The 69,581-nt window shown below is 44.0% G+C and overlaps 1 protein-coding gene across 1 annotated transcript; it reads right to left on the reverse strand.

Moving 5' to 3' along the window:
* Positions 1 to 30,876: 30,876 nt before the first annotated feature.
* Positions 30,877 to 49,421, reverse strand: LOC147900708 (zinc finger (C2H2 type) family protein). The gene is made up of 4 exons (XM_087376085.1): positions 49,209 to 49,421; positions 49,003 to 49,114; positions 48,864 to 48,926; positions 30,877 to 31,056 (listed from the first exon to the last, which is right to left on the reverse strand). The coding sequence occupies exons 1-4, from the start codon at positions 49,291 to 49,293 to the stop codon at positions 30,936 to 30,938; spliced, it is 381 nt and encodes a 126-aa protein (XP_087232211.1). The 5' UTR covers positions 49,294 to 49,421; the 3' UTR covers positions 30,877 to 30,935.
* Between the last annotated feature and the right edge of the window lie 20,160 nt (positions 49,422 to 69,581).

Genomic DNA, 69,581 nt, shown 5'->3' on the forward strand with positions numbered 1-69,581 from the left:
ATGTCACTCGTAGCTGGAGAACCGAGTCTCGACTACACAAGAGTATGTCGACGGCTCTGCGAGACAGAAGGACCTCTTGACGGCATGGGGGAAGGGGCATAAGATGGCATGGTAGAAGGGGCATAAGACGGCATGGGGGAAGGGGCATAAGACAGCATGGGAGATGGGCCTGTGCTGTGTAGCCGACTAGGCTGTGCTGACTCCACTGGGGTGATCTCAGCTGGTGTGGGGTGGTTTGGAGTCTGTAGTGCCGACTCCTAGGGGGTGTTTAGAGTACCCGTCATATACCCATATAACTCCGCAGGACTAGGAGGGTGCCCTAAAAGGTTATATAAGTCCCTAAAAATAGACTCCCGGAGATCAGGTGAGCCCGAAGCGCTTCCTGGCCACATGATGAACTGGAAAAAATAAAAAAAGATGATTACTGATGAGTTGAGAAGAAAGGGGAAGGGAAGAGAGGATTACTGTCGGAGCGCGTCTATAGACGCGTCTGATTAGTGCGTCTATTTTTGCTTATAACAGCGTGTCTATAGATGCGGCTCTCTGTGTCTGCAAATAGGCTAGACGCGCGTCTAGACGTGCCTGTAGATTCGGTTTTAGATGCGCCTATAGACGCGCTCCGACAAATGGACTTTTCTAAAAAGTAGAAAAGGACATGCGCCCGACACACAAACGTAACACTGATAACCAAATCATGCGTTTTTTGGATACAAGAAAGTACAAATCCAAAGAGAGCAAACTTCCAAAAATGATCAACTACAAAAAGACTTACCTTGAATAGAGATATGGAAGGTTCTTCTCCTTTTTCAAAGTTGCTTCTCTTCCTTGTTCGCCCTCCTCTCCTTTAAGCTTGGAAGTAAATGTGGGTGCCTTCCTCTTAAGTGTAAGCTTAGAAGTAAGTGTGGGTGCCTTCTGCTTAAGCATCGAACTGTGGATCTGCTAATAACGAAGCAAGCAAGCCGTGCGAAGTATGAGTAATGTGAAGAAAAGCGAAGCGAGTGCACTAAAAGCAGGTTTAAAAGCCGCGTCTATAGACGCATCTAATAGCGCGTCTAATTACATAGATCAGACACGGTTTTAGACGCGCACCACAGAACAGACAGACGTGGTTTTAGATATGCTTATAGATGTGCACCACAGAACAGACAGACATAGTTTTAGATGCGCCACAAAGTTTAAAATTAAATATTTGAAGAAAAGCAATTTTTTTTGGATTGTTTGTTTATAGGATGTTCTCATCTTCAACAAGTAGCTCCAGTGAGGATGAATCCCTCCGTATCCACCATCGCGAAATGTGGTTGGAGCAAAAAATCAAATATATGTGTGATCGATGTCGAGGAAACATGTATCGTGCACACAGGATTACACTCAATCACATCTCAAAGTATGGAGAATGGGATGTGACCATAAACATGGTAAGGGTTTGTAAGTTAAGGTTGATTGAGATACCTATGGGTGTTCATATGTTTGAGTTATGATCTCGTTTTAATTTGATACAGGATGCAGTGCCACACCCGCATATGTTGCCCTATGCTCGCCGTGAGAAGGCGAAGCATCGGTGATATGAGGTGGGATCTTCAAGAGGGATCATTACGGATGCATGGAGTGATGGTGATAGTAGCCCTCCGCCATTACCTCATGAAACCGTGGAGGAGGAGGTGTTTGATGATATGGTGCAGGATTTATATGTCCATCAAGGGAGGGATGATAGCATGGAGCAGGATGATATTTTTACTACAGCATCGACTCCACTGTTTGAAGGGTGCACATTCTCTGTTCTACATGCCTCCCTTGAGTTACTAAACTTGCAAACCATCTATGGATGGAGCAATGCAAGTTTGAATGCATTACTCAAGTAAGCTTTAAAGTCTATTTTGCAAACATGGTAAATTATGCTAGTGGGTCAATTACTCAAATGCTTTTCCTCATTTATGGTCTTCACGTGCAGGCTATTGTGTAAAATGCTTCCAAGGGAGAATAAATTACCGACCTCAAGAGATATAAAGGCAACATGTGACCTCTCTTGGAGGATTAGATTACAAGTGCATCCATGCATGTGTCAACGATTGCGTTTTGTTTCGTGGACTACATAAGGATGCAAGAGAGTGTCCTACTTGTGGAGAGGCAAGATATAGAGCAGATCTCAAGACTTTGGACGTGCCTCATAAGGTTCTGCGGCATTTTCCCATAATCCCTCGCATCCAACATATGTTCAAGTGCAAATCTATTATAGAGCTTATGTCATGGCATTCCTCCCATCAATCAACCGATGGCAAGTGGAGAACTCCCGCAGACTCTCCTGCATGGAAGCATATTGAAGACACATGGCCAAGCTTTAAGGAAGAACCTAGGAGCTTGAGACTTGGATTGGGTATGGAGGTGTGAACCCATTTGGTCTCAAAAGCACCTCATACAGTGTATGGCTAGTGATATTGGTGAATTATAATCTTCCACCCTCTATGGCTATTAAGAAAGAACATGTTATGCTGTCCCTTCTAATTCCAGGGAAACATAAAGTCAAAAATCCTGATGTTTATTTGGAGCCTTTGATTGACGAGCTAGAGATACTTTGGAGAGGTATCGAGGTGCATGATGTGAGCAGGCCTCCCTCGTCACGAGACTTCAACTGCAAAGCAGTCTTGATGTGGACGATGCATGACTTCCCAGGCTATGGCGGGTGTTCAGGTAAGCATTACACTTCTAATTATGAATAGGCAAAGGATGTGGCACCCTAAACCCACCTTCAACTCTTAATTGCAACTATTTTTTAGGTCTCACTACATCGGGTTACCATGCATGTCATGTTTGTGGTCCTTCGCTAGTTACCTCATAGGCAGACGCATTGAATAAGGTCATCTATGAGAATCACCATCGATTTCTCCCACCTGATCATCCTAGATATGTTGCCCCTTGGAATGAAGTCCTCCCACAATCACTCACCGCAGGAGATTGGATGAGAATTTGGGATGGTTCCACGACTCCTCCACCACTTAGCATGAGCCGGTAAGGGTTTGTAACTATTGCTTGCTATATTGGTTGTAAATAAAGATTACCCGCTAACACCAACTTTTGTTTAGATACTCCATCTTTTATCGTTTACCATATTGGTCCCACCTCAAGATCAATCACCTGCTTGATCCCATGCATATCTTCAAGAATGTGACACCTACCATTTGGGAGCATTTGAATGGGACATGAGATTTCGTAGGCATAAGGGAGGATCTACGTACCACAGGGAGGATGCATGAAGCTTGGCCACAAGAGAGACCAAATGGGCGTGTTTTTTTACCTCATGCACCGTGGATATTATCAAAGCTAGAGATGGCGACGGTGAAGCACGCTATTACTACAATTCGTACTCCCACTGGATGCATGAGGTGTTTGAAGGGAGCCTTTACAAAGAGCAAGAAAAGAGGTGTAGAGCAATTATATGGCTTGAAATCTCATGATTGGCACAAGATGCTCCAAGTAAGTACTTTATGTGCATAATATCTTTTTCCTTTCGAATTTGTGAGTGAATAATTATAAGCAACTAATCACCTCCTCATGGGTTCAGTTCATACTACCTACGAGCACTTCACGTAGTGCATCGAAGGATGTGAAAGATTGTATTTACAAGATGGGCGAGTTTGTGAGGTACTTTACATGATACAAAATATGATGCGTATCAATGCTCCATGCAAGTTTGAATGCATATTGCTAATATGCTGTACTTTTTCATTTCTAGGTATGTGAGCTCAAAGGAAATAGATCCCACCATGCTTGAGAATGCTCGAGTTATGTCAGTGGAGGTGGTTTGTTTAGTGGAGGAGACATTTCCATGTTCTATTCTCACAAGCCAACTACATCTTATAGTGCATTTAGTGGATGAGATTGCTATATGCGGTACTATACATGCACAATCGTTGTTCTTCCTCGAGCACTTCATGAAGACCTTGAAGGGCTTCATGAGACAAAATGCAAGACCTGAAGGTAGCATGGCCGAGGGTTGGTTGGTACAAGAGTCACTTGTATATCTTTTTGAGTTTCTTGTTGATGTGGATAGCTCTCTCCCACGACTATGGAGAGATGATGAAGACCTAAGGATGACCTCTATTGTGCCTCAAGGGAGAGGACGCAACAAATTAATAGACATGGAGTTGCATAATAGTATCAACCTCTATTGCGTGCTTAATAGTGATGTGATGAAAAGATGGGTGACAAAATATGAGGATGCAAAGGCAAGAAGACAAGAAGAAAGGGCCCTCTTTTGTACACACCACGGAGCTCGTGTGCCATACCCTCAGTATCTAAGAGCACTTCCAAAGAATATTCATGTGGATTGGCTACTTGATGAAATGGAGAAAGCAAAGAAAGACGAGGGGATGCATATCACAATGGAAGAATGGGAGAATGCTAGGGGATGCATGAGCAAGGTCAGTATATAGAATATTATTCATAAGTTAGGAGCTTTTAATAATTTAGATTGCTTATTTAATTGATTTTTTCTTGGTGTAGTGCACTATGTTCAATGCTATATGGTGTGAGGGCAAGCATTTTCAAACACAACGGATTGATGATAAGAGAAACACACAAGATTGCGGCATCATTGCTAGCTTTGAGGGAGCCAATGGAGCCATGGATGATTACTGTGGCATAATCCAAGATATTATTAAGCTTGACTTTCGACGCTTCTTTGTGTATGTTTTGGATGTAAAGTGGTTTAAGAACGTGGTGGAAAGAGGCCCTAATGCAACAATCAAAAGCCTTGCAAGTGGCTTTGTAACTATTGACTCCACAAAGTTTTGGCAAAGTAGGAAGGACACACTAGTACTACCGCAACAATGTGAACAGGTACTGTGCACACATATAAAAATACTCGCTTTTAAATATTTGATGCAAGAAAAATAACATGATTGTATTTGTGTTTGAATTAGGTTGTCTATCAATCAATGGTAGATAATAATAGATGGTGGCATGTCATACCTATTATGCCACGTTTCAAAGTGATGTATAGTACATTTACTAATATGGAGCATATGGAGGATGATCATGGCCATGGACGTGATGATGATCGTGATACGAGAGAGAAGGATGATCATGAGATAGGAGATACAGATATTGAGGCCATTACCCATGAGGACGAGCCTACCATTGGTGATGCTAATTTCGATGAGCACATGAGTAGCACAAGTAGTAGTGGGTTGAATGTATTTGTAGATCTAAACACTTGTTTGGATTTTGAAGTAGATAGTTTGGCAAGGGTTGATCTCATTGAGGATGAGATTGAACCGTAGCCCATCATTGATATTGGCAAAACTATTTTACATATTGTCTCATTCTCCTCACCTCACTTAATTCTTGTATATGTGGGCTTGTAAAAAAGCATTGATGTTTTTGTTAAAATTATGTGCTTTGGTAATCATGGGCAATGTTTGGAAAGCAATGATGTACACCAAAATCTCACTTTCTGTATTCTCTGATTTGCGTCTAAATACGCGTCTAAATATGCATCTAATTCCCAGTGTAAACGCACAAATAAACGCGCAAATAGATGCACTGATAAACGCAATGTTAGACGGGCCCGTCTAACATTGTGTTTATCGGCACATCTATTTGCGCATGTATTAACACGTCTATTTGCGCATCTAAACTGAGAAAATACTGGCCCGTATTTTCTCAGTTTAAATGCGCAAATAGACGTCTTAATACACACGCAAATAGACGAGTTGTTAGATGTGCTATTAGATGCACCCATAATTCCTCTACTCAAGCAACACCTATAGACGCGCCCGCTATTTTGCGTGCCTACCAAGCGCATCTATAGTTGCTTTGTATTGTTGTGGTGCATGATGTTAAAAGGGGCAATGATATTTAGGCTAACAAGTAAAGTCATGTGATTATCCCAATGGAGCATCGATGCACTGGCACTACTCATGCATCTTTGAAGCCAGGGGCCACAAGATTTTTGGGGAGAGCATAAGACCATGCTAACCATCTTGCTTGCTAGACCATGGCCATGGCCACATCAACTAATGCATCTACTAGACAACCACCATGCTAGTCGGTGATATAGAATACATGGCATTACACATGATCAACACACAGGTATCAAGGATGGTTTTATCGAAGCTATACTTATATATTAATATAATATCCTAGCGAAAGTCTATCAAGCTAGTTCTTTAGTTTCATGATATTGATTAAACATATAACAACTTTTTATATTTTCTTTTGAATTTTGAAGAAAAAGTTGTAAATCCTAGCGACACTTTAATTTTCGCATAAAAGTTTCAATCTTGGTGAATGTTTCAAACCTTTATTTTTATTAGGGCATACAAACTTTTGACACCAATAATTTTTTTTCCTCTTAACAAAACTAACATGGAAAAATCATCCATGACAGGTATTAGCATCATTGGAGAACATAGTGGCCATGGATGGACAAGGAGGGATTCACTCCACATGATCATTTGGTGTCAATTACCTAAGAATATACGCATAGGGCACTATAGTCACCATGCAGTGGCACCAGTCGGGCTTTCCGTGGGCCATATTTACTATTGACGTGGCATTCCTATGCAAATTGCTCCTAGTCACAAAGGCAATGGTTCCATGTGTGTCACCACATGGATGTCATTTCATTTTGTGTGTGTCAATGGTCATCTTCAAGGTGGTAGTTACTATAATTATGTGTGTTATCTGTTTAACTTATTGCAAGTGCATGAAGTTTTAGTATTCATGTCTCGCTTCAATTATGTTATCTATGCAGGAGAGCACACATGCTCTAGCATAGCTACTTAGGATGATGGTAGTAGGAGGATCATCTATTGTAGGTGGTGCTGGCCCATCCTTGACTCCATCACCATCAGGTGCATCGAGAGGAGCACCACCTCGAGCAATATGGAGGCCAGTGACTTGTTCCAATGAGAGGTCAAGCAATCCTCATGAGGTAACATTTTTGCTTGGTTTTTCTTTTATGATAGTACAAATGAAAATGAAATTGAATATGCAAAGTACTTGTGATTAAAATAATGAGCTCAACTAGAGCTAACCTCATGTGTATAGTCGTAATCATGGGAGGGAGGGGAGAAAGAGAGAGAGAGAGAGAGAGAGAGAGAGATGGTATGACAAGATTGTATTAACGTTCTCTTGAGAACCTCAGGATCTATGAGAGAGAGAGAGAGAGATTTTAGTGAATGGCGATCCGTTGGTCTCATAGCTAGGTGCATTATGCAATTATCATGCTTGTGCTTAGTACTAGGATTGGTTTCCAATTTCCATTGTCATAAAGTTGTACTTTAAGGATTACCTGAGCATTCTTTCCAATGTCATAAAAGGCCTTTTGTTGATAGCTTGCCTATCATCTTATTCGAGTTCCTTTTGCTTCATCATGTCTTGCTTCGTGGTGGCCACACATGGTAAGAGTCCAATTTTGGGAGCATTTTTCCTTAGATGGACTCTATTTTTGGCAATTCTAGTAACACTTAGTTGTAACTATCTGTTGTTGTTTTTAACCTCAATCAAATGCCAGAGACCTCCCTCTCAACGTGAATCCTCGTATGAAGTTCTTCCTAGATAGCTGCATTGTTATAAAATTCATTATCAAAAAAATTTTAACCCAAACACAGGCATGGTTGAGAAGGCAAGCAAATGTAGGTAGCAGGTCAACATTTGCTTGGGTGTAGCCAATTGCGAAACTAGTTTGGGGCCATTTTGGAGCCGTGATGCGATGCACTCGGGTGAATATTTAAATTTTGCATGGACCCATGCTCTCGTTGAAAATTTTCCCAACGTCATGATGCCATAATGACGTAATAATGAGACGCAATCTATTTATTCTAAACACTGCAGTGCTCAACACACAGCAGCTCTACACAGCAGCTCTACACTACATCGTGCAGCTCTACATTGCTTTAGGTAGCACAGTCTCTGGCCTGAGCCGCCTGACCTGAGCCTAATTACTTATCATCGCACAGCCTTTTACTGAAGCTTTGCCACCTATCACTAGGCACCGCACCCATGTAGATCATTAAAATTCAAGGTTGGCTTAGAGAGACCACCGCGCAGGTTCTTGGCATAATAATGAGATGCAATCTATCATTCTGAACGTCACCACTGCAGCGCAGTCTCTGGCCTGACCACCTATCATCACGTAGCCTTTTGCCACATCTTTGCCCATGCAAATCATAAGTTGGCTTGGAGAGACCACTACACTGGTTTTTGGCATAATAATGAGATGCAATCTATCAATCTAAGCATCGCCTGAGCACAGGCCTGACACGTCTAGAATTCAATATTGTCTTGGAGAGACCATCGCACTAGTTCTTGGAGTTATAGCTCCGTTACCTACTTTTACGTATTATAAGAGGAGGTCTATGATGACTAGCACTCTGGCAAACGGAAGGAGATCTATGATAGCCACTGCACTAGTTCTTAGAGTTATATATTTGTGTACCAAGGAAAATGTATTTCCTTGTGTAGCCAAGCACAATGCAATTGACGATATGGCCCTTGAGGGGTCCCCTTCAAGTGAGAGGAACATATCAACATGCCATATCTGTTCAGTGGCATCTTGGATATTGTATAATGCATGTCGATATGGCCCTTGCCTCTAGAGGGAACCCCTCAAGGGTCATATCGTCAATTGCATTTTTTGAAAGTTTAGTTGTATTTTTAGCCTAGTTTATAGCCCATGGGATAGAATATGATGTATGCAAATGTTGGAGTAGCCCCAAGGATGCAAACAGGTATGCCTAATGCAATAGCATGTAACCTTGGTTTGGGAAATATGTGCACAATATGGGTGTTGGTCTGAATAATACAGCTTTTCCCAATGCTGGTAGTGTGGGAGATAGAGTGAGTGCTATTGTCCCTTTTGCCCAAGCACCTGTATATGATAATTTGGCACCTCAAGGGAAGATGAAAGACTTTAAAGAGGTTGGTGCACCAGTAAAATTTGAGACATTCAGTGGGGTGTAGGATAAACTTAAGGCCTTGACCTTTTTGCAATAGTTTGATGCAACCTGCACAAGAGGAAATTTGATAGAGTCATCCAAAATACGAGGGTTGCAAGGATGTGGCTGATGAGAGCCACCACCACCAGACGGTAATTCCCACAAAAGTAAATCATGAAGCCTAATCACCTCTAATCACTCATTAGTACTCTACATAGCATGCAAGCCCGGTGGTTGGTAATTTTTATTGCACTCATAGTGATCATGCATGCTTAAGCCCAATGGTGGGTGAGCAAGCCACTGTGGTGGCTGGTAATTAAGTGTCAGCATGGTGGAATCATAGCCATGATAGACGTGGCTGATGAGAGCCACCACTACTGGGCAGTAATTTCCACAAAAGTAAATCATTAAATCACTCATTATCAGGCACTCTAATCACTCATTACCAAGCACTCCAGTACTCTACTGAGCATGTGAGCCTGGTGACTGATAATTTTTACAGCACTCATAGTGATCATGCATGCTTAAGCCCGGTGGTGAGTGAGCAGGCCATTGCAGTGGCCTGGTAATTAATTTTCAGCCTGGTGGAATCGTAGTCATGATAGACGTGGTTGATGAGAGTCACCACCACTGGGCAGTAATTCCACAAAAGTAAATCATGAAGCCTAATCACCTCTAATCACTCATTACCATGCACTCTAGTACTCTTCTGAGCATGCAATCCCCGTGACTCATAATTTACTACACTCATAGTAATCATGCATGCAAGCCCGGTGGTGGTAACTGGAAGGTAAGTAATTGCGAGCCATTGTGGTGGCTGGTAATTAACTGCAAGCCCGGTGGGTCTTAGCTGCCACCACAGACGTGGCCGGGAATCTTAGATGCCACCACCTCTAATCACTCATTACCATGCAAGGTAGTATTGCCTTCTTGAATTAATCAAAATTTGGGCCAACCACCGCGGTGCTCTCACTTTGACAATGTAGTTGGGCTACAAACTTAAGCCTCCACTATTCCATTCCCGTAGCTGTTTTTTCTTCTATCCCTCTCAACTATTTCTTTCTCCCTTGCACTCGGACTACAAACTCAAGCCTCCACTATTCCATTTCCTTCATTGTTTCATCTTCTATCCCTCTCGACCATTTCTATCTCCCTTGCACTCTTCTTGCAACTTCTATCCCCTCTCATAATGGACCTTGCACAGTCTGGGAGCTCATCACACAATCTTTTCTCCCCCTCTGCAGTATAGTGTGAGAGCCTCTCCTCCCCTGATGTTGAAATTGTGATATATGGGAGCTCCTCTCTCACTCTTCCAAAGCCCAATTTAGATGCTCTCAAAAACTTCACAAGGTTGGTGCAGGAGGTGAACATGAGGAGGGGCAACTAGTTTGTCAAGGTCAAAAGATTGCCATCACTGAAAGCATGATTGCAAATGTGCTAGGCATTCCTGGAGGAAATTTGCAAGCACACTTCTTCAAGAGTAGTGGAAGAGAGAGGATATTTTAGATGTATAGGCCAACGCTCAGATTAGTAAAGATGGTAGAGTCAAGCTTTGTAGCTTGCCAATAGACCTCCAAGATGTGATGAAGAAGACTATTCACTTCTTTCTTGATACGAGAGGAACCGTGAAGTTCTGGTAGGTTCAACCAATAGTAGATCAACTAAAAGGATGTGATATATCTTTCTCAAGGGCGATCTCCAAGAGCGTGATAACCAACCTAAAGAATTGCATGGATGGCAAATCCCAATTGTCATCTCAGTCCGCTTGAGTTGCAATGCAGCTGATGGCATCCACCCTCAAAGGGATTTTTAAGCAATATGATAAGAAGATTCCCAGAAGGTGACTTTTCTATAAAAGAAAGCCATCAATGCAGCAAAGGCAGCACAAGTTGAGGAAACTGAGGTAAGGTGCAAAAGCCAAGGTAGAGGAGGCACAAGAGCAAGCTGAGGCCATGCATCAAGGAGTTCCAAGATAGAAGAAGTGAGAAGTGATGGGGACATCATGGACAAGGAGCTAGCAGTGATGCAAAAGGAGCTTGAAGATCAGAGAGCCGAAAAAAAGGGTCTTTACAAATGGCTCTGCAACATGCAGAACGCATTGAATATTGAAAAAGACAAGAATCTGATGGAGGAGCTAAAAAGACAGAATGCAGAAACTAGAAAGGTGATGCAGGAACTATGAGAGAGCTTCAAGGCTAAGAAGGATGGGATAGAGAGCAGCCGAGGTAGAGAAGACAACAAGGCAGCTCTCCATGCCAGGAAGGATGCAAAGAGTAGCCATAGTGGAGCAAGTTGCAATAGCCACCACGGTGAGGGTTGTTTTTTTGAAACATTGTTGGAAGTTCAAAGAGTAAGCTACAAGACCCTGCAACAAGATTAGGACAGGGTTGTACACGACCTTGCCGTGGCTTTCGACAACTTTGAAAAGCAGTCCGTCGTCCTGAGAGATTTCCAAACTAGAGTGGAAGTCTTAGAAACAGCCAATTTTGATGTTTTTGAGCAATTTAAGCAGCTTCAATAAATGTTGAGGGATTCATATGAAGCTATTACACAAAGTGAGCAAAGAGTGGAGGAGATGAAGGAGAACATCCTTAGGATGAGGAAGAAATCAAGAAGCAACTTCGTCATGTATAGAGCAACATTGTGTATTGACGGCCGCAATTACAATTAAATCAGATGCCTATCCTGCTATGCAACAGGGTCTGAAATGCATGGTCTACCATACCCCCATCATAGATGACTGCATGATCCAATGGCCTACATGCTACCAGTATGTGCACATTTTTTGCTTTGGGGTGTTTGTGCATGCAAGATCTAGCTGTAGAGAATGCCATTTGCCATTGCTCAGGTCATGGGCAGACCAAATGTGCCTACCTACTACAACTATCTACGACAAGAAAGCAGATGCTATAGTTCATTTTTCCATTTGGGTAAAAAATGCAAAAGACAAGGAGCTCAAATTGAAGAAGGCCAAGACGAAGCCTGACTACGAGGAAAAGGAGCCTTAAGGGAGGAACCAGACCCCTTCAGGAAAGGAGCAAGAAGGGTTGAGCCTCTAACCAAGAAGCTCAAATCAAGGAAAGAGGAAGCGATATGAAGGGAGGGATCAGGCCCCTGAAGGAAGGAACCAGCCCCATTCTATAAAGGAGTAAGGAGGACCGAGCCTACAATCAGGGAGCTCAAAAAGGCGACCTGCTCAAAGCAATGTGAAACTAGCCCCCTGAAGGAAAGGATTCCTTGAGATGTAATCTGAAGGACAGGAGTCTTTGAGATGTAATCTATGTAATTTGTGTGTAATCTATTGAATTGTTAATCTTCTACAGAGTTTACTTGGGCAATGTTTTCTTAGCTATGTGACTAGATAGTGTCCTTTGACATGCCAAGGACCATAATGTGAGATGAAAGATTTCGATTAGACAACTAATGTGAGACAAAAGATTTCAATTAGACAACTAATATGAGACTGAAAGATTTCGATTAGTCAACTAATGTGAGATGAAAGATTTTGATTAGACAACTCGTGAGATGAAAGATTTCGATTAGAAAATTAATGTGAGACTAAAGATTAAGAAGGTCGGTCTCAATGAACTCTCCCTATTTAAGTGCAGTGCAAACACAACGACACAACTCAGAGCCCATTATGAAATCTAGCCCCAAAACTCTATACACCGATCCACCTACTGTGAATGTATGCATATCTAAAAGACTTTGGAATGTTTTTATTCTATCTGAAAACGATGTTGGATGACCTCCTCGCAGAAACAGACCTAGAGAAGGAGGAAAATAGCTACAAGAAGGACATGCTTCGATGGTGGGTGTATTACTTGGAGTCGGCAAAGATGGTAAATATTAATTTCCCTGGCTATTGTTTTTCCTACTCCTTTAAGGTACTTGTCAAGATCATGATGTAGGTTTCTTTTGGCAGGACATGATAGAGGCGCGAAGTTGTATAGAGCGCAAATACTCAGATGAAGAGAACCGCAAGCAAAAGGAGGAGTTACTATGGGCATACAATCCGACAAGAACAAGCAAGCAGTGTGTGATCCGAGTGTGTGAAGAGGTCTACCATAGTGCATCAGACTGGCCTAAGAGTTAGGAGATGCTTGCTATAGAGAGGTTGATAAGATAGTTCGGAGTTTAGAATTTTCTTGAGCCGCAAATGTTGTTGTATTTTCAAAAAGTAAAAATCTTGTAGACATTTCTTGGACTTGTGGACTTTCTCGTCCTGCCATCATCTAGTGCTCGTAATACCTAATTTTGTGTTGATCTACTTCCACGTTAGTACTTAAATGTTTTAAGTAGCCCAGTGGTTGAAATATGATGATTAAAGATAACTAGTCTAAAGGGGACTGTTTAGCATAGCACTGTGCAATAAATTTTAGGATAGCACAGCAGTAGTACACAGTAGTAGTGCAGGATACGTGATCGCCAATGCGATGGTTGGTTGCACTAGGATATTAATAGCCACCAGCACGATGGTTTGCTTCTATTATTACAAGATGAATGGATTTGTGGATGTGTGGATTTGTTATGGTATTTAATAAACCCAGTGCAGTGGTTGTTGGAATATACTAAAAACAAGCATGGGATTTACTATTTGGGATTTACAAAAACAATTTAATAAAACCAACATGGTGGTTTTTTGGGATATACTAAAAAGCATTGTATTTATTGTTTGGGATTTACAAAAACAAGTGTGGTGGTTAGTTTGGGATTTACTAAAAGAAGCATAGTCTCAAATACATTTTTCATTTTCTAAGATAAGTGAAATTTTGTTTCCTTGCAATGAGACTACATTTTCTTAGTACTATCTTAGTCATCCTCATCCACCACTTAAGACACCCCAAGATGTGCTCATGCGTGTCTAAGTCCAATTTGAAGACACACTTCTCCTTCTTTCATTGTGACATAGGTTGCATCTGGAACTTAATAGCTCTTACTAGATGAGAGTACACAAATGTTTGTGGACTCTTATGTAGCAGTTCATAATTGCGGCCTCTCGTAGGTGTTTTTTTACACCAAAAAGCTCCAACTACTACATCCCACTTCTCATAGGTTGTTCCCCAATTATCCTTAAATGCTTCCTCAACCTTGTGCTTGTTTTAATTAGTTGGTTGTTTGAAAAGCCCCATATACTATGCAAACCATGGAACACTCTACATACTGTGCAAATCAGTTGGTTGTTTGAAAAGCCTCTTTGCACTTCATCCACTTTCACTTCATGGAACACTCTACGTACTACACTATTCTTAAGGCTTTGTTTATTGTATGTTGAATGCATGCCTATGGAGAGGTTGGTTGTAAGCCATGTTACAGCATCATGGGCATCATTGAGTTTTTCTTAAGGGCATGTTAATTGGTGTTTCAACAATGCTTTCTTAATAACAGCACCGCATCCATCATGTTCATCCTTGCCATGCCTAGACCCAATGAAATTCCACATCATGTCTAGATCGGTCAAAACTAGAATCTACGGGCTAATTTAAATTGAGACGCAGCACCATCTAATCATACCCAATGTTGTTTTATATTTTCTGCATGGGGATTTTCCTTTTTCAGCCATTCCCAATGTAGTAGAAAAACATGATGCACAAATAAAGTGTCATGTTCCCTAGCATTTGAAATGTAGAAATGATATGTACGTTGCACTGACTTGGACTCTTATGAGTCAGCAAACAGATCGGCATCAGGCACGGAAGAATCAGATATTAGGCATGGAAGAATCAAGCAAATGATTGTACGTGATATGCATAAGAATTGTTATCTACTTGTTGTACCAGTGAGCACTTTGTATCTCATCTCGTTCTCAAAATGAATAATTTTCAGCAAAATCTATGACAAAGACAATATTGTCATGGGAAAAATTGGCAAGACATGTCTTGAACTGCTTATCCTACCAGTTGGTCATAAAATTGTGAAGCACATATTTTGGGATGGATTGAACCACGTGACCTATAAGCTCCCTTGGTTGAGTGCTCTTATATGACAGTAGCCATCTCTTTTTATCAGATCCTTCAACTTTGACATTTTTAAATCTCGCCCATTTTAGAGCAACATGGTTGTCTTCCCTCATTTCATTTGGACAAACATGAAATGTCTTCTTCAACCTCAAACTACAATGCTTGCATGTGCCACAAATGAATTCAATGCGAAGCCACTCACAGTCTCCCTTTGGACAAACCACTAGCTACCACAGAGACCTTAGGTTACAAAACCTACTCTCCCTTGCAACACATGATGAGAATCCAAGTGGCTTACAGACTGCACATTTATCGGGGAGGCATGGGCATCGATTCCCATGGAGCAATGCTCCAACACGGCCATATCTCAAGTCATTCATAGCTTGTTAGGCCAAGTCAAATTCTATGTGTGTTTTGCAACAACAAATATCCATGTCTTTGAGTTTCTTGATGTACCAGGGCTTATAATGCTCAAAGCTCCACATAACAAGTATATTGCTTTTCATTTTTGAATTTCATAATAAGAAAATAACAATATATTGCTTTTCATTTTTTAATTTCATAATTTCAATCACAATTTATGTCAATTGCTTGCTGTTTATCATGAACCATTTGTCTTGAACCCATCGAGCTGGTTTAGGACAATCACATTAAGTCCAAGCCATCCCGATCTACAAATAGTGCTATATGACCCGAATAGCAGGAAATTAAATTTAACGAATTTAAGTACTACGAAACACAATAATTTTAACCACCAGATTGTTCAATAACTAATGTATGTTCAACCATGCTAGTTCAAGACAATCACATAACTGGTGATTAAGCTAAAGCAACCACGGTTGCATGATGTTTCAACCACCGGGCTAGTTTAGTAAAATAACAATATATTGCTATTCTATTGCGAAATATATTGCTATTAATTTTTGCTCAACCATGCCACCGGTCTGGACAACAACTAATGTCTGTTCAACCATGCTAGTTCAGGACAATCACATAACTGGCAATTGAGCTAAACTAGCCTACAGGTGCATGATGTTCCAACCACCGGGCTGGTTTAAGACAATCACATTTAGTCCAAGCCTGATTTAAGAAATGAAGCAAGTAAACTATACCAAAGCTCAATCACAAACAACCATCGAGGTGGTTTAGGCACCACACTAACCTGCGTTGTATCTAGCATATGTATGATGTGCTCCTCAAACACCTTGCATCCCGTCCGCTTTTTATAGATGTCCTTTCTATTTGGAAAAACTCTCGTATTTTCATGCCAAAACATCGTTACTATTGCAATGACTTTCATACTTAGGATGTCTCTCCTTTTCTTGCATTCTATTGAAGCCCACAAACTTTTTGGATCGGAATGATCGTGCATTGCTTCTGCACTATGTTCAATCCCCGTTGGAGCCATGTTCATCCTTCTGATTGACAACACCTTTGACATTGCACACCCAATCTGTTTCTCCTTTGTTTCAAGGGACACAAACATAGCTAATGTCGCCCTCTTTGCAGCTCATTGATCTAAGCTGTACACCCCTTTCAATTTATGTAGGCCATTTCTCAAATTAGAGAGCATCGCCTCTTAGGCATGCATCTCTTGAGGTGCTGGTAGGATTGTTACTCTACAAACTTTAGGGTGCAAGCTAGACTCGATATTGGTAATCACTTGAATGGCCTGATGTTGATGCCTTGAATGCTCCCACCAATCGTGACACCATAGCTTGTGTTCTTCGATATGGCTTTTTAGCTTTCTTGCCTCGTAGCCTCTGTCTAATTCTCCTATAAGCCATGGCGAGATGCATGTTGCCATTGATTACAGCTCGCCATTGATGCCATGGCCACGATTAATCCAAAATAGACCCATAGAACCTAGCTGGTGAGGCAAGAAAAGAATAGAAGACAACTTACCCGAAAGAAGACAATGGCAAACCAAAGTCTGCACAAGGTCACGTTGAGGTGCGTGTGGGTCACAGGGCATTTACAGGGTAGAGGTAGGTTGCAAGTACTTAATCTTCCAAGATTTAATGGGCAATAGGTGTGAAAAACTGCCGCCAGTTTGCCCCCTCCGATGATACCGTCCAGTAGAATTGGATATCCCAAACAAGTGCAATGTGGCCTAAAATGCTTCAAAACACAAATAGGCCAAAGGGCACGCTATCGGGTTTGATGCTATGTATTATGAAATGCAATGACCTTGGGCATGCTTATGAGCCATATAGCAAGCAAGTGCATGGAAAAAGAAACAATTTAAAATTGCAAATAGTGTTGGATTTATTAAAAGATCTTTACCCATGCACAAATTGCACTTTTACAACTTTTCAACTTCTTCCATTTTAGGGTGAATCTAGATACCAATCAATGTTTTAAGACCAACATGCAATAGTCCCACTAGTTTAGATTCCAAATTTTCAATCCGTTTTGGTTTTCAACAAATCAAAAAAAAGTTATAGAGCATGCCCTCAAAAGCATCACTTTAGCACAACATTGGAGGCCCATTAACCCATGACTAATGTTCTCATTTAGGTGTGTCCTTAGGTTGAGGAGAAGCTCACATAGTGTAATTTTTAATGATTACTTGGTTACATGTATAGAATAAAATTTTGATGGTATTGAATAAATTGCTATATTCTATAGTCTTCAAGATGCATCCTTCACATGCAACATAGCACTTGTAATGCTTTAACAGTCTCGTTCCAAATCCTTATTCCATAATTTTTTGCTTTCATGTTCAAGTTTGTATTTGCACTACAACTTGAAGACAAAGTTTGCAAAATTCCGTTGAGCAATGCATAAGTTATGGGTCATGCAAGATACCTATTTAAAATGCAAATGTACTTGGAATGTACCCATCCTTGGAATATAGTGCCTCTTTAAAGGTCATAGTTCCTTAGCCTTTGCTATGCAATATCTAAAGATATTATCTTCAAGGCTCCATGTTCTAGTAGTCTTTAGCCTCATCCACAAGTTTCTTTGCCCTTCTTGGCATTAATATGATTCCTAATCTTTAGCTTATTATCTTCGACGCCCATTGACAACAAGATCCACCATGCAATGGACTAGTTGTAGATAGACACGTGGATGCTTCCTTATTCTACCAACTCCTCTTTGCACTAAGCAGCAAGTATCACATATTACACTTTTTATGACTTTCTACTCCTTGGGCACATCTCTTGCACCATATTCAATCAAAAAGGGTTTGTCCATCTTTTATATCATCTCTTGTATTATCTCTTGCATCATCTCTTGCACCATCTCTTACAACATCTTCAATTAAACTTTCATGTATCTCTTTAAAACCATAATGGCATGTAGACTACTCTACTTTCTCATCAAATACAACATCATTGATGCAATCTCATCTTGTATTATAAAGCTTGTATACCTTATGTTCTTTTGCTTACATAGTCATTATGTGTTCTCTCTCTTTTGCCATCATAAGTACTAATCTTTTCTTTTTGTACGAGTAAATTGTTGAACCAAAAACTTAAGATGTTAAACATTGGGCTTGTGTCCCATCTATGCTTGCTTTAGCATTATATCACATAAGGCATTAATGGGTGTTCATTGAATCAAGTGCACAACCATGCACAAGATGTTTGCCTATTTCTAAACAACTCACAATGACCGAAGATGATTGAACAAAGACCATCTCAATGGATCGATCACATATGGTCATAAATTCAAAGCTTTGTAAGGGAATAAAAGGTTTGTGGATCTCATGAACTCGTATGCCACACCAACCCACGCTGATTCAAGATGCTAAACCTAGGATACAAATTACTCCATGGATGTTGATGAGAGATAAAATGAGTCTTTATTCAACTTGGTTCATAGTCAATCAAATCTTAAAGATGCTCTAGGATACATGAGCAAGAAGTTTGAAAAAATATGAAGAGGGGAGAGGAGAAGAGTAGAGATGAGGGCACAGCACAAATGACTAATTGTACACTAGATTTAGTCGAAATTGTAGAATATATACAAACTCTTTTAGGGTTAGGGTTAGGGAATCTAACCCTTTCCTTTATGGCACTCTATTGGGTTAGTGCTATGCACATATGATCACATGATGTTGAGATGGTTTCTCACACCTTCCCTCAAGATCAACATCATGAAGTATGCCTTCCCTCAAGATGACGATTCTAGGGAATCATCGAAGGACTAAGCATTACATTCCATCATACCCCTTTAATCGAAATGTCCTTCCTCTTGGTCAAACTAAGAGCTTGTCGGTGCTTGTCACCAAGTAACACTCTTTCTCTGATGATGAAGCTCTCTTTGGCATCAATGTGCTTTGTCTTGGAGTGATATATTGGATTCTTGGCCAACGCTTAAGCCGATTGATTATCACAGTATATTATTGTTGGCCTTGATTCATCAAAGTAAGCTGTTTCTGACAATAGTCTTTTGAGCCATATAGCCTCACACGCACCTGTAGTGAGTGCTCTACACTCTGCTTCAGTTGAAGAAAAAGAAATAGTTGCTTGTTTGTTTGATAACCATGATATAGCACCTTGATGAAGGAAAAATGCATATCCATGTGTCTGATTCTCCTGGTCTCATGATCTCCAACATAGTCACTGTATCACAGTATCCGTGCAACCTTGGATGACTTCCTCTGTATTCTATTCGAAACTATCGTGTACCTCTCATGTATCTCCATACTCATTTGACTGCATTCCAGAGATCTGATGAGTTGCCAATAGTACCTGTCATTGACGGTAGGCTTTTTTGAATCTTTTGTAAGTTTCAAACTCTGTTCCATGGGAGTGGCTATAATCTTGCAACCTGCCATATGAAACTTCTTTAGGAGACTGTCAACATATTTTAGCTAACTCGTAAAGGTGCTGTCTGAATCTCTCCAAACTCAATTCCAAGACAATAGTGCATAAGTCCAAGGCCTTTCATGCCAAACTCTGCAGATAAGTCTTATTTCAACCTTTTGATGATGCTATCATGGCTTCCAATCATTATCAGATCATCTACGTACAAAAGTGCAATAGTGATATCTTCCCCCTTGAACTTTGTAGTAGAGAGTATGATCTGCATTGGATTTCATGGATCTCAGGTTAGTAAAATACTTGTCGATTCTATTGTACCAACTTCTGGGTGCTTGCTTTAAGCCATAGAGACTTTTCTTGAGATGGAAAACCTGATTCTCCTTTCTTGGTTCAACATAACCTATTAGTTATTACATGTAGACTTCCTCGTCTAGGTAACTATTGAGAAAAGCATTCTTGACATCGATCTAGTACACATTCCATCTGTTGAGTGTCACTAGTAATATCAAGAACCATATGGAATCCATCTTTGCTACTGGAACATAAGTCTCATCATAGTCTTGACCATATTGATGTGTAAATCCTTTTGCAACTAGTCTAGCTTTGTATCTTTCAATGCTTCCATCTGGATTGTACTTCACTTTGTATACCCATTTGTTTTCTATGGCCTTCTTTCTTGGTGGAAGGTTGCATAATTTCCAAGCATTATTCTTGTACAAGGCGTCCATTACTTCATTCATAGCAGTTTGCCATTTTGGCTTGTCAACTGCATCTTTGAAGTACACTGGCTCTTTTATAGCCATGATGGTAGTCATAAGAGCATAGTTGGTGGTTTCAACCTGAATTGCTTTGCCTTTCTGAGGATAAGTCAATCTGGCAAGAGGTCTGCTTTCCCTAGTAGACCGTCTGAGTTATTGTGGCTCTTCTCGATGTGCTTCTAGCAATTCTTGCTCTTCTTCATCAACCTTTTCTGTAGATGACTGAGTAATCGGTGTGTCTATCTTCTATGTATTTGATGTTTTCCATTCTGATTCCTCATCAAAAATTACATCTCTAGAGATAATGACGTTTCGGTTAATGGGATCATACAACTTGTATGCTTTGCTTTCTTCACTGCAACCAACCATGATGCATTTACATGACTTCGCATCCAATTTTCTACAATGATCATCATGTATGTAGGCATATGCTATGCAACCAAATATACGGAGATGCCCAATGCGTGGCTTATGTCCAGTGAATGCTTGATAAGGTGTCATACGCTGAATCGGTTTGGTCGGAAGCCAATTAAGCAAGTAGTTTGCAGTGGCTATTGCTTCTGCCCAATACTGATTCGGAAGATGCTTCTCATTGAGCATTGCTCTAGCACTGTGTACTAAAGTACCATTCTTCCTTTCAACTCTTGCATTCTGCTAAGGAGTATCTGGACAAGTGAATTGTCTTTGAATGCCATGACTTCTATAAAATTTCATGAATGCTGAAGACATGTATTCACCTCCTCTAGTTGATCTCATGACTTTGATCTTTTTACTTGTTTGGTTTTCAATCATGGCTTTGAATTCTTGAAAACTTCATATTTCTCTTTCAGAAAGTACACCCAACAATATCTGATGTAGTCGTCGATGAAAGTCAAGTAGTAAAGTGAACTATTGATGCTATGGGTTGTCATAACCCCATAAATCTGTATGAATCAAATCAAGAATACCTCGTGTACGAGAGGTACTTCTGCCAAAATTGGTTCGCTTTTGTTTACCGAAGCAGCATGCTTCGCAAACTTTTCCAAGAAACTGTAGCTTAGGAATTCTAAATTCCAATTGCCATATTCTGATTTCTGAGCTCTATCAAGCTTTTGAAATTGACATGTCCATATCTCGTGTGCCATATCACAGAAAGTGGCATCTGTTTATGGTTGAGCTGACATGGCATGCAAATGTGGTACTGTGGCTAGCATTCTGAACAAGCATCCTTCCTTGACTGCTTTTCCTACTAGTTGATATCCTCTAGATTTGTCTCTAATCATGCATTCATCTCCATCGAAGATGACTCGATAGTTGTGTTCTGTCATTTGACTAACTGATAAGAAATTCTTGTTGAGTTAGTTTTGGAACATAGAGTACATCTTTCACCAATCCTTTCATACGAGTGAAATTGTTCATAGGAACAATGCCTTTCCCTTGAATTGGACTCGGTGTGTTATCTGCAGTGTAGATAACGTTCTTCTGACCTACTAATGGTTTCATAGAACCATTCCTGATGCTTTGTCATATGAGATGATGCACCGCTGTCGATGTTCCAAGGATCTTGATCTGCTTGATCGACTTGATAACTAAGTTTCCCTTTTGAATTGCAATCAATGTCAAGATACGCTGTTTCACTTTTCTGCATATCCTCGCTTGCAAGAACATATTCTTAGGTTCATTGGCATAATGATTGTGACTAGAATGTCCACCGTGATAATTTCCTCTTCCACAGGAATTTTCTCGATTGTTGCTCGATTGACCGCCTTGGTCATACTGCTTCTTACGGCAATCTCTTTCATAGTGTCCAAACTTATGATAGTGGTTGCATTGAATGTTTGACACGTTGGTGCATGCATTCCCTCGTCCTTGGAATCTTCCTCAGTTGGAATGATTTCCTCTTTGTTTGCTGATGCTGATGTTGCTAAGGATGATGCTCATGTTGATTCTTACTTTGATGATGCTGACTTTGTTGTTGTTGATGGTGACCACTTCGCTGAAAAGATCTACCGCCACTACCTCTGCTTCTATCTGAAGTTGTGAATGCTTGATCATTGGAATAACCTTTGCGTGCATAAATGGCTTGCGTCCTAAGTTCTTCACCAAGTAAAATTGACTCGAGCTCTTCCAATGCCAAAATTTATTGTTGAATGGCAATACTCTGGACTAGATTCTTGTATAGTTCTCATAGCCTCATTTAGGATGACTTGAGCCATTTGTGCTAGATTCATGGTTTCTCCTGTTGCTGCAAGTTGATTGTTGTAATCCTTGATCCTGAGTACGTAAGCATGACCGGTTTCGCTGTTGCAAAAACTCTAGTTTATCTGGTTTCTTAGTGTGAGAATCCTAGAAGTGCTCTTGGACTTATAAGGAGCTGCGATTATATCCCATGCTTCTTTTGATGTCTTGACTGTGTTGAATTGTCCTAGCATGACATCTTGCACATTCTCCTTGATCAAATGATATGCATACTTGTCTTTCTTGCCCCATTCTTCCCATGCTAAGTGGGCAATGGCAGGATCTGCTACAGGTGCGGTCACTGTTGGTGTAGTTGTAGATCCCGTTGTAGATCTTGTTGCTGCTGGTGCTGTGACAACAACTGGAGTAGAGCTACTGTTGATTGGATCCTCCAATGGTCTAGGTGTAGACCCATCGACATACTCCCATTTGTCCTAAAGTATAAGAATGGTCTCCATTTGGTATTTCCATGTGCCGTAATTGGAGTTGTCTAACTTAGCATATGCCTTCATATGCCTTCAAATTGAGGTTGCTAGTCGTAGACATAGTGCAAGAAATGTACTCAAAGTGTCTGTGAAATCACTATCTGTATCAAGTGAAATATGAACTATCAGTGACGATAGAACTGCAATATATAATCCAATCTGTTACAAGGCTTGTGGCAAATGATGCCGAGAATAGCTAGGAGGCTTCACAAGGTTGCACAATGCCAGAAAATAGCCAAATAGGCTTTACAATGATGGCATGTGTGTGTGAAATCAAATCATGTGTGATCTGCCCATTGATCAATCAGTGAAACCTCTGAACACTCAGAAGTCTGCTAACTAAACTTTGGAATGCTAGGTGTCAGGTAATTTGATAATGTGAAACTGCATGTGAGCAAAGGTATTAACTCTGAGTAGGAACTATTTAGGAATTTTTTGGCATGGCTTTGATTGGTTGCTTTGGAGTTCTCTCTGCTATGGATGATCTAATGTACTCTGATCTAGATCTAGACCAACCATCGAGCGATGTAAAAGAAGCAAATAATTCATTTTCTTTATTCATTGTAGGTGTTAGGTCAGATGCGTCGATGTATAGGCTGATGTGCGTGCAAGAAGTGGATAATTTATCGTATTGTTGAGGCTCAAAAGTGTGTGTTACTTGCACCAAAATGTGTGCATGATGTGACGAGCGCGCTAAGCATGAAAAATCTATTGTTTTTTCCTTTTAGAGCGCCCTCAAATTCTTCCTAAATCAAGAGATACGGCTTAATCTAGGTGGAGGGGCAAAAAAGGGTGAAAAAATGATATGGCACTGTGATGTGGCATGGAAAAACTATGCCTAGCAAGGGGTGTGCCTATGGAGCATGAGGTGGCAACTGGGTGTTCACGTGAAAGAGAAAAGTGTGCCAATGGAGAGGTCATTATGCCTAGCTGGCAGGGTAACGTGGCAATGCTAAGTAGATGCTAATGTGGCATGTGAGTCAGCAATGATGTGACAGTGACATGGACATGCTTACGTGGCATGAATGACATGGCATCTGATGTCAGCTCAATGACATGGTAGATTGATGTGGCTGCCACATGTTGATGATGTTGATAGAGCCAAGTGTCAAAAGCTTGGGTGTGTTCATGTGGCATCAACCAACCGTGATGATCTGGCAACTAAGCCCCTTGTGTTGATGTGGCAAAACGGTGTGCCTACGTGGTAGATAAGATAGGGGTAACACGTGTCATTTTCTTGACTAGCCCCCCCTTGAGTGGTGACCTTGGGATAAGGCTCCTACCATGCGTCAGCACGTAGTGGAGCTCTGAAATCTTTCGATACTGACGAAATCTTTTAGATTCCATCACCCCCTATAGAAAATCGTGGCGACCTTTTTGTTGGAGTCACTTTTCCTTGGTCGACCATGGGCTAGTGTTGTAGCGCTTATGGAGGTCTTGGGTCATTGGAGCCTTCGGAGGTGCGTCACTAGAGCTTCCCTTCGTGGAGGTTGTTGCTATTCGATCAGGTTGTCGGTGCCTCGCAAGTGGTGGTCGTTGCTGGATGGAAATGCCCTTAGCATATGGTCATCTTGTGTGAGGAGTTCATTCATTGTTGGACATGTGAGGCAGCTACACTTGTTGGCAGCCATTGTTGACGAAGGTCGTAAATGGAGATGGTTGGAGACATGAAAGCGGATCTCCTATGGGATACGTTGCCTTGTCATTTGATGGAGCCGGAACAGCGGGCTTCTAAAACCACCTCTCGTAGCCTTGAGCCACCTGAGATGGAAGGAGGCATGTCGTATGGTTGGTCCTAGACACAGCAGCGAGGCTGCAAGTTGCCCGCCATTGAAGGAGCTCATTGATGGAGCTATGGAGTGCGACCTGTTAAGAGGCTGTTGGAGAGGCTATGTCAGTTGTTGTTGGTCGTCCGTGAATGCTTGAGAGCTTTTAGATCCCGTCTGTGGAAGGAAGTAGTCAGCCGTATGGAGTCAAGAGCTGAAGGGCGCTGTGCTGATAGGAGCCTGCGAGCTGTCGGCTCTGTGTAGGACTTTGGAGGGTCGTTCCCTTAGCATTGCATAGAGATGCTTGGAAGCTTTTAGATAGTTGTAGAGCAAGGGATACGTTGAGGCACATGACTCAACTCAAAGTAGGTCGAAAGCTGGGAGGACTACGCAACCGGGTCTTAGTTGTTGTGCCTTTATAGCTCGTTGTGATCTCATTGTTGTAGTAGACATGAGGGTGCAGTCGTTGAAGCCTTCCCGTGTTGGCTGTGACTTTGCTGTCAATGAGCTCCCTTGAAAAAGAGTCCCTTTGTGTAGCATGTAGTTCATAGATCTCTCACAAGAGTCCGATCTCTCCCTATATCTCTCTCTCAGAATACTATCTCTCTCTCAAGAAGATAACTCTGATCTCTCCCTATATCTCTCTCTCAAGAACTAGATCTCTCACAAAACAAGTGAACGAAAATCTTCAACTCTCATGGACGGAATTCTCTCACCAATGGATGAAAATTCTCTCAATGGAAGAGAATGGATGCTCACTCAATTACTCTCAATCAATCTCACTCTCTCAAGGATCGCAATGCCTTAGCGGAAGGCAAGGGAGCTCTGATACCATGACAAAATATGAAGAGGGGAGAGGAGAAGAGTGGAGATGAGGAGAGCACACCACAAATGACTGATTGTACATTAGATTTAGTTGAAATTGTAGAATATATACGAACCCTTTTAGGGTTAGGGTAAGCCTGTCGGTATGCATGCTCCTGATAATTGCATAAGTTAGACAGGCAGTGGCATGGTCCATAGATGATGCTAACATTCTAGATGCATTATTTATGGACCTAAAAGGAGTGGCAATGAGATTTATACAAAACTTCCTTTAACATGAATGGACCCCTAAAAATGTAATTGTAAGCAAAGATGCAATGATCTGTGCATGGAAAACACGTGTCAAAACATGGCTGATCACAACGTACATCGCTCGCATTGGCACTACAATAAGTAGGAGAAAGCCTAAGGATGCTCTCTAGAGACATAATATCCTGGGTGGCACCCATTGAACACCAATAGAGTTGTTTTATCTTAACTTATGCCCCAATACTTCATCAACTTGTGCCACAAGCCTCCATTGATCTTGTACATCTACTTCGCTTGCACAACCTTGTTTCTTCTCTTCTTTCTAGGCTAGAGCTAATGACTCAAGCTTTTCCCCTTTCCTGAGGACAATCTAGGGCCTTATACACCCATCACAAGATATGCATAGTCCCTCTTTCTTATGTCTTTGATGATCTACCCAACCAATCCAAGCTAACTAGAGCTTTGTCTCTAAAATTTTCTATGCAGTCTATCCAATCCATTGCGGAAATGACCGTTATACTCTATACTATATAGTAGTCTCCACCTTTTGTGCAAGTTGATTATCTCATCTTGTACATTTAGATTAAAAAGATCCAGTTACTCATGAATTGGTCATTGAAGTCCCCTCAAGTACTTTCATGCTTGTTTCTGAGGTAGCATGTTCTCAAAAGTGTCTCGATCTTTAGCTTGTTGAAAACCATAACTCCATCATAGATAGCAAGAACTAGCTACTATGACATTCCTACTAGTGTCACTAAAGCCTAATGGTGGTGTACACTATAGTATAAACAAATGCTCTCAGACATACATATCCACACACCAGGCACACTAGAGTATGCATTTATACAAAACTCTCTGTACACAGTTTCTATCAAACACTCCAAAGAGAAGGGCAAACTCAGTCGTGACAAAGGTTACCTCTAAAGGAGACGGCTAATAAAAAAGTAGTCCACATTCTCTTCATTTAAGCTACAATTGCTTGCAAAGAGTATAATATTTCCATTTATTTCTCACCCAAAGATGCTTAGAAAGGTTCAACAATGCTTACAAGCGTTCGAAAACATAATTCACATTAGGGTAACAACATTGCGTTCACACTCTATATGGTTTATATGGGTACCTTGTGGTTTTGTTTTGGCTCAGCAATCTCCGACTTATTCATCTGTATGATAGATTTAATTTCCAGCACCAAAATCTATGAGAATATTCTATAATGATATCATTGCTTTTAGTGCTACACACACAAGAGGGAGGACAATGTGCATCCAAACCAGCAAATCTAATATTAGCTAAAGATAGAGCTTGAGATGCAATTTCTCAAACACTCCATAGTCACTTAAGTGTAGCAAAGACTTGCAAAGGAGTTCTGCTATGAAGCAACGATTCAAACAATTTTAGACAAGGACTCACAATTGGCACTTGAAAACAAATTTATTGCAATTCATTACTTGGAATAAATGGCCTAGACTTGCTGAATCTTGTTTTAATTAGCACCAAGCATCTATAAATTCGGATGAGCCTCTTTGAGGTACATGTATGGATGCCAAGTTGGGATGCCTTTCATAGTAGCAAACATGGCAAGGGAAAATCAGCAAGCAAGAGATGATCAGAAAATGATGGATGCTCTTATGCAATGGCCAAAAAGAACATGCTAGATGCTAACGGCTAGCGAAACAAGTATGCAAGTGAAGAAGCACAACAACAATATCCCTCCTTGAATGGTAACACCAACACCAAGCTGACCGACATGTATTATAGCCCCTACGCAATCATCTGGAGAGCTAAGGAATTAGCATCTCAATAGGAGCTATACCCACTTCATAAATCCATGAAGTGTTTCATCTCTCTCTATTGAAACCACACATGGATCGTAACATGCGATTCTTTTTTAGTAGCCACCTATCGATGAGCGCCACATCCTCTATATACCAAAATCATGGGCTTCAAAACGTGGTCTACGTAAGAATCTCATCAAATGCAAGGGCCAACATCAAACCACGGCAACCTAAGAGCATTGTAAAAGAGTACCCCACCTCTTGGCACATTAATTTTGAGTACAGAGTATTTGGTTGTAACGAAGAGGATAATTCTGCTAACGTAGTGGGGTTTGCAGTAGGCAACTATTGATTTGATTCAACCTCCTCTCTCTCTAACGAATTAGCATCTCAATTGGAGCTACTACCCTCTTCACAAATCCATGAAGTGTTTGATCTCTCTATTGAAACCACATGTGGATCATATATGTGTGTCTTTTTTAGCAGCCACCTATCGATGAATGCCACATCCTCTATATTCCAAAATCATAGACTTCAAAGGTTATCCTTCATAACAAGGTCTACGTACTACATAATATAACAAGGTTGTCCTTCATAACAAGGTCTACACATTATAAACTAACTACATCTTCAATCTTTTTTATTTTATTTTTTTTAAATAAGGTCTACGTAAGGAGCACATCATTAAATGCAAGCCCCAACCTGAATATTACAAACCATGGTAGCCTATGAGCATTTAGAAAACAAAAGAGAACAAAAAATTTTGAAAAACAAAAGACAGACATACTTAGCAAGCAAAGCAACACTTATGTCATCATCAATGCCCAAGCATAAGAAGCTATGATAGGTTTCTAAAGACCCATGGAGTCCCTTGGGCAACCCAGTGCTTACTAAAATATGTCAACTAAACAAAAAGAGGAAGAAAACAAGAAAGGAAGAAGGTGACTAACCAAAAATAAACAAGCAAATCAAGAAACAAAATCGACCAAAAAACAAGAATAAAATCTCTCTCTGTCTCTCTCTCTCTCTCTCTCTCTCTCTCTCTCGTGCAAGAATGAAAGAAAGAATTTATAGAATGAATGAATTATTTAAAACATTAAAAAATAAATGAGCCCCTTACTCTTATGTACCACTTCCTACAAAGGTGCAAAATTACATTCCTAACCTAGAAAGCGTATGCATACCTGATCAAACTCTCTTTCAAAACTAAAAGAAAAAAAGATTATTCAACTCCCCGCTTTTTGTTTTCAGCTTAAGTTCAATCATTCTAAACATGCCTAAGGCCAATACACCATAGATAAAAGACTTCATATCTAAGATTGTGCGTACTTTTTACATTATTTTTCTTGGATCATACCTCTTGTGTATTAGTAACGTGATCAAAGTACTACAATGAGTGATAAAAGACTCCTTAGATGTAGAAAGGTGAAAAAATCTATGAAATTGGGAATGACTCCATATTTTGCCAAAACAGAAATGTTTGAGTTCAAGTGAGGCATTTTTATAATGTGTAAACCATTATATTCGGGTTGTTCATGTTTATCATATATATCAACCTCTAATCCTACGGAAGGTTGAGAAAGTCTAAGATCTAAGAAAACACAAGAATCCCCTCTTGAGTCCGAGGATACACATTCCTTCTCCAAAAGCACAAGGGTATTTGTACATAAAGTCTTGAAAGTTAGGAACCTCGGTACAAATAAATCATCTATAAAATGCCTAACTTGGCTAAGCTTATGTAAAATGATAGGGCGGGTATTGATAGAAATAAGACATTGCATAAACTCAAATTCATAAGTAAAAAGGTTTTACATACTTCCAAGCTACTACTGGATGCTTTCAAATTCTTCTCACATAACGAGGGAGAGAATCCATTACTTCAAGAGACTTCAAAATTAGTTCAAGCCTACCTTGTCAAGCGAATAGAAATCAAGAGTTCCTTGTTTAGATAGAGTCCTTTGCTTTGAAAGGAAGTTTTTAATTTTAAGAAGCGATCCAATGAAGTTTTAAGTTGTATAGAATGGAGCTTATTTAGATTCAAATCCTCAAAAGATCAGTTTTCCAAGGTGTATTGAAGTTTAAAAAGAACTTTGACATTAAACTTTTATTGCAAAAAGACCCAGAGACATTAGTCTATCTAGGTAAAGGAGTCTTCTTTTATAGTCTTGAGAAGCAAATACTCTTGCCACCTTAGATGCTCCTTAAAGAATAGACAAACTTTGAGTACAGAGTTATTTGGCTGTAATAAAGAGGATCATTCCGCTAACTAGCATTTGCACTAGGGGCACATTTAGCTTTACGGCTAAATAGAAGGACAGCACTATAAAAGCCTCACCTCCACTCCATGGCAGCTATTGATTTGATTCAACCTACCCCCCCCCCCCCCCCTCCCTCTCCCTCTCTCTCTCTCTCTCTCTCTCTCTCTCCCCCCTCTCCCTCTCTCTCTCTCTCTCTCTCTCTCTCTCTCTCTCTCACACACACACACACACGTGTGTGTGCGCGCACGCGCGTGCATGCACGACTCTATATTCCCTTTTTCCCTTCTAGCTTAGGGGAAAGAGACATGGCTATGCCCTTCTAAGTCAGGGAGGCAAAGGAGGGCCGCTCTGTATATTGCCACCAAGAGGAAAAAGGCTCAGAGGGACTCTAGGTCAAAGGCCCAATGTGAGCAATAGATTGATGGAAGTGATTGTCCCTGATGATATGGCAGCAGGTGACTGTGTCGGGGGCAGTGGGGTTTTGCTGGTGGTGGTGGTTTGAGAGGCAGAGAGAAGAGAGGGGGGGGGGGGGGGGGGGGGGGGGGCAGGGACAGGCCAAGACAACTGGATCAGCCAAGGGAAATCAACACCCGCTTGTGAACAAATCAATGATCAATGAAAGAACCTTGCGTCCTATCATGATCTCCTTTTCGCGCTCCTGGTTTTCACCAAATTGAATTAAAGACAGAGCCGTCTCTAAGCTTAGTCACAGCTTGAGCTCCTAGAAGAGGATAGGTTGAACTGACTAAGTTATAATCTCACTAAAAATATGTTCATGGGGTGTCAGCATATCGGTTAGAACTGATCCTTTCTCAAAATGCAAGTTGTCTTTCATAAACTGAGGACAAACAACTCAAGCCTCTTTCGCACAATTTTTGTCAGAAAGTCTTGATTGTACTTTATAACATACGCTGAATACAGACATCGCACATCAAAGACCCATGGATACATCGTATGACCTCAAACCCGGTCCATTGTCAGGTCTCCCCATTCCTGCAGCTAGCTCAGCATCGAGTTGTGAATGAGGTGCATCTTTCTGCATCAATTTCACTCTGCATGATACAAAGTAACCAGTCAACTAAAGAAAGTCTGACCCAAAAGAATGGCTTTTTTCATATTACAAAGCAATGATAAAGAGGACATTTAAAATAGATAGAAGGGGGACTAAAAGGACAGCTTGCAGGCCTACAGAGCATCTTTGCATGATCATGACTTCTTGCATGCATGACATTTCTAGGAACTAAGGACACATCCACAAAGTTTAGAGAATGGAGAGTAGCCCTTCTCAAATGCTGATTGTGGAATTTCGTGGAGTTAAAAAAATGGTACAACCAACATCCTATCAACCACATGTCCTCCACATCACAACCTGCACTTGTAGATGACATCTAGATCGTATGAGGCATGTTTTTCTTGATACCAAAATCGTACGCATTTTGAGCGATGGTAAGATAATCCAACATCATCAATAAAATGGATATTATACATATATACACAAACCAATCTACTAACATTTTATAACAGGTAGACTCAGCCAAAATCAAGGCTAGCATAAAAGAGTGGAAGAGCTTGAACTTAAAGACACTTGTTGTAGGGGATTATGAGGTTCATGCCAATTTGTCGTCTGTCCTATATGTATTTTCCATGTGCTAATGTCTGAACGGGAGAGGAATGCTATTATACATATATACACAGACCAACCTACTGGCATTCTATAACAGGTAGACTCAGCCAAAACCAAGGCTAACACAAAAGATTGGAAGTGCTTAAACTTAGACACTCATTGTAGGAAATTATGACGTTCATGCCACTCTGTTGTGTGTCCTAAATGTATTTTCCATGTCCTACTGTCTAAAGGGGAGAGGAATGTTATTCTGACTCCAGAAGAAGCAGTAGCATGCATTCAGACTAGAATCTGAGATAGAGAACAAGGTCCGCAATATCTAACCTAGATGCGAGTCCGCATCTACTGATAAAACTGTGCCTAGGTGGGTGTTTTACATGAGCAATCAGACCTTCACTCAACCTGGATTCATCTGACACACAGACTATCACAGGATTTCAACGGTTGTCACCTCCCAGCCTCTTCACACCCCACATAAAGAGAATTCTAGACTGACTCCCTCAGCCACATGTCATCTCCTGAAGCATTTAACCTCTGGGTAAGCTTATAGTGCGTGGCCTCACCACAGATTCAGAGCCCCTTGCTTCGGTGACGGTTTCTTGAAAACATCCCCTGCACAGGAGGACAGTGGCAGCAATCTCATCTTTGTATCTTCTCAGAGGCTCCCCTCCCAGCTTTTGGTTGTGGTCTGGTCCGAGCCAGCCCAAATGTCAAGAGGCGTTTGAGTGCCAGATCCTACACTGGCATCCTAGGGGCGTGCACATAAAGTGGGCACAATGGGACAGTGGCCTGGCTAGATCATTGGGAGCATGTAGTCTGCTTCCTTGGGAGACAAGGGCACAGGCGAGAGCCCACCTGAGGGGTGAGTATGAGCATGTTCAAGAAAGACGCCACCATCTATGAGTTCTGGTGGGATGGTTTGCACAGAGCCTCAGATCCCTTAAGTTTGTATGGGCAAAATTCTCTAGGAAAGGGGTGGATCCTTTCCAAGTATCGAGTCCACAACACTTCCCGCCCCATGCACTACAGAATGGGGCCATCACTCGCAAGAGAACTAGAGAGAGCCTGTGAGATATGAAGTTCAAGGTAGGATTGTGCGTCATCTTGCCTAGAGATGGACGATTGATCCAATACCAATCACCTTGGGGCACAACCAGTCTCAGTGACTACTTCGGTTGTGGGAGGTTTGTCCCTCACGAGAGGTATAGTGGGACTCAGCTAACTGGTTTTGCCCAGGCACTCACAGAGGTAGCCTTCTAATACACGTTGGCCAACGTCTACAACTAGACGTAGCCACCTAGACCCCTTCGAGAGAGCAGCATTGGGTAGAGCAACACGTGCCCTAGGAGGTCATTACCAAGATCAGAACCTGCCTATGGACTAGCCTTTTTCTGCGATAAATTACATATTTCTTCTGGATGGTGGCCCACAGGAGACTGCCCATTTCCCTGTGGTTGGAGCAAATGTGAGTGGATGAGAGGTGCAGCTGCTATGCAGAGAGAGACCTCGAGACGATACCTCACTATCTGTGGAGCAGCCCCGCAGCAGAGACAATTTGGCAGGGGCCCTCTGAATTGTGGCTCGGACAAACTAACTTCACTTTGGACATGGCAACCTGGTTGACAGAGGGATGTCCACTGTCATCCCTATCTAATCAAGTGGTCTTGCCAGCGTACAGGCTTGTTGGACAAAGGGTCTTTCGGATCAAAGGTGCAGGACTCAATCCCTCCATCCGTCAGCTGCATGTACCCTTACGCGAGAATTATGTTTGGGAGACGATGTGCTTGGAACATCTAGTTTGTCATTGCAATTTGGCGATGGGAGACTAGTAGTACCTCCAGCAGCCACTCTTGTGTTGCAATTTGGTACGATATGATATATACCTTGCATGCCACATGGCAATGCTGGACGATGGGTTCTCAGATGATCGCCGAAAGGCATTCACGTTTCTACAAGGCTTGGCTTGGAGGTGTATTCTAGACATTCACATTTCGACGAATCCGTTGGTTGTATAGTCCCCCACCCTAGTTGTTGGCCCATGTTTCTGAGATTCCCTAGGCAGTGAGCAACGTTCCCTAGAAGCAGCCAGACCATGATCAGCGCACACATATAGCTGATTTGTATGGTTGGTTTTCTCTCAAGCATTAATAGAAGTTTATTTTCTTTTGGGAAAGACAAAAACAACTTGAACATGAGAGTCTAATAGGAAAGAGATACATAGATTTAACTAAACCATGGGTCCCACATGAACCAAACAGAATTCTTCATGTCAAAGAAAAGTGTATGTCAGTTAATAATTCAAGAATATTTGATTACATGGAAGGATGATTAAAAAGACAATGCTAACACAAGAAAGCATGGTTGGTTAGAAACACACGTCTTAAGGGAGAGACACTTAAAAACGACATGTGTCTGACGAATTTGTGAGCTCCAAGACATGCCTCTTTCACCATGATCTTGGTGGCAAGGGCATTGGGATTGCAAGTGTGAAGCAATATACCTTTGTAAGACTAGAATATGTCCAATCATACAAATTTAGATTTTTTGTTGTTCTAAAGACCAAAAATCTACACAGAAAATAAAAGAGAATATGAAAGAGAAGAAAAAAGAGGTAAACAAAAACTTTTATGAAAAACAAAAGGAAGGCATACTTAGCAAGCAAACCAACCATAGTTGTCTTGGCAGGAAGAAGAAACACCGTTTCTTGAAACCTACTTTTGACCTAGAACCCCAAAATCACGATTTCGCCGCCTGGCTCCTTTTTTCGCCGCCTCCCGCCCATTGCGCTCCTTTTGTCCATCCTTGCTGCTCTCTCCACCTTCTCTAAGCTCTCTCCATCCCTCCATCCTTTGCTCTCGGACTCTCCATCCCGATTCCCTCGGACCTCCATCCTTCTCTCTCCATCCTCTTCATCCTTCTCTCCATCTTCTCCATCCTGCAAGCTGCAGCTTGGCAACCTGCTCTCCATCCCTCCATCCTCCTCCTCTCCATCCTCTCTTACCCATCCTTCGCTCTCGGACTCTCCATCCCGATTCCCTCGGACCTCCATCCTTCTCTCTCCATCCTCTTCATCCTTCTCTCCATCTTCTCAATCCTGCAAGCTGCAGCTTGGCAGCCTGCTCTCCATCCCTCCATCCTCCTCCTCTCCATCCTCTCTTACCTGTAACCTCTCCATCCTCCTTCACTTTTACCTCTAATCCTCCAGGCTCCTTCCACCTCTCCATCCTCTTTTACCTCTGAGCTCTCCATCCTCCTCCTACCTCTCCATCCTTTCTCACTTGTGACCTCTCCATCCTCCTCAATGCCTAGAGATGCTTATTGGGTCCATGTCTCCCTCCTAGATTGTTATAAAGGAGGCGGTGGCTCCAAGAGGTGGAGGTGCAACTATTGCGGCATAAGCAAAGCGGGGTCCGTCACACGGGTGAAAGGCCATCTAGCAGGTGTTCCCAGCAAGGATGTAGGACCTTGTGAGTTTGTGCCTGCTCCAGTGAAAGGTGGCCTAGCAGAATGGAAGTGTGTGCGCATGGCAACCTTGGTTGCAAAAAGTGGAGGGCAAGGGCTGCAAGATGAAGAAGAGGCTGCTGACACTGAGCCATTGGATGATGCCACCACATTGGGTTCTGCAAAGAGAAGTAGAGGGGCATCAACTACATCGAGTGCGGGTCCTAGTGCTACAAGAACACCCTTGCCACATGGATCAATTAGTGTGGATACTAGTGCGGGAAAAAGAGGATCACTACAAAGGTCTAGCATTCAAGCACGCTTGCAAAAGCAAGCAGTGAAGGAGACCACTAGTGAGCTCACAAAGCTCTTCATACAGTGTGCAATACCCTTTCATGTGGCGAAGACTACACGATGGAGGAAGGCCATGAGAGCCACGAGCCGCATTGGGTATGAATGGGAAGGGCCTACATATGAGGCCTTGCGGACAAGAGAGCTAAGAAGAGAGAGGGAATGTGTGGAAGAACAAATGAAGCCCTTGAAAGAGACTTGGAAAAAATATGGATGCACACTCTTATGCAATGGATGGTCAGATACAAGTAGCAGAAGTGTACAATATTTTAGCGTCTTCTTGCAAGGGAACCATGTTCTTGAGAGCCATAGACGCTTCCACTGCAGATACAGTGATTACAAGGTTGTATATTTGGGAGCATTTACGGGAAGCCATTATGGAGATAGGTGCTGAGAATGTGGTGCAGGTGGTGACAGATAATGGCAGCAATTGTGTGTCAATGGGTGCCATGTTAGAAGATGAGTTCCCTAAGATTGTGTGGACACCATGTGCCTCACATTGCCTTGATCTTTTGATCGAGGACCTAGGGAAGATACCTTAGATTGATGCCATCTTCTCCACAGACTGCAGTATCGTGAAGTTTGTCATGAAGAGACCCAAAGTCGTCAGCATCTATCGGGCTTACAATGACCTTGAGCTACTGAAACCTCCAGCCACAAGGTTTGCTTACATGTTCATAGTGGTGGAGAGGCTTGGGCGAGTGCACCAAGGCTTGTTGCGCACAGTTGTGCATCGGGAGTGGTAGATTGGGATGACAGAGGCCAAGCAAAATCTATCAAATTTGTCCGCATGATCATGGATGAGTCTTGGTGGAATCAGGCGAAGGCATTAATCAAATCGATTAATCCTATCTACATGGTGCTTCGCATCACGGACATGGAGGGAAGCACATTAGGGCTCTTGTACGAGTTTATGGACAAGATTGGAGAGACCCTCAACATAACTATCATGGAGCCTAGAATTTTCAGATATGTATTATGTATGTACTATAGTCTATGAATTTTGCATGCATAATGCATTCTAATTTCTTGTAGCATGATTTATAGTTGAGTCCATCCGTGCTATATGGAATAAGCGGTGGAATTGGTTCCACCACCCAATCCATGCGGTGGCACATGTATTGCATCCCCTCTGGCGCAGTCAAGAGCAATATGAGAATGACGAGTTGGAGGAGGGGATGCAACAGTATCTACAAAATTAGACAGGTGGTGACTTGGAGATGCAACGAAGAATGGAGGATGAACTTCTATTGTTCCGCAATCACAGCCTCTCCTTTGGTCCACCTACGGCTAGGCTCCGAGAGACACAGTCAGCCTGTCTCCTCGTGGGAGAAATATGGCAACTGTACTCCTACTTTGGTAAGAGACAAGTTACAACGTCACTAGTTAGAGCTTAGTAGTTAAGCAATTTGAAGTTTTATCTACTATAAATATGGTTAAAGTTATCAAGTTCCTGATACTTATCTCTGCTTAAATGGCTTATGGCAGAAACGCCTTGCTATAAGTGTTCTCTCACAGGATTGCAGTTCTAGTCCTTGTGAGAGGAACTGGAGCACTTGGGCCCTCTTTCACACAAAGAAGAGGAACAGATTGAGCACAGCTCAATTGGAGCAGTTGGTGTTTTGTCATTGCAACCTCCGTCTCCTTGAGTTCGCCGCCGGCTGCCCCGAACCTCGCCAAGTGAAAGGTGAACGTGGAGAAGATGAAGGCCATACCAGATATCCCACGGGAGGAGCTGGACATATACACCATGTAGTATGAGGAGCTGTCAGCACCAGCACACCACACACGATCGTAGACTCAACCATCTGAAGATGGTGCTAGTACTTCAGCTGCACCCGATGGTCCTGATCCTGATGTTGACGATTCTTCTTCAGACAGTGACACACATGCCTCAGGCTCATCTAAGGAGGAAAAGGATGGCGATGACGAGGAGTTCATCGATGATGCAGATGATCAGTAGTGATGTACCTTGGTCCTTGACTACGACTGTACAGACTACAGTGCTATCCTACTCCTAGTCATGACACTTTAGATGCATCATGCAAACAAGCTGCAACACGATGCATCCTAGACTATGTTATTTCTTTTTTTATGATAGTAGATACATTACTTACTACTGAGTATAATTTGGACCTTGGTGCCAAGTGGCAGCTGCTTTTTTTAATAGCATCCATGGGTGCGGAATTTGTGGATCATGAATCATGATCATCTATGGAGTCTGGACATTGGATGCTTTCAAGTTTCAAGTTTCAAGTTTCAAGTTTCAAGTTTCAACTTGTGTGCTAAGTTTAAAGAACTTCAAACTCTTAAATTTCAGATTCTTGTAACGTCAAACTTGTTAGTCATGACACATGTTGACTTCAGATTATTGAAGCATCATTCAGGAATTTAGAATCATAGAAGCATGCATGATGCATTGATTCTTAAAGCTTCAAGTATAGATAATTGCATTATGTATGATTTGCACTCTATTGATAATTATATTATGTATAAAAAATAAATGTTTATACATAAATTGTATCATATTGCCATTTCTTCCGTTTCTGTTTCGACGGGGGCCCGGAAACTCTGTTTCTTCCGTTTTCATTTCTTCCGTTTCCGTTTCGGCTGGCAACTATGAAAGCAACACTTATGTCGTCATCAGTGCTAAAGCAAAAGCAACTATACTGGGTTTCTAAAGACCCGCGGAGTCTCTTGGGCAAACCCAGTGCTTACTAAAATACAGCAAATAAACAAAAGAGAAAGAAAACAAGAAATAAAGAAGAAAGGAATAAAGTGACTAAGCAAAAATAAACAAGCAAGTCAAGAAACAAAATCTTCCAAAAAAACAGCTCTCTCTCTCTCTCTCTCTCTCTCTCATTTAAAACATAAAATAAAAAGCTAAATGGACCCTTTACACTTATGTATCGCTTCCTACAAAGAGGCAAAATTACAATCCTAACTAAGAAAGCACAAGCATACTCAATCAAACTCTCTTTTAAACTAAAAGAAAAACGGGCTATTCAACTCCCCGCTTTTTGTTTTCAGCTTATGTTCAATCATTCTAAACATACCTAAGGCCGATACACCATAGATAAAAGACTTCATATTAAAAATTGTGCGTACTTTTTTCATTATTTTCCTTGGATTATACCTCTTGTGTAAAAGTAAAGTGATCAAATTACTACAATGAGTGATAAAAGACTCCTTAGTCGTACAAAGGCGGGAAAACCTATGGAATTGGGAAGAAATGACTCCATATTTTGCCAAATCAGAAATGTTTGAGTCAATGTGAGGCATTTTTATAATGTGTCAACGCCTTTCACTCCCTCGCCCTCGCCCCCCCTCGCCCTCGCCGTACGCCCCTCGCCCTCGCCTCACACCCCTCGCCTCGCCCCGCCATCACGCCCTCGCCTCACCCCTTGCCCCCACACCCCGCCCTCAGCCCTCCGCCCCCGCCCCTCGCCCTCCGCCCTCACCCCTCGCCCCTCCGCCCCTCGCCCCTCCGCAGGGGCGCCCCTCGCCCCTCCGCCCTCCGCCCTCGCCCCTCTGCCGCCGCCCCTCTCCCTCGCCTTCGACCTCCGCCCTCCGCTCTCGCCTCCGACCTCCGCCCTCCGCTCTCGCCTCCGACCTCCGCCCCTGCCATCGCCTCCTCTTCCTCCGCCCCGCCTCGCTTCGCCTCGCCTTATCCTCCTCCGTCACACCCAGGCTCCATCCCTCGTCCATCTTCCCCCTTTTGGTGGCAGCCTCTTCTTCATCGGAGGTCTCGCAGTTTGTCTTGGCGGTATGGCGGCTCCCTGCCCGGAACCGGAGGCCCAGCCGGACCTCCCTCTCCAGATGCCTACCGCGTGATCTTGACAGAGCAACAGCCGTCTCGGGTACAACAGGTTGCCAATGACTTTGCCCTCACTTCCGTCTATGGCAGAGTCATTGGACACTCTCCCTCCAGACCAGCCATCAGAAACTGGCTCCAGTCCACTCTCATGCTAGAGGACAGCCACATCGAGGAGGTGGCCCTTATGGGAAGGGGCATCTTCTGGCTTAAACTCTCCACTGCGAAAGCTGCGAGCAACCTGATTGTTGGTTCCCCCACATCTGTGGATGGAAAGATCATCATGATAGTCCCTTGGTACCGAGGATTCAGCGCAGCGGACTTTGATGCTCGTTTCCGCATACCTCGCCACCCAGTGACGCTAGTTTTTCCAGGCCTTGCTGCTGAGTTGCGGCCGATAGTCAGGGACCTAGGTTCCCACTTTGGCTGGGTGATGCATAACACTTTCGTCGACGCGGTTCTGCGACAGGAGCTCCCACAGTCCGTCTGGCTGTGGCAGACCCTGCGTCCCTCCTGCAGTGATTGAGATCGTGACAGATGCTGGCAGCATTACTCAAAGCATGGTAGTCACAGGACAGCCAGGCCAGTGCCTGAGGTGTCACGATTTTGGGCACCTGGCTACTGCTTGTCCACGCTTCTCCAGCTCCTCTCAGCCCCCCTGCCCCCCCCTCAGTCCCCTCCCCCTCCCTCCAGGCAGCCACGTAAGGAAGAGCAGAGGCAGCTGGAGTCCGGTCCAGAGGTGGCTGGCGGCTGGACCGAGGTCAGAAGGAAAAGAGGAAAGAATAAGAAGACTTCTGACAAAGGCAAGGAGGCAAAGGTTACCCAACTTGCAGCAGCGCCTCAGAGACCTGACAGGCAGCCGCCCCAGGGTCCTGGGAGAGCTTCTTCTTCGTCTGTAGCCCGCCCTCCGCAGCCTCAAGTCCCCCTCTCTTCCGATCCCCAGCTCCCTTCCACTCAGCCCCAGCCCCTACCCCAGCCGCAGCCCCCTCTTCCCGACCCGCAGCATCAGCCCCCGCCTCTTCCTCTTCAGCCCCCTCCTCTTCCTCTTCAGCCCCAGTCCCAGCTCCAGTCCCATCCCCCCTCCCCCGCTCCTCTCAGCTCTTCTGCAGTGTCAACTGCACCAGTGGTTCCTCAGCCGCGGGCAGCCCCCACTCCCCCTCCTCCACCCCCCCACCAGTCGCTTCCGTGGAGTCTGAGTTGCCTTACCCCTCAGCCTCCTTCCCCTTCCCCACCCCAGGCAGGGCATCTCGAGTCTGCACCACCCCTGGAGCAGTCTTCCCTGTCTGCTAGCCCGACCCCCTCAGTTGCAGACTCTGGCGGGCCTCAGCTCCAGGAGAGAGAGAGTTCCTCGCGACTTCTACAGATCTGGTCCCTGGGATTACTTGGATGTGGCCGACCTCGGGACCTTCCCTGCTTGCCTCGACATCAATATCTTCCTCCTCCGTAAAGGGGCGGATGGGAAGATCGCAGCCTTGGCCCCGAGGGATGGCTCCAGCTTTGCTTTCACCTTTCTCAGCGACGGCACCGAGACTTGGACAGACGACTCGGTCTGGGAGGCTCTCAGAGAGCAGACGCACGGTCAGATTTGCTCCTGGATAGGCCCGTCGGGTGGACAGCTTCTCGAGACTCAATGGTCCGAGGGTGACGTGCGCCTGCGGTGGCGTTGCGCCGCCAAGCGTTTCAGATTGATTGTGATCCTCAGGCCCCCTCTGTCGTGGCCCCTCCCCCCGGATGTCAGAGCCTAGACTCGTCAGAAACTTCGCGCCTTCTACGAGATGACTACCTCAGAGATCTTGAGTTGGCTCGAGAAAGCGTTTGTCCATGGCACCAAAGGCCTCACGCCTTTGCTAAAAGTTTTGAAGAATGGGTAGGATGACCTCGCCTCCCCCTCCAAACCCTCACAAAAGCGTCAGCGCCTTCATTCCAAAGTTTCTGCCTCTTCATCGACCTCGGCCGCGAGCAGACAGTTGTTCGCAGCCTACCAGTCCTCATCATGAGCTTACACCTTGTCTCCTGGGACGTGAACGGGTTTCATTCTTCTGGCACCCGTGGTCCTAGGAAGCTCATCTTGAGACAGGAACTTCAGCCAGCAGTGATTCGTCGCTTGGATATACTCCTACTCCAGGAGCATAAGCTTTCAGTGGCTCATTCCCGTAGCTGCGGGAAGATCCTCCTTGGACGCTCTCACACTTATTGGGAGCCCTCGATCGGGTGCACAGGGGAGGAGTGGCGGTGTCTGTACTTCCGTTTGCGAGTCATTTGCCCAGGGAGTTTTTGGTCATGGTACGTTGATCCCAGGCCGTGCACTTTGGGTTGGCCTAGAGTTGGAGGGCTCCAAAATAGGAATCCTCAACATCTATGCACCCACAGACCTCCGATGCAAAGCCACTTTCTGGAGGACACTCACAGAGATTCTCCCAGACATGGATTCGTGGATATTGTTGGAGGTGACTTCAACAATCTGGAGACTTTGGAGGACCAGCAGGGCAGAGGACCAGAGTTTACAGGTATAGCTCAGGCAGAGCAGTCCGCTTGGGACTCCTTTATCTTCGCGACAGGAGGTAGGGACAGCTAGAGAGACCCGTCCTTCTGCCGATGGCACGGGAGCTTGGACTTCTCGTGGGGCTTCCGCAGGGAAGGATGCAGACTCCTGGAGAGACTGGACAGATTTTATGTCAGTGATTGGGCCATCAGCAGAGGTGGTCAGGTGGGTATAGTGCCAGGGACGACACTCTCCGACCACACGCCAGTGCTCTTATCACTAGACTCGGCAGCTCAGTCCCTTCCTCCCCGTTCGTGCAGGATTCCTGATTCCATCTTCTCTAGGGAGGAGGTGCGCAGTAGTATCAGTAGCCTTTGCGACAAAGATTGGGGCGAGTGCGTGGATCTGGTAGAGTCGGTGGCGCAAGCTTTGCAGGAGTCCAGCCAGATTTGCCAGCTCGCAGCCCTTCAGGTTCGCCAGGAGTGGTGGGGCAGAGAGAGAGCTCTTCGTAGGGACCTCGCCTCCATTCAGCGACTCCAGTAGGCAGCTCCGGGTTCGGAGGAGCTTCGGATCCAGGCCCTTTAAGCTAGAGCCCTTCTTGAGGAGACTCTCCAGCGTCGCTCAGAGTTTTCTTATCACGCCTCCCTCTCCTACTGGGCTCGGAAGGGCGACCGGATGAGCAAAGAGTTCTTTAGGACGCATGGCCAGAGGGCAGCAGGTGATCAGCTCCGGAGTCTTAGGACAGCGGGGGGGCACATCGTAACTGATCCGGAAGAGGTCTTGGGGTTGGCTACCGACTTCTACAGGACTCTTTTCCAGCAGGAGCAGCTTGCCCCCCGTACTAGACGTTCCCGCGAGGAGGTGTGGAGGCACATTCCAGCCCTTGTTCAGCCCAGCATGCAGACGACGTTGATGGCACCGTTCACTACTGTCGAGATGCAGGAGGCCTTGATGGCCATCGATGGGCAGAAATGCCCTGGCGAGGATGGGCTCTCTCGCGCTTTCTTCACCTCTTTCTGGGATCAGATCCATCAGCCCCTCCTAGCAGCCCTCCAGAGGATTTTCAGCAGCGGACATATGCCAGAGAGCCTCTCTTCGGGATTGATTTGCCTCATCCCGAAGGGAGGAGACCGACAGGAGATCCGTCAGTGGCGCCCGATCACTCTCGTCACCACGGCCTACAAAATCCTTGCCAAGATGATCAGCACCAGAGTTTCGCCACTACTTCCTAACCTCATTCATGACACTCAGACAGGCTTTGTCCAGGATCGCAGTATCCTGGATAATGTCTTTACCTTCTCAAAGGCGACGGAGTGGGCTCAGCACAGCGGGTCGCACTTAGCCATCCTACTTCTCGACTTTAAGAAGGCCTACGATCGAGTGGACTGGTCCTTCCTGGAGGGTACTTTGGAGAGACTGGGATTCCCAGTAGGATGGATTCAGGGTATCTCAGCGTTATACAGGACAGCTTCCAGCAGGGTCATCATTGGCGACAGGATGGGAGAGCGATTTCGATTGGAGAGATCAGTGCGTCAGGGTGGCCCCCTCGCTCCTTACCTGTTTCTCTTCTTTGCCGAGGCGATGACATACTACCTTCGGGCGAGGTCGTATTCGCCTTCCCATCAGGGAGGACACGGAGCTCCTGGACTCGGAGTATGCAGATGACACAGCGCTGTACGTTCAAGATGATGAGATGATGCTGGAGAGGGTGAGGCTGGCCTTAGAGGTCTTCTGCTCGGCAGCCAGTGCGAAAATCAACTGGAACAAATCAGTTGGTTTTCTCACAAACCCTGGGGCCTGCTCACAGTGGGGGAGGTTTTTGGGTTTCAGATGGATCCCGCGGGGGCAGACAGCTAGATATCTCGGCTTTCAGGTCGGCCTGGACATCACGCCAGCTCAGCAGTTTCTTCCGGTGCTAGATTCCATTTGACGGAAGCTGGCTTTCTGGGGCACTGCTAAGCTCTGTCTTGCAAGTCGTGCTCTTGTAGTCAACCAGGTTCTCCTGGCCACGGCCTGGTATGTGGCCTCTTGTTGGTGCTTCTCGAGATCCAACGTGGCACAACTCAGGAGGATGGTCCGGAATTTCCTGTGGTCTGGGGGATATGGTCTTAGAGATACCAGAGCCAGGGTAGCCTGGCAGACAGTCATTCTTCCGCAAGCTGAGGGTGGCTTGGGGGTCATTGATCCTGAGCTTCAGAGTCAGGCCCTGCTGGGCAAGTTAGTTATCCGCGGTTTGACCCCAGGGAGGCAAACGTGGAAGATGTTACTTCAGCAGGGGATCAGTTCTTGCGTCCCGCGCCGAGGTGGAGAGTGGCTACCGTCCCTCCGGTGGATCTTCACCTTGGCACCGCTTACTCACCCCGTTCCCCGCTCATTCGTAGCCTTCTCATGGTTTGGAGGCGACTCCGTCTCAGTCTCCTCCAGTCCCCTCCTAGCAGTCAGGAGGAGATCGACCACCAGCCGCTCATCTGGAACGATCAGGTCAGAGATACATTGGGCCAGCCCGGTCCCTTCGAGTTTGGAGGGACACTTACAGACACTTGGAGACCGTTGCTCTAGCAGCCGCAGCTGAAGGAGTCCGTGGAGCTCAGGCGAGACGCACATAGATAGACAGAGCGATTCTTGCCGGTTGGTTGGTTCCACCCGAGATTCAGATCCTCATGCCTGGTGATGACCGTTGGCTTGGACAGTTCACTCCCCGTGGCATCCCACTGGTGGTTGCAGGCCGGTTGGACGACACCTCTGTTTCCTTCTTCGCGGTTTTGGGGGACGGCCGACTCAGGAGAGAGGGTGTGCTCATCGACCCCCTTCTCTCGTGGCAGAGGGTTCGGGTCGTAGGCCTCGTGGGGAAGGTTTGGCGGATCGATCCTAGTATAGAGCAGGATCAACTGCAGTTATGGCGACTCTGGCTTTGGGAGGGGCGGGCCCTATCAGAGCTTGATTGGGACCCAGGTGAGTGGAGATGGCCAGAGGTTGTGGCAGGCCAGGGGCCGACCCCTTTCTTCGCTTACAGCATGACATTGGGCAGGAGAGTTCTCGGGAGGATGCAGAGCCGCCCGCCCACCCAGCGGCCCAGTTGGTATGCTCAGGGTATCTCCAGGTTATTTTTGCAGGCCTTCTGGAAGGCCTTGTGGGAGAGCTGGCGGCCGCGGAAGATTTCCTACTTCCTTTGGCTACTCGCCCACAAGGGTCTTCCAGTGGGAAGCTGGTTGCAGCAGATTGGTCAGGATGGACTTAGTCAGATTTGTCATGAGGACGAGGAGTCACCAAAACACTACCTGTGGAGCTGCACTGGCGCCCAGGAAGTGTGGAGGTGGACCTTCGGGATCCTTACTCGCGCAGCACCGGAGCTAGGTTTGATCACCTGGGGCGCGTTCTACTGGTGCAGCACCACACCTGGCTTTCATCAGTTGTTCGAGGTAGGCCCGCAGGACCCCATGTTCCTTATCACACAGGGGACTTGGGGGCCGCTCGAGGGCATCCCGCCACACTTGGCAGAGGCGGACACAGGATCTCAAGAGAGGCATCCAGTCTGGGAGATTATTAGCAGCATCGCTGGATGGCACATTTGGACCTCGCGCTGCGCGCAAATCCTCGGTGGTACCTCTCTTTCGACTACCCAGGTCATGGCCGACATCTGGAGTGAGATTATACACACACTCAGAGGCCAGTGGGACCAGATACAGGGAGATTCCCGGGCTGGCCGGGAGAAGCGGAGACGTTTCCTCCGAGATTGGGATACGCAGGGCCTCTTCTTCGAGCATACTTCTCAGGGCCTTCAGTGGCGCTATTCACCACCTCTCTGGCTGTTTATTCACACCCGCCTGATCCCTCCGTGAGAGAGAGCTTTTTGTTTCCATTTAGGGCTGCGTCCGATTTGTGAGCGCAGCCCCGTCAGCTGCAAAACTAACCTCATGTATCTTGTTTTTTCGAAGTAATATAATCAGCACTGTTTTTTCGGCCAAAAAAAAAAAGAAGGCTGAAGCTTCAGCCTTCAAGCATCAATGCATCATTCATGCCTCTATGATTCTAAATTCTTGAATGATGCTTCAATAATCTGAAATCAACATGTATCATGACTCATGACTAACAAGTTTGGCATTACAAGAATCTGAAATTTAGAAGTTTGAAGTACTTTGAAGTTTAAACTTAGCACACAAGTTGAAACTTGAACTTGAAAGTATCCAATGTCCAGACTCCATAGATGATCAAGATTCATGATCCACAAATTTCATGATCATGACTCATGACTCATGAGTCATGCAAGACTCAAAATAAAAGCACCCATGGATGATATAAAAAAAAGCAGCAGGACTACTGATCATCTGCATCATCCATGGACTCCTCGTCATCGTCATCCTCTGCGTCCTCAGATAAGCTTGAGGCATCTGTGTCACTGTCTGAAGAAGAATCATCAACATCACTTTTCTTTTGGAAGCAATTGGTCCTTTTGCTAAGGGGCCTTTACGCAAGGATTGAAGACTGTTGGCTCCTAGTTGGACATGCTTAGGCTTTCCCCCGTTTAGCATCATTTCTTGATTCTAAGCCAAGGTGAGCACATGCTTGTAGGTGAGCAGGTCAAAGTTCTGGACAAGGAAACGAATGCTTGAGTCCAACCCTAATGAACTGCTTCATCTTATTGGTCTCGGACACACCTAATTGCTGAGCTAGTGTAATAACCTTATTGTGGATAGACGAGAAAACTGGTCTTCCATATTCAACATGTACTAAGGCAGTAGAAATCGAGCTTTGAGGTTGGACACAAACATATCCCATTTGAAACTCGTGACGTGTGGTCGGGTCAGTATAACTATTGGGCCAGTGCTGCTACCATGTAACCGCCTCACCGGTCCCAAGAGGGGCTGCTAGGTGGACTTTGTCTTGTTCAACTAGAATGCGTGCTAACGGAAAGTGAGCAACAAACCAGTGAACAAACTGTAAAATAGCTGAGTTGTCGCACTTACTGTCATATTTCGCAAAGTTCGACGTGGACCGGGTGAGTGGAGTAACCTTGGCTGATGTAGAAGATGGTGTGGATGCAGGAAGCGCTGCGCTCATACTAGCTTGCATAGTGGCCAACATCTATTTGTGCTGGAGCAACACCAATTCCCAATCAATTTCAGTGTTGGTTCTTGGCTTGGGCCAGACTGCAAGGCCCCCTTTAAATAGGGGACTGGAAGGGTGTGGTTGGCTGGCCCAACCAGCATAAATCAGCTGACTAGCCAGTCGGCTGGTTGGCTAGCTTGTTGGCCTTAAATGCCAGCCCTCCAGGCTGCCTAGAGAGGGGAAAAGGGCAGGTTATAAAAGGTGCCTTCCCCCAGCCCTTTTCCCTTGCTGTGGAGCTGCCTCAGAGGGCCTTTCTGGGCTCCTACCTTGGCTGCTCCTACCCTGTTCAGTTAGTCCAGCCCTTGGGGGCCCTTCCAGGCTCCTACCCTAGGCTGAGACCTAGACCTAGCTAAACCTAAGATGGAAACACTAACCTACTGAGTTCTCCAATGGGTACCTGTGAACAAGGACTGAACTGACCTACGTAGCTCGCGGCCGATTGTCCCTAGACTAGGGCTCACAATGGGGTCACGATATACAACAAAATCACCTAGATTAGGGATCTGCTAGCACTTTTCGATGTAGCCAGGTGTCAACTTGCACCGAAGTGCAGGGGTGCATGTGACACATTGTCATTGAAATCTTTTTTCCTTTCATGCTTTCCTTTGCCATACTTGCTCTTGGCCATGAAAGCCCACTCGCATCATCGTACAGCAGCCGCCTCCTAAAGCACCAACGGACCTAATATTTCAAAAGAGATTGGCCTCATTCGTTCTCTAGAGGAGAAATCGTCACCAAACCTCTAAAGGTCCTACTGATCATTAGCATCGCCAACTGGCTACTGTCCACCTTCTGACCAACTACCACCAATTGATCTTTGAGAATCCTCACTTCAACAAAGAAGTCATCTGCTGACTCTCCTTCCCCTATTGTCATGGCGAACAACTGATTTTGGAGCGTCATGATCCTCCCTGTATTCTTGGTCTCATAAAGATCCTTCGAGATCTCCCATGCTTCATTTTTTGTAGCCGCCAACTTGACAAGGGGAATCACAGTGTCTATATTCATAGAAAGAGCAACTAAATCACTCCGATTTTCACTCTTTTAGCTTAGTTATCTGGATCTGCCGGCATTATGACTTTTCCCATAGAATCCACCATATCACTAGGCTTTGGCTTTATTACTTTCATCAAACCCAGTCTTGCCTCTGCTCATCTGACTTGGATTGGTGCCCATTTAAGGCCCTGGCAGCAGCCATCCTTCCTGCTGCTGTACTGCTGACCAGCACAGTCACAAACTGCTCCAGCTGCGGTACCGGCTGTACATGCTGCCGTAGCACCTGCAGCACTTGCTGTACCTGCTGCTGCCATGCATGCCCTTTTTCTGGCCCCATTATGCTGTGAATTGTTCCAGCTCATGTGCCCTCAACTAGGGTCTAGTATTAGCCTTTGATGCTAGCCAGGGTGACCCTTTAGGCTACCTAAATACAATTTAACAAGGAAGTCTGTATGCTGCCCATGTGGCAGCCAATCTGCTGCCCACATGGCAGCCCTAATTCTAGCCCCTTTCTCCCATCTTATACTGTAAGTCATCCTCCCCTATGTCCTCATCATATGGGGTTTCACCAGAGGGGAGGTGACCCTAATATTCCTACAACAAGCGGGTTTCAAGCCCAACCATTCAATAAGAGCTGTTTATGTAATGGCAGTAGAGCTGTTGCAGAAGGAACAAAAGGAAAAAATAATTTTGACTCTGTAATGTGACTCTGCCTAAGGAAAAACTCTGGGAAAGAATACAATGCTAAATAGTTATATGACAGGTATTGCCTGAACTGGCAAGACACATAAGCAGTGACATTGGTGTCAGGCAAAGCTGCTCTTTTCTTTAACATTTAAACCGATGATAACGCATCTAAGGGAAGACTGCAAAATGTCTCAACCTATAAAGCAAAAGAGAAGCTTAAAGGAGTGCGAACGAGCATAATAGTTAAGCCTAATGGTCGCAGGGCGCATTGTGCATTCTTCGACCTAGCAGTTAAAGTAACCTATGACAACAACACAGATGCAAAATGTGCGCTTTCATATTCAGGAGAAATCCACACCTTTTCTTATGTTGTTTGGTTCTAAAATGATCGTCCCTAACAGCTGAAGAGGCAAAATAACGGCTGCAATATAAAGATGTGGGTTAATTCGCAGCATTGAGCTTCCAAAACCGGGAAGCTAAAGAGCGGAAACACGTACTCGCAGTGTAGACAGTAAAATTGACCCATGCCAGGCAAGTCTTCGTCCAAGGGGCGCTTAACTGGTTCGGCGTCATCGAGGAGTGAGAGCTCTTTGTGGATTATATCAGCTCGTGAATAGCATCGGTCAAGGTGGACAGTAAACCAAAGCAGCGAATCCTAGAACGAAAAAATTTAGATAATGGCAAACGGGAAAGGTAAGGATATCTTTGAGAAGAAACTTGGTTCGGCGAGCGGACTTGTGAGAGAGACCTTTCTTCTTGCTGTTCTTGTGGTTAGGGCAACGACCCATCGTGAGTACCTTACGCTTGACCTCAGTGGCTACTTATTATGGCTGCTTGCCATTTATCACTGTCAAGGCCAGGCCTGCGAAACAGAAGAAAACGCCAGAGGCCAGTTCGTAAGAAATAGCTGTTTCTGTTATGCTGTGCAAATGCACCGTGGGAAATAGAAGGGAAATAGGTGGGAAATTGGGTGGGACCAGGGGAAATAGCACTCCATGCTCTAGACCTCAAGGTGCTACTTCCAACACTCTTGAGAACCATTCGTGTGACATTTCCTTTATAGCATGTCTCATTTTCCCTTGGATCATTATGTCATGCATCAGAATTAGGCTTTTCCAAGGGAAAAGCATCCAAAATAGCCATCATTATTTCCCCCCTTTTCCCCCTCCATGACATAAGCCCGTTAGCATCCACCCTGCCCGTGGATGTTTTTGGCCTACTGTGCATTGCCTTAGCAATCGTCAGATTCCTACAAAGCAGATATTAGTGAATTTTTGGCCTACCCTGACGGTAGCCTTAGCAACGCTTCAAATTTGGCAAAGTAGAAATTAGGCATTTTTGAAATTTTTGGCCTGCCCTCGGGGTAGCCTTAGCACCCGTAGGATTTTGGCAAAGCAGAAATTTGGATTTGTTTGGCTTTTAAAAATACGTATTTGGAAATTACACGTGTCGCAATTTGGTTGCCATGCATTTGCAAGACGTTCAAGCTGATTGAATACGATGCGCCGTCGTTTGTTTAGTCGTTAATGCATTTAGGAGAGTAATCTTTTGCGAATCACGTTCAATGCATGATTTGCATGCCTTGGAAGATTCTGAACAGTGGAGAGAATGTCTCAGGTGAAGCCGGCTCTCTTCTTCCGCGGTTGATTTCGTCTGACCTTCGAGATAATGGTAAGACTGCTTTCTGCAGTTGATTTCGTCTGACCTAGTCTGAGGTTGGTGGGGATTTTCTATTAACTGAAATCGTTAATATGACTGAGGTGAGCTACCAGAGGGTGAGAATGTTTGGCGCATTTTTGTTCTGGTCTGAGTAATTGAGAATCTCGTTTAATGCAATCGTTGAAGAGTGGTCAATACGTTGTTGCATGTGGCTTTCTTCTTCGTCCCTGCTTTCGCTATAAAAGACCTATCCATCGACAAGAGCGTTAGTCTCCTGCTTCGTTCAATATCAATAGTGCTAGCTATAGAGGGTTCTGCCGAATTCATGGACATCGACAGTGATGCCTTTGTGAAAGGTATTGAAAAAATCAATGTCACTAATGTCCCTTTAATTCTCACCTTCATCCCCCATTTTGCAAGTAGTTCTTCCGCTTTCATCAATGCCTTTGAGGTTCTGTCCATGCATTGATTGTGTTGCTGTAAGAAAATAGTACGCAGCGGAAGATAACAACAAAACGCAAGTACACGATGGAAAGCTGGAGAGAATACAAAAATTCTGATATACCAAACTGCTGATACAACTGATGGTTGGCTGTCCACCCGTGCGCTCTACAGACAGAGCTTCGATGGTGATCTAGACAGATGCTGGACGGAGGACTATGAGCGTGAAGAACTGGTGATCTGATGATAGGGGGTGGCCACTTATATAGTGTAAGTGGTTGACGGTCGGCCCGGTAATAGGCAGTCGGCCTAATAGACAGTCGGCCTGGAAGACCACCGACCCTTCAGAAAACATGCCGTCGGGCAGATGAAGGATCGCACATAGGTCATACCGTCGGGCCTGGGGCTACCGGCAGCCCCCAGACCCTGCCGCTGGGGGCTTTGCCCCCAGACCCCCACCGGGGGCCTGCGCCCCCCGGACCCCCTGCTATCGGGGGGGCTATCGCCCCCCCGAACCCCCCCTTTGTGCAGACGGGTATCTACTCTTGGCTCCTAAGCCGTCTCATAACCATCTGGTCTACTCTAAGACCCCTTCCAGTGTCTAAACTGGGGATCCCTCCCAATATCTGATACCCATCATGGCTTCTCCTCATATGGGGGCCTTACAACATTGGGTACACAGAATATTGGTGGGTTACATGAGAGGTGGACATTTGAGCTAACTCTAACACCCCCCCTCAATGTTCACCCGAAGATGAACTACGTGTTCGGACCAATGCCGAGTCGATGTAGATGCCGCAACAATAAATCACTCCCAAGAGCCTTCGTGAAGATGTCTGCGCAATTGTCCTCTGTGGGACAATACTCCAGCTCTATGACTCCATCCTCGATGAGCTCTCGTACGTAGTGATACTGGATCTCTATGTGCTTTGTACGAGCATCGAACACAGGATTCTTTGCAATGGCCATGCAACTCTGATTGTCGCATTTTAGAACCGTCGCATCTTCGATTGGAACTCCTATGTCTTGCAGGATCCTCCTTAGCCAAACTGCTTCACAAGCAGCAATGCATGCTGCCTTGTACTCAGCTTCCGTCGAAGATAGTGCCACTGTTGGTTGCTTCTTGCTAATCCAAGAGAACACTCCTGAACCAAGTGAGAAACAATATCCAGAAACTGACTTTCTAGAATCACAATCTCCCGCCCAATCTGAGTCACAGTAACCCGCCAAGGTCTTCCCTGCTCTGTAGGTAATGCCATACTCTAGTGTACCTTTCACGTACTTTAGCACACGCATCCCTGCTTTCCAATGGTTCTCTCGAGGTTGATTTGAGAACCTACTAAGTACACCAACTGCAAAGCTGATATCAGGTCTAGTGTTGCACAGAAAAATGAGACTCCCCACAAGTTTCCTATACTCCTTGATGTCGACAAGTGGTGATGCATCCTCCACTGAGAGCTTACCATTCACCTCCATGGGAGAGACCACGTCCTTACACTCGGTCATACCGAATGCCTTCAAGATCTCGCGAGCATATCTCTGCTGAGAGATGAAAATCCTGCCAGGTTTTTGCCAAACCTCAATGCCGAGGCAAAAGTGCATGAGCCCCAAATCTGTCATCTCAAACTCGGAACTCAACGACTCCCTCAACTGTTGCAGCATCTTCTCATGATCTCCTGTGATGATCAAGTCATCCACGTAAAGGACTATTACCACATACTTGCCATCCTGCTTACAAACATACAGGTTAGCATCAGAAGCACTTTTTGAGAAACCAATAGATATGAGAAAGCTATCAATCCGTTGGTACCATGCCCTTGGGGCCTGTTTCAGCCCGTACAATGCCTTCTTTAGTTTGCAAACCTTGTTCTCTGAATTGGGCACCTCAAATCCTGGTGGCTGGAACACATATACCTCCTCCTTGAGATGTCCATTCAAGAACGCAGATTTCACGTCCATTTGAAACACCGGCCACTGCTTATGAGCAGCCAAGGCAAGTACCACCCGAATAGTTGTCATCCTTGCTGTAGGAGCAAAGGAATCCTCAAAATCAAAGCCTTCAACTTGAGAGTATCCTTGTGCAACAAGCCTAGCCTTGTACTTTTCCAAAGATCCATCAGATTTGTACTTGGCCTTCCATACCCATTTGGTACCAATGATCTTCCTTTTTTCTGGACGATCAACCAAGTCCCAAGTCTGATTCTTCATGATGCTGTCATACTCCTCTTGCATGGCAGCTTTCCAATTTGGATCCGCCATTGCCTCATCCAAATTTGTAGGCTCTTGAACTTTCATAATCTCAGCCATCAAGGCCATATTGACTATGTGTTCAGAAGCCCTTTTCTGCTCCTCTATCCTCTTTGATCGTCGAAGTCCATCTGCAGATGACTCCGCCAAGTCTGGAACCGGATTCTTCTCATCAAAGAGCTGCCTTGCCCACTTTGGAAGTGGCTTACCTTGTGGAGCCAAGGCATGTTGTGGTGTTGGTGGAGTTTGTTCCTCGAAGTACTCCTCCTCATTCTGCAACTCTGCTTTAGATACGGGCACAAGGTGAGTTACTTTTACGGCTGATGATAAAGTGGAAGGGCATACCTCCTCCTCCACTGTATGTGGCTGTTCCCAAAACACCACATCACGACTGACCACGATCTTCTTTGCCTCTGGATCATATAGCCGGTACGCCTTTGACTCCTGGCTATAGCTCATGAAGATACACTTTCTGCTCTTTGGATCTAATTTCTTTCTGGTGCTATCTGGAACATGAACAAAACACTCACATCCAAATGTTCTGAAATGAGAAGCGGAAGGCTTTTTACCTGAGTAAGCCTCCAAAGGTGTTTTGCCCGTCAAGGCCTTTGTGAAGCTTCGATTGAGGATGTAGACTGCTGTATTGACTGCCTCAGCCCAAAAAGACTTAGGCAATCCTTTACCTAGTGCCATGCATCGTGCCATCTCCATGGTAGTACGATTGCGACGCTCTGCAACACCATTTTGTTGCGGAGTATGTGCAGTCGTGAGTTGGCGCTTAATGCCATTCTCGTGCAAGTATGTGTCGAACTCTTTTGACAGGAACTCTCCTCCTCGATCCGTGCGAAGCTTCTTTACCTTCAGCCCGCTTTCGTTTTCCACCATCTTTTGCCACTGTTTGAATTTTCCAAGAGCTTCAGCCTTATCTCGTAAAAAATACACCCACATGTATCTACTGTAGTCGTCGACGATAAGCATATAGTAGTTACATCCCCCCAAAGCTTGAGTTGGAGCTTTCCCACTGAGATCAGCATGAACCAATTGTAGAGGAGCCTTTGCCCGATAGCCGCTCTCATGTGGAAAAGCCTTCCTTTGTTGCTTGCCCATCATACAAGCTTCACAAGGTTCCTGCACCTTTGAGAGTGCAGGCAAGTGTGCAACCATCCCTGTTTTCTGCATTTCCAAAAGAATAGGATAACTAAGATGACCAAATCTTTCATGCCATACCTTACTGATGCCCACTCCTGAAGAGACTGTTAGTGCCGTCAGCTCGTAGAGATTGTTCTTCCTTACTGCCTTGCCGACCACCTTGCCCGCTGCATTAAGGATTTCTGCTCCGGTCCTCTTGAAACGCACCTCCAAGTTGCGATCAGTTATCGTAGCAACCGAAAGCAAGTTCTTCTTTAGCTGAGGAACTAGTAATACATCAGAAAGCTCTTTAGTTTCACCCTCTTGAATGGAAAGAGAGATAGTACCTGTACCTTCCACAGGGCATTTTGCATTATTACCAACCGTCACGTTCATGGGCTCTTGTAGAGGCTTGAAAGAGCTATACCAGTCCTTCTTTCTGGTCATGTGACGGGACGCTCCACTATCAAGGAGCCACGAATCATTCGTTGTTGAAACTTCTGTTGAGGAGCATATTTCTTCAATTGCAACCCATAGCTCCAACTCAGTTTCAACTGTGTTGGCAGATTCCTTGCCTTTCGAAGAAGACTGTGTAGTGCCATTCTTTTCGTCCTGCTGCTTCTTTCTGCAATCCTTGATCATGTGACCGCTTTTGTTGCAGTAGTGGCACTTACCTGAAAACTTCTTCTTCTTACCATTCTTCTTCTCTCCACCCTTCCCTTTGGATGTGGTTGAGAATGCTGCATCACTTCCGCCATCGCGGGTCTTCATTCGCATCTCCTCCTCTAGAAGCATCGCGCTGAACTCTTCAAAAGTGAGGGGTGGATTTCTTACCTGCGTGTTGAGTGTCGTGACCAACGCATCGTACTTTTGTGGAAGGATCCGAATGCACCTTCTGGCCAACTCTTCGCTGGTCTTTGTAATCCCAACCGCCGCCATCTGATCACGTAGATTCTTGATCCGTGTGATGAATGTCTCAGCTGATTCTCCATCAGAGCACCTCTCTGCAGCAAGCATATTCTCCAGATTTTGAATTCTGGTCTGATTCCGCGTTTCATACTGACCTTTCAGTATGTTCCAAGCCTCACTTGCCTTGTCTGTATGCTGAATTAGAGTCAAAACAGAATCACTTGAACTGGTAACAAGAGCACAGAGTGCATCTGCGTTCCTTCGTTTCCATGCCCGAAGAAGATCTGCATTCGGTGGCGTTATGACGTTGGGGTTGTCTGGATTCGGTGATCCAACTGGTTCTGGGTCCAATCCCAGAACAGTATCCAGAAGCTCATATGAATCCAAGATCGCGCTGATCTTGAATTTCCACAAAGTATAATTCGTCCCATCGAGCTTGCCTTCATTGAAGGCAGGTGGACGAATTCGCAACGGGGTTGGTGCAGCCATCACTCCTAGTAGCCTTTGCTAACAAAGCTCGTTGAACTTGCAATAAAGTCGTTACTTAGATAGCCTGAGCTCTGATACCATGTAAGAAAATAGTACGCAGCGGAAGATAACAACAAAACGCAAGTACACAATGGAAAGCTGGAGAGAATACAAAAATTCTGATATACCAAACTGCTGATACAACTGATGGTTGGCTGTCCACCCGTGCGCTCTACAGACAGAGCTTCGATGGTGATCTAGACAGATGCTGGACGGAGGACTATGAGCGTGAAGAACTGGTGATCTGATGATAGGGGGTGGCCACTTATATAGTGTAAGTGGTTGACGGTCGGCCCTGTAATAGGCAGTCGGCCTAATAGACAGTCGGCCTGGAAGACCACCGACCCTTCAGAAAACATGCCGTCGGGCAGATGAAGGATCGCACATAGGTCATACCGTCGGGCCTGGGGCTACCGGCAGCCCCCGGACCCTGCCGCTGGGGGCTTTGCCCCCAGACCCCCACCGGGGGCCTGCGCCCCCCGGACCCCCTGCTATCGGGGGGGCTATCGCCCCCCCGAACCCCCCCTTTGTGCAGACGGGTATCTACTCTTGGCTCCTAAGCCGTCTCATAACCATCTGGTCTACTCTAAGACCCCTTCCAGTGTCTAAACTGGGGATCCCTCCCAATATCTGATACCCATCATGGCTTCTCCTCATATGGGGGCCTTACAACATTGGGTACACAGAATATTGGTGGGTTACATGAGAGGTGGACATTTGAGCTAACTCTAACAGTTGCTCCATCAAAGACTTTATTCTTGTTGATAAAGAACTTCCTCTTTTTTCGATTGGTCCCTTCAATGAGAGCCTCCTCGTCAAGCGTAAGCATTTTTCGACGGTGTTTGGAGCAGACTATGGAGGTGTGGAGTGGATTGTGGAAGTCATGCATGCATGGGTTGGTGTTCTTTGGTTGTGTGTGTAGGCCTTTGCGATGGACCATGACGGCCTCTGTTGCAAGCGTTGTTTATCTTCAGTGTTTGTGTGATACAGGATATAAGCATGGGCTGATTTTTTATTCCAATGCAGCCAAGACAGATCTTGATAGCTCTTGATCTAAATCTGTGCAGGATGCTGGATTATGCTACATGGCTTGGCATTCAAGAGAGATTGGCAGAACAAACGCAAGGCAGATCGAGGCTTCCCATGAGAGATTCACATTATTGTCTTGTGATTTGATCTCTCACGCAAGGGATTTGCATTCTTATCTTGTGATCTGATCTCTCGCATTTTGATCTTGTGGTTTGGATGGATGATCCATGGCACAGGCATTCTTCTGCCCTCGGAATTCAATAGCATTGCAATGAGCAAAGAAAGGTCTTCCACAATTGAACGCAACTGGCCTACTACCACCACAATGCTTCACACAAGTGCATCACAGAGAGCCTTACGAGAGAGCGAGCTCGACACTGCTACCTCCAACGTCTACTAGTCTTCATCTATATTCTTCATGACTATGGTCTTGAATACACTTCTTATGCCACATTCTTCATGGCACGGAATACAAATCACCGTCTACAGCATTTCCGTCCATGTCTATTTCTTTCTGGCAGGCATCATGAATGATTTACATCATTCTTCACCTTGTTTTTTCTTTTTTCTTTTTCACCCCCCCTATCAAGGCCAAGTTCACACCTACAGGTGCCTGCTGCGCCCCTTGGTAGCCCTTCAGGGGTGTATGTCCACTAGCCGTTGCATTCATGCAAAGGATGGCTATGCAAATTGCAAATGTGGGAGGTTGGTAGCCTTTTAGGGGTGTATGTCCACCAGTTGTTGCATTCACGCAAATACTGGCTCTATGAATTGCAAACGTGGGAGGTTGTTGATGGTGGGTGTTATGAAACCATGATAAATTTTGCCCCCTTCATTGTGATGGGCCTTCCACAGGGTGCCAAGCCGAAAACAACCCCTCAAAATGAGGTCATGAGGTAGATTGCCATGTCACTTGCTCATGGAGCTTGCCATTGGAGGTTCTAAATGGTGATTTCCAACTATTAGAATTTGGTTTTCCCTGCAGGGATATTCCTTGTGACAGCCTCTTTGTCTGAACTCAGCCTTAGAACCAAGATGCCTTGTGGGAGATCAATCACCCATAGCAAGCACATGCTCACCCAGGCTATCATCATGCTCATGAGACCCATGCCTCGTTGCACATGTGTTGAATAATTAGGCGAGGATTGCTACTTATTTCTGCTCGCCAAAATAGATCCCCCCAACATGAAACAAAACCTAAAATGTATTAAGTTGTAGAGTGTTAGGAGTGTAAACTTGTGGGAGGTCCAATGAAATCTATAATGGGACGACTAAGCAATACTCCCTCCTACTCGCATCTGTGAATAGCTCATCCATTCTGTCAAGTATGTCAATAGCATCTACCATCCCTAGAGTCTATTCTACTAATTTTGACTCATATTAATCTCTATCCACAACACCATTTTGTCTAGTTGTTTTCACTGTGAGGCTTATCCACCTACCGCCTCCTCTTTGTGTAACTTTTAGTTTGCATCTTGTGCATGGCTTTCAACCCATGAACCTTCTTTATGCATAATTGCTAGCCCAAGCTCCTTGCAATTTGGGCTATAATGAATTTTGAATGTACTCTTTCATAGGCCTCCCAATAATCAAGTACACATTGCTTAACTTATGTTGCTCACAAACATTTTTATTTTGTTTTGGAAATCTCACGTTAAGCATGTTACCGCCGTTGTCACACCGAGTCCACAATTGTCATTGTGTTCTTTCATACAATGTTGTTTGAGTTTTTTATCCTACTACTTTCATGGATTGTCGAACAACTAGTTTTACTAGGTGCGATTTTTTGGGAAATTTTACCTCACCATAGTGACAACAGTGATCCATTATAACTTCTCAATGTGGAGTTACAATTTTCCTAGTTCAAGAGCACATTGGATGTAGTTTCTACAATTCCATTTGATAGGGCTCAACTCTATGTGCACACTCGTGTGCAAAACATATAGAAGACCACTTTGGCATAGTTAGGTGACAAGAATTGAAGAGAGAAGCTATATTTCAAGACCAAACAAAGGCACTTTGAAAATGAGCTTGTATAAAAAGTAGTAAAATGATGATGTTTTAGTGAAATAGAAAACTAGAATGTTTTTCAAGAGAGCTTCAAAAGCAACCAGCTATGACAAGCTTTTTATTGAAGGGGGATCTCTGAGTACCTGCCACCATTCAACAAGAAAATCATCCGTGAGAACAAGTTCTAGCTTAATTGGGAAGACAAGTATCATAAACACCCCCCCCCCCTTATTATCGAGGTCACAATAAAAAAACGCTCAAAACTATATGCTTAAAGAAGCGTAAGTGAAATTTATTGAAAATGCAAAGCATATAAAATAAGAGAAGATTGATTTTGCAAAATGCATGAGAAGACAAAGCTAGATGTTAAGAAACCACGAGTTTGCACATCAGTGGGTGTGAATATCCAAAATTCAAATATAATGGTGTAAAAGAACTCAATGTAAGGTAAGAACTCAAAGTAAGGGAATATCTCAACACAAGGAAGGAAGAAAGGAGGAAGAGAAGGAGAAAGGAAGAAGGAAGGTAAGAAGGTGAGAAGGAAGTAAGGAATACCTCAACACAAGGTTAAAAAAAGAGAAAGGATGAAGAAGGAAGATAGGAAGAGATGACATTGAATGTTCATGTCTTCCCTTCTCATCCCTTCTCATCTCATCATCATCTCTCTTGGGGTAAAGGCCAATGGCCCAGTATATACCCTTTTGTACCATACATACATAATAAGAGCTTACCTTGATCTGGGTGAGTTAGCACCCACAAAATCGGTGTGCTCCCTTTCTTTGTTGCTCTTCGATAAGACCTCCTCTCCATCAACTAGTATCAAAGCTATGCCAAGAGACCAAACTTGTTGCGTGGAGTCTCCTACTGCCCGTGGGCTGCCCCTAGGAGTTGTAGTTTGACATATACTAGTTCATTTTTACTGTTTCAACCTTATATATCAGGTTGCCTCGACTGTTCTAGTAGTCTATTGCCTTGTTTGAGTAGGGGAGAAGGAATATTATCCATCTACGATCAAAAACGACCTACTGCTCTGTAATTCCAGCCACTAGAAGTTGCTTTTTTAGGGCCCAAAAGCAAAAACGTCTTTTACTTGTTGCAGACTCCAGTTGATCAAAGGCAACTAGTACATTCAGATTTCAGTTGGGTTTATGCCTTCAAGTTGATGCATATCAAGCCAAAGGTTGGCTGAAAGTGATTGCTTACAATTGATGCATTTTGAGCCTTTGTTTGGCTGAGAAAGTGAGTAGTGTTTTTCTGAAGTTGTCTTGTATCCCAAGAAGGGATTATTTTTTTGAGTGTTGTTAAATTACACAGCGCAACAGAACAAAAAATGAACAAAGAATAGAGAGTACACAGCAAACTGGAGATGAACAAAATTTTCCTTTAATACTGATGTAGTACAAATGATGGCTCCATCCACCCGTGCACTCCACAGTGGAGCTTAGATAGTGATCTAGACAGATACTAGGTGAAGAGCTACTAGCTAGAAGATCTGATCTGATCTGAACCGATCTGATACAATGGATTGGGGAGGTTATCTCTTTAAAGCTATGAGGGCGGTAGTCGGAGCAATGTAGTCAGTAGAACCAACTAGTCAACCTAGTAGGTGAAGCCAACCAGTCAACCTAGTTGGTGGAACCGACTAGTCGTCCATGGAATATTCAAGGAATATCCCCTATACTGTCGCCTTGAGGGCAACGGCCCACCTGGGACCCCTCAGCTGGGGGTTAGCTAGCCCCCAGGCCCCAGCAACAATAAGGGGCTCCCACACAATCACCTTTCTACCATCAACGGTCTCATTTAATAGACCTCATCTGACATGCAAGTCAGGATCCATCTAGTGTCCCGGGCTCACACATGGCTTCTCCTCATATGGGGGCCTTACAACTTGAGCACCTTGGACCACTGGTGGTTACCAGGAGGGTGGGGCATTGAGCATATCTAACACGCCCCCCTCAATGTCCACCCCCGTAGGTGAACTATCTTCTCGGCCCAATGCCGAGTCTATGAAGATGACCTTGAAGTTGATCCTTTCCAAGTGCCTTCGTGAAGATATCTACTCCATTTTGCTCTGTTGGACAGTAGACCAATTCCACTATCCCGTCCTCCATCAAATCACGCACATAGTGATACTGAATCTCTATATCTTTTGTGCGTGCATGAAACACTAGATTTTTAGCAATGGCCATGCAACTTTGATTGTCGCACCTCAGCACAGTTGCCTCATCCTCTTACACTCCCATGTGCTATAAGGTCCTCCTCAACCACACTGCTTCACAAGCATTAAAACATGCTGCCTTTTGTACTTAGCCTCGGTAGAAGACAATGTCACTGTTGGTTGTTTCTTACTGATCCAAGAGAAGATATCTAAACCTAAAGAGAAACAAAATCCAAAAACTGATTTCCTGGAATCAACATCTCCAGCCCAATCTGAGTCACAATGACCAACCAAGGAACTGCCTGTACCATAAGTGATGCCATAATCAAGAGTGCCCTTCAGATACCTGAGCACCCGCATCCCTGCATTCCAATGATTCTCCCAAGGCTTATTGGAGAACCTGCTCAAAACGCCAACAGAAAAACTGATGTCCAGTCTGGTGTTGCACAGATAGATTAGATTATCGACCAACTTCGTGTACCTCCCAATGTCTGTTGGTGGTGAGGCATCCTCCATAGACTGCCTCACATTTACCTCCATAGGTGTAGCTATCTCCTTGCACTCGAACATACCAAATGCCTTCAAGATCTTCCTTGCATTTTTCTGCTAAGAGATGAAGATCTTGGCCAGGACCTCAATCCCCAAACAGTAGTGCATCAAGCCTAAGTCTGTCATCTCAAACTCAGTGCTCAACGCCTTTCTTGTCTGTTGGATCATGTCTTCATAGTCACCTGTAATAAGGAGATCATCCACATATAGAACAATAATAGCAGATTTTCCACCTTTCCTGTACACATACAAGTTAGCATCTGAGGCACATCTTTTGAAGTTTAATTTATGAAAGAATTTGTCTATCCATTGGTACCATGCTCTTGGGGCCTGTTTTAGCCCATACAGAGCCTTCTTCAGCTTACATACCTTGTTCTCAGAATGGGAGGCCTCAAACCCAGGTGGTTGAGCCACGTACAATCTGCATGATGCTCAACAGACATAGGCATTTGGTTATCATGGTCGTAGAGCTGCCTTACCCATCGCGGCAATGGCTTTTTCGGTGGTGTAACAACAGGTTGATGACTTATACCTTCATCATCTGATATTTCCTCCTCCTTTATAGCTCCTGAATTACCTCTTCACTTGAGGATAAAGTGGAAGAGCTCCTCTCTACCTCCACGTCATGTGGCTGCTCCCTGAACACCACATCATAGCTCACTATGATCTTCTTTACCTCTCGATCATACAGCTTATAGGCTTTCTTCTCATCACAATAGCCTAAGAAGATACATTTGGTGTTTTTTGGTTGTAGCTTGTTTCTCTCTGTCTGGTACATGTGCATAGCATTCACACCTAAATGTTCTAAAGTGGGACACAGATGGCTTCTTACCGCTATGAGCCTCATGTGGTGTTTTACCTTTGAGTGCCTTTGTATAGCTGCGAATAAGGATGTATGGACAACCACCATATGAGAGGCTAGCACAACCTATTCCACATGATGCAGGGCATGGACAGCCCATAGATTGTGAGGTGGGAGAGCCACATCTAGGTGGACAACCTCAAATTATGCAAGAAAATTAGTTGGGACAGCAAGATGCTCATGGTGAGCAAGTGTTAAGACATTCCACTAGAGTCTCACAACCTCCATAGAGAGATGCTCCATCTCTAGATTATGTCATGTTGACAGATTGTGGTGAGCCTTCATGCTTTAAGGATGCTATGTCTAGGGATAACAAGCATAAGTCAGAGAAGGCTATGCAATCAGAGATGGATTCTTTGATGAAGAATGCTACTTGGGATTTGGTTTACTTGCCCAAAGGAAGCATGCATTGCCATGCAAATGGGTTTACAAGCTGAAGATGTCTCCAGCAGATGCATTGCCTAAGTATAAGGCAAGGTTGGTAGCCAAGGGTTTTAAGCAGGAGAAGGGTATTGACTTTGATGAGATCTTTTCCCTAGTGGTGAAGATGACTACCCTTTGTATAGTGCTTGCATTGGTTGCCAGAGAGGACATGGAGCTTGTCCAAATGGATGTAAAAATAGCTTTTCTACATGGAGATCTTCATGAGAACATCTATATGCAGCAACCAAAGGGGTTTGTCGTGCAGGGCAAAGAATGGATGGTATGCAAGCTTCAAAAAAGTCTTTATGGGCTAAAGCGGGCTCCTAGGGAGTGGTACCATAAGTTTGATGCATTTATGCGATCCCAAGGGTACACACGGAGTTAGACAGATCATTGCCTCTACACGAAGAAGGCATCAAATGGCAGCCTTCTTATTTTAATTTTATATGTTGATGACATGCTTATTGCTATGGGAAATCTACTTTGGATGTGGATGCCTTGAAGAAAAGGTCGCATGAGACCTTTGACATGAAGGATTTAGGTGATGCCAGTCACATACTTGGCATGAGGATTGTTTGGGATAGGAACAAGAAACTCCTTCATTTGTCATAGAAGTACATTAGCAAAGTACTTGAGCATTTCAATGTGGAGAGGGGGAAGTCCATAAGTACCCCGTTGCCTCCATATGTGAAACTCAGCCAAGCGGATAGCCCTAAGTCAGATGAGGAGCAGGCTGAAATGGCAAAGATACCTTATGCATCTACAGTAGGAAGCTTGATTTATGCCATGGTTGCTACACGTCCAGATATTGCTTTTATAGTGGGAGTTGTTAGCAGGTATATGGCAAATCTTGGGGCAAGAAGCATTGGGAGGTGCAATGAAAGGTATCATGAGATACTTGAATGGTACAAAGAACATGTGCATTTTCTTTGGGAGGAAGGACACATCTGTTGTTGGATATGTAGATGCTGATTTTGTAGGGAATGTAGACACCAGGAGGTCTACTACAGGAAATGTTTTCTCATTCATTGGAGGTGCAGTTTCATAGGTCTCTTGCTTGCAGCCATGTACAGCTTTGTCTACCACTGAGGCAGAGTATGTTGCAGCCATTGAGGCATGCAAGGAAACTACATGGCTTACTCGTCTAGTGGGAGACTTGAGCATTGCAGGAGAGGTTCCAGTTTTGCATTGTGATAGTTAGAGTGCCATCCAATTGGCACGGAATCCTGTCTTCCATGCAAAGACAAAGCATATTGATGTGAAGTATCACTTCATCAAAGAGGTGATTGAGGACAAGCACATCCATCTTGTCAAGGTTCACACAGATGAGAACCCTACAGATCTTCTTACAAAGAGTCTTTTCTCAGAGCGGTTTGCATGTTGCAGAGCATTGATGGGTGTTGGATGACATTAGGATGCCCATCTTCTCCCTTAAAGGCACATTGGCCTTTAAATGGGAGGTTGTTGGGGTAAAGGCCAATGGCCCAGTATATACCCCTTTGTAGCATACATACATAATAAGAGCTTACCTTGATCTGGGTGAGTTAGCACCCACAAAATCCGTGTTCTCCCTTTCTTTGTTGCTCTCCAATAAGACCTCCTCTCCATCAATCTCTTCTCACCTACATTCTCTTCCTATGTTCATGTCCTCCCTTCTCATCCCTTTTTATCTCCTTTGATCTTTTCCTTCCTATGTTGTCTTCACTTCCCACCCCTTGCAATCTCTTTCTACCTTCCTATCCATTCTAGGAAGAGAATGGAACTGAGTAGGAGGGACAGAAAAGGTTGATAAAATGCATAAGAGAATGGACATAAGAGGTAAGCGAGAGAGTGGTAAAGAAAAAGAGCAGCAACTTGAGAATCCATACCGGTTGTTACAATGAAATTGTGCAAAAGTGAGAAATCTTATGTGTTGAGGTAGTCCAAGAAATCCTATGAGTGTTGAGGCAATCCAATGGTAGTACAAATGGATCAAACCCAAAGGCACACATGATGACTATGAGCAACTTGCCTTTAATTCATCATAATCCACATGACTAAAAAGGCTTCATGGAATACTCTACATCCATGAGTGAGTCTTCAACCCAAGAGGCATTCATTTCTCACAGAAATTGTAGGAATAACAATTTTCTTGATTGACTAGCTTACATTTGCAACCCCTACTGCATTTTTTACAAGTGAAAAAGTCAACTATAAGGGCTATTTAACTTCATTCTCCCCTTTGAAATCATATGAGGAGTCTAACTTTGCAAGTAAGGTTGATTGTCCTTTGTAATGTTTAGCTTTTCCATGGTCTCATTTACAAGATGAGAGTATCCTTGTGCCAAAAGCTTTTATATAGTGTTAATTTTTTCTCAATGTTGCATTCTAAATGGTGTGCAAGGCCACAATAAAGGCTCATAAGTTTCTGACAAGAATGTTGTACTAATCTATAATGTTAATATTCAACCCTCACAAAAAGTGTATAGGGTTGTCAAGTGCATTTGTAGTCCATGTGATGATATCAACATTACATCTACACATAGTGGGATTGGCACCACACACTATGGCCACAGTCGATCCTTGACCTCCTAATGTGTCCATAAAGGAGACCATGTCATCTTAGATGTGAAGGCCAAATAGGGTGGGGGAGAAAGAGCATTCTTGATTCACCCTAATGGTACTGCTCTCCTCATTAAACATTCCCTTTGTGTTGTGCACTCTACAAGCAACCCTCTCATACAAGTTCATGACCACTCGACCAACCATGATAGTCCATTAGTTCCTTGCAAACGTAGGACCCTCTACTTTGTGAACGAGTACGATGGTGTTTATGGTCCAAGAAGTGGAGAGCCCTTTACAAAAATAGCTGCTCAAAGCAATATTTCCCACCCATCGATTACAAGTTTTTCTTGGAGGCCCTCTTAATCCTTATCTTTGCCATTATGTAGCTTCTTAATGGCGTTATTTAGGTGGGTAGTGGTGAAGATCGCAATGGTAGTGGGGTAAGGGATGTCCTCTTGATCAAGTATGGGTTGGCTAGGAATGTCATAGAGTATGTCCACATAGGCTTTCCAAAGGCTGGGTCCTTAATACAATGTGGTGCTCGTTTTTAGATTTTATCTAAGGCATCCCCTTGGAAATCCACAATCTCAATTTGTATGTCCCCAGCCTTGGTATTGAAGTCCCCAAGGAGTAGGACCTCACCCAACTATCAATGAGTAGATAGTTCATTAGTGGGATAGAGATATGAGAAATAGAGGGTACGGATAGGAGGAAAGAGTGTGTAAGTTAAGGGAGAAATATTATGATATAGAGTGGTTGTAGGGTTGAAGGGAAAGAGTAGATCTGAGAAATAAAGGGTGAGGAAAGGAGGAAATTGTGGGGGAAGGTGGGGGAGAAGGAGTGGGAGAGGGTATGGGAGATGAGAACTAGGGGGGAGAAGGGTTGGTAAGTACAAGAGTAAGGGGAGTTGCAACAGTTGTGGGCTATTGTAATGAAGGAGACATGTTAGTACATTTTCATAGTGCAAGGGAACATAGACACAAGGAGGGATGCACAAGAACATAAAAGGTGAACTAAACAAAGAGTGGGATTCATTCCATTATGAGATATTTATAAAGCATTTTCTCTTTGTTGAGATGTATCAAGGATTCTCTCTCTCTCTCTCTCTCTCTCTCTCTCTCTCTCTCTCTCTCTCTCTCCACCGCATTAGGCAACAGGCCCCTACACCACAGGGTGACTTAGGCTTCATTGGTTGGCCTTGTCCTCACCCATGGCATTGGCAGTAGAAGGTGACCTGAGGTGTTGGTATGCATGCACATGTAGATATATGGTTTGAGAGCTTGGGGCTCCACATAGATAGGTTACCTCCCTTCCAGTACAACATCAAGGCCCATCCATCCCGTTGACATATCATAAGGTGAACCAAGTTATTGGGGAGGATCTCTTATAATTACACATATTTAGGGCTTGGTTGGCACCTCAAAAGCTCCTTGTGAAACCTAGTTTTTACTAGCAGAGGGCTTTCCAAGGATACTCACACCGCAGTGCCGAAGCACTACCAGACCACTCACAAGCAGTACAAAAGCACTCACAAAGGCAAGCAGTCACAAATCAATGCCAAAGCATACTGAAAGCAATGACTATTTACATGGAAAGCAATTTTAAAAGAGAAAGCAGTGGTAAAGCAATCACAAAGCACTGCTTAGCATTGACAAGTACACATACAAAGCAGTGGTGAAGTAGTGAGACCCATGAAGCACATGGAGAGTACTTTGCATATTCCATGTATAGTAGTCTACAAATGCAAAGTAGTGACCAAGCAGTCAAAGCAGTGCCAAAGAACTACCAAACCACTCACAAGCAGTGCTAAAGCACTGCAAGGATCCATCTCCCCCACTCCTCGAGTATATCGACTGGGCAGTTTCGTATGTCATCACACTGACTCCATATTGAGAGAGGTCGAGCGGAGGACATACCTAGAGAAGGTTGCATCTACACCCTATGTGATCACCAAGACATCAGCACTTTGCTTTCATATGCCCCATGTACTACTACTATGAGATTAGAGGTCACTATCGCTTCTTCAAGGATGGCTTTGGACCCCTATCCAGTCTCATATCCTACCTAGATCAGAGATGCTTGGGAACTTTCATCCATGAGGATGTTCAACACAAGGAGCAATTCCTCTAAACATGTAGGTGAGATTAGGGTATACATCTAGGCCCCTTTCAAAGAATGATCACTGCCCGGTAGCACCAACCAGCATGATTCACAAAGATAGCAAATCTTGTTTAAATTCATAGTCAACTCCACTTCAAATAGCTTGCTTGACAAAAAGGGTTTGGTGTAGATGGGGAAAATTACCCCTTCTAGATGACATGTGTTGAGCTTATTACACCACTATAAAATGTGCTAGGTAGGAATATATCAGACCCAAAGTCTTGGGGGATAGCAATCTTGCAAGGAAATCATTCCATATGCTATTAATAGGATCTTGATAATAATTAAAGAAGGTTTGGTCTCAAAATCCAAGTGTTAATATTCTAAGGATTCTACGATTGTAGTTAAATTCTCCATTGCTTAATTAAATTGTCCTTCCTAATCACTAATATATGGTACCAATCATTAAATGCAAGTTAGATAGTCACATAGATCATCCTTCCTAATCACTAATATATGGTACCAATCATTAAAAGCAAGTTGGATCATCCAATAGATTTAATCAATGTAGCTAAATGCATCATACTATGAATTCATCTCTCCATTATATCAGAGTAATCTAATGCCCCTAATTGTTGATGGCTTGGTAGATTTGTATGTATCTGGGTTTATTGACATATAATGTCCCAACTGAATGATGGTCTAATAGCAAAATGCTTTTGACACATTATTGTTTGCCCTGTGTATCAATTTGACTTCTGTATCAAAATTTATTATTCCTGCAAGGACTAGTAGGTGCTTTAGAGATATTGTGCCAGTTTGTTGCTTTGCTTTCCCGATGTTGTTGTGGGCTTGTGTACACAAAGGTAGGAAGAGAGTTTGAGTTGTCATGTAAGGTTTCTTGTTCTTGTGCCAAGTCGTGTTGATATTCTAGAGTTTGTTAGGAGGAGAGTCTTAGGGCTATTAATAGCTTTTCATAGGTAGTTGTAGGATGTTGGCTTGCAACTTTGTTGCCGATTTCATGCATTGAGAAGCAAGTGTTTGGAAAGTTTTATGAAGAGTTGTGGGAAGAGTTATGGAGAAGCGATGGCAAATTGATTTGCAATATTGATAGGTGTACTAATTGAAGACACGTTTAGAGGTTTTATGGATGCCAGTTGTCCAATTTGAGTAGGAGAGAGTACTTGTCTAATGTTGTGAGGGGTTTCCTACAAGATTTGTGGTTTTGTTTTAATGGTATTGTGTGATTTGATGCATACATTTCCTTCTTACTTTAGGGTTCTTGGATCTTGTTGTTTATGAGAAGATGATCTTTGCATATGCTCAAGTTCTAAATGTAACATGCAATGCATCTAACATGATGTTGAATACATGCATGCAACACGATACACCATGCATTCTGCATATCAATTGCAATGCAATATGATACACAATCCCATGCGTATAATCCAATGTGATACATGATGCATCATGCATATTGATTGCAATGCAAGAATTCTATATGATACATATTGCATGCATGTAGAAAGAAAGCATGCATGCAATATGTACCATATTGCATTCCAAAAGAAGACACAACATGCTATCTACAAATTAAAAACTAACCAAAGCCCACCACCTCCCTTTTTGAGAGATCCCAAGCACTTGTACCCCAAGCATGATCCCATCTAGCTCCTTTGCCTTGTGAGCACAGGGGCCAAGGACTACCCTCAAGGCTAGGCCTTGGTGTGGGGCTTAAGATGGGAGAGGAAAATTACATCTCAAATCAAGAGAGCTAAAAAGAAAAGAACAGTGGTATCCTTTTATTCTTATAATGGTAGTAATTTTATTTCTAGGATATCGATTATTATAACCAGTTAAAGTCATAACACCGTCAGCAAATGGTTCCTTACTAATTATGGAAGTCGTTAAACAGGCGATATAGTTCCTAGTACCATCGAGCAAATCATGGGTAAATATATTGCTAGGTTACTGTTGGTGGAATTTATGATACCAATCTTCAGATAAGTATCTATGAGATTATTATTATAGGATAATCTTTGAATCATTGATGCTGATTTCAAAATTCAGTTTTTTGTAAATAGAATGGATGAGGGTTTAAGCTATAAATCGTGAACCCATCGAATGACCTATCTAGGATTCGGGGGGATATCCTAAGTGGTTACCTAGTATTAGGAATGATGGCTTAGCAAAGTGATCTAGGTGATGGGTTAGTGTGCTTCACAACATACCATGATTCATCGTGTGGAAAGGCTAAAATCACCTCCTATGTACCATTGGGTACCTCTCTTGGCTTTAATCCCAAGATATTTCATCTTGTACTAGTAGAGAGGAATTGCTTCATGAACCCAACATTCTTATTTCATGGTATTAGGATGTCTTCATTGCGTGTGTGATTGTGTGAGTATTATTCAGGAATGTTATTAAATAATAAAAAAAATCACATGATTATGTGAATAAGCAATCGTTAAGATCAACCTTGGTAAAAC

The sequence above is a fragment of the Dipteris shenzhenensis genome, chromosome 6, assembly GCF_047967505.1.
Source record: "Dipteris shenzhenensis isolate YYH24624 ecotype China chromosome 6, Dip_SZ_1.0, whole genome shotgun sequence".
NCBI classification, from domain to species: Eukaryota; Viridiplantae; Streptophyta; class Polypodiopsida; order Gleicheniales; family Dipteridaceae; genus Dipteris; species Dipteris shenzhenensis.

Coding starts and splice junctions, on each gene's coding strand:
- LOC147900708 (XM_087376085.1), bottom strand. CDS start 49,293: ATGGGTCGTTGCCCTAACCACAAGAACAGCAAGAAGAAAGGTCTCTCT. Junction 49,115..49,208: donor AACCAAGTTTCTTCTCAAAG/ATATCCTTACCT, acceptor GATGCTATTCAC/GAGCTGATATAATCCACAAA. Junction 48,927..49,002: donor TTTTACTGTCTACACTGCGA/GTACGTGTTTCC, acceptor TTTATATTGCAG/CCGTTATTTTGCCTCTTCAG.